This window comes from Apium graveolens, chromosome 8 (assembly GCF_009905375.1).
Source record: "Apium graveolens cultivar Ventura chromosome 8, ASM990537v1, whole genome shotgun sequence".
Classification (NCBI taxonomy): domain Eukaryota; kingdom Viridiplantae; phylum Streptophyta; class Magnoliopsida; order Apiales; family Apiaceae; genus Apium; species Apium graveolens.
In genome coordinates this window covers 3212138-3283526 of record NC_133654.1, presented here as the reverse complement: position 1 = coordinate 3283526, position 71389 = coordinate 3212138, and the positions used below count along the sequence as shown (strand labels likewise).

Genomic DNA, 71389 nt, shown 5'->3' with positions numbered 1-71389 from the left:
TGATCCAAAAATCCAAATTTGGATCATCAACTGATCCAAAAATTCAAATTTGGATCACCAACTGATCCAAATGTGATCCAAATGATCCAAATTTCTGACAAATTTCTACGGTGTGATTCAAATATTTGATCTAAATTAATTTTTACATATAATAATATATAAATATCATATCAAGCAATTTTATCTTAAATTTATCGTTTAATCATTATTAACAATTTATATAATATTTCATAAATTAATTAAATCAAAAAAATTAATATACATAAAAATATTAAAATTGTGCACTTAATTCACGAAAAACACATTCATTGCAATAATTAACATACAAAATATTATTAATACACATTCATTTTCCGAATTAGTATATTTTTTCCACAGATGCTCAATTAATGCATCTCTAAGTGTAATATGTGTCTCTTTATTTTTTAATGTTCTAAAGCGGTCCAAGAATTCTTGGAATCGAGTATTTTCATCGATCGGAATAGTCTTAACTTCTAGATCCGGCACTTCTGACACTTCAATGTACTTTTATTCAAATTTTACTAAAATTATGTTTTCTCATTATTTTAAGGTTTAGTTTAAAAATAAATTTTGTTAACTATTAATTATATCTGGTTATTAATTATATAATTAAAAATCAAAAATTAATTTAAAATATCATAAATTACAAATAACAAAACCATTATTTTATATTAAATCAAGTGATCCAAATTTGGATCAGTAATGTTCATTAATCTAAATTTAGATCACCGTTGTATGAGAATTTGGGATAATCTGCCCCAAATTTGGATTTTTAGTCAGTGTTGGATTTGCCCTCACTACCCGTGCTGCCCCAAATATTTTATTTTATGAGGGGCTTTCCGGATTTTATCGGAGGAAAGTTTCAATCTTTTTTTCTTTTTCATTTATTTATTTATATAACTCTTTTTTTCCTTTAATAAATTTTTAATTTGTTTTAATTTGTTTAGACTCCTACATGTGATAGTTCGATTTATTTTGATATTCATGGTGTATGAGTAATGAGATTATGAATTTGCAGGATTTTTATGGTTTTGGTCACGGTACGTACATGTATTCATAATATTTTCAAATATTGTTTGGCTAAGAAAGAATTCAACAACAATGTATTCATGTATTTGTTCAAATTTGATTATATTTATAGACACCGTATGAATTTTTATCATTGAATTAATTTTTCTCTTCACAAAATGGATTTCCTTATGCCGTGTTCCCGATTTTTTTTTAAAAAAGAAACTTACTTCTATTTATTTCTCTCCCAAACATCTCAAAAATGGAAAGAAAATTTTAAAAATAAAATCAAGATTTTTTTCAAATTTTCAGATTTTTTTTCTTTTCTTTCAAAATAATTATTCAGGAAGAAGCTGAATTTTTTTTTTTTTATCTTCTCTCCAAATATAACACGGTGTTAGCATTTAGCTATGCATATAAACAAGGAAAGCATGCAAATAATAGAGGTTACCTTTCGGCGGAGGAAGCAAGGTTTGATATTATATACATACTCGGTCTGTCCCACTATATTCTTTACATAGTTTTGTCTCATATTTGGAACGTACTTTAAGACTACTATAAAATATAGTTTTATAATTTTTTTTTGAATTTTATTTTTCTGTATAAAAGTTTAAATATTGTATTTTTATTTAAAAGAAAAAAATATTTAAAATTATTTAGGGAACCATGTTTTACGGGAGTCTTAAAATACGTGTCGATCCCCCGTCCCCCAATATAAACAACCCACCGGGACGGAGGGAGTATATTTTTATCAAAATTTAATACCGAAAAAAGTAATCGCACCTTAGGACCATACTCTTAGCTTATCAAGCTGTTTGTGCTTGTCCACGCTCCTGCAAACATGGTGTAGCGAAGAAATGATGTATACATATACTGATAATACACATTTTTATAAAATGATAATTTTAAGAATGAAAAGAAAGAAATCACTTTGAAAAGGATCAATAACTTTGTATGTAATTTTTGTCGCTCCATCTACCGAGTGTCGTGGTTTTAATTTTGTCAAATAGAAGATAACTGTGTCAATGTTTTTGTAATATCCCGTAATTTTTTAGAATTCGATTAATAAAAGAATAATAGAATAAAAGGGATTAAAATTATATAAGGACTAGGATTTGAAATTGGGTTAGACTATTGGGCCTAAAATTTGGATCAGATTCTAATATGGATAATTTGTAGGTTAAGATATAGGGTTTTGTATCGTTATAAATACATCCTATTTGTTTTCTTTGTTTTTATTCATAAAATTCGTAGGGCTCTTCTCAGCATAAATCAGCAATCTTGTAAAATTCGTAGAAAATTCATCGTAAGTCAGAATTCAGTGATCCTGGACTTTTCGGAGAGGTCTTTTCGTTCTCTACAACTTTCGTGTTTCGTGTTTTTCAAGAAAACGTCGTTTAGAGGGTCAAAAAGGCTATATTCAGATCTGGTCAGATTTTTAGGTAAGTTTTCGATCCATCTTGCTAGTGTTTTCAAAATTGTGTGTTGTGCGTTTATATTTGATTATCAAAACTTGGGCTAAGTGATCATATATTTGATATTATTATGTGATATAGAATATGTATCGATGTGTATATGTGATGTCTAGACGATAATTTGAGATCTTTGATTTGTGCCATGGTTTGTGAAAATATCGAATAAGAACTTAGGACCGCAGTCACCGGATTGTAGTGACAGTTTTGAGAAAATTTAGGACCGTTATCACCGGGTTGTAGTGGTCGTGGCATGGGTTATGGATTTTGAATTATTGTTGTTTATGTGCTATGTGTATCGAATAAGAATAAGAATATGTATCAAAAGTGTTTGTTTCTTATATCGTATCATATTCATTATCGTATTTTTTTAATATGTGTATGTGTTACTTGGCCTACTAGTTGGATCGATTATTTTCTTGCTGGGCTGTATAGCTCATTCTTACAATTTCAGGTTTCGTCCGAGATTCGAGTTGTATAGCATTGGAGTTCGAGGACCTTAGTTTTGGAGTAGATTGACTTTTGGACCGTTTCCGTTAGCTGCACTTTTGTAATAGTGACCTCTGTAATAGACTTTTTAATCAAGAAATTGTATTTGCTTTTAGTTTCGATTTCAGAGTTAATGGTCCGGAAGTGCGGGCTGTTACAGTTGGTATCCAGAGCAGGCTGTCCTTCGGAGTGTATTTGGTATGGGACTAGTACATTCCCTAGGATTCGATCTTGTGGACCATAGTTTGACTTTTGGTAGATCAGGGGTTAAATGGGGTAGATGTGTCTCGAACTTTAGGATTGTTGTGAATTTGGGGACCAAATTCTTTTTAAGGAGGGTAGTATGTAATATCCCGTAATTTTTTAGAATTCGATTAATAAAAGAATAATAGAATAAAAGGGATTAAAATTATATAAGGACTAGGATTTGAAATTGGGTTAGACTATTGGGCCTAAAATTTGGATCAGATTCTAATATGGATAATTTGTAGGTTAAGATATAGGGTTTTGTATCGTTATAAATACATCCTATTTGTTTTCTTTGTTTTTATTCATAAAATTCGTAGGGCTCTTCTCAGCATAAATCAGCAATCTTGTAAAATTCGTAGAAAATTCATCGTAAGTCAGAATTCAGTGATCCTGGACTTTTCGGAGAGGTCTTTTCGTTCTCTACAACTTTCGTGTTTCGTGTTTTTCAAGAAAACGTCGTTTAGAGGGTCAAAAAGGCTATATTCAGATCTGGTCAGTTTTAGAGGTAAGTTTCGATCGATCTTACTAGTGTTTTCAAAATTGTGTGTTATGCGTTTATATTTGATTACCAAAACATGGGCTAAGTGATGATATATTTGAAAATATTATGTGTTACAGTATACGTATTGTTGTGTATGTGTGTCTCAGCGATAATATAAGATCTTTGATTTGTGCCATGGTTTGTGAAAATATCGAATAAGAACTTAGGACCGTAGTCACCGGATTGTAGTGACAGTTTTTTGAAAATTTAGGACCGTTATCACCGGGTTGTAGTGGTCGTGGCATGGATTAAGGATTTTGAATTATTGTTGTGTATGTGGTATGTGTATTGTGTGTATCGAATAGGAATAAGAATAAGAATATGTATCGAAAGTGTTTGTATCGTATATCGTATCGTATCGATTATCGTATTTTGTTATATGTGTTCATGTTACTTGGCCTGCTAGTTGGATCGATTGGTCTCTTGCTGGGCTGTATAGCTCATTACTTTCAATTTCAGGTTTCATCATAAGATTCAAGTTGATAATCGTTGGAGTTCGGGACTTGGAATTGGGGCATTAAAACTATTGTACTTCCGTTAGCTGCGCTTTTGTAATAGACACCTTTGTAATAGAATTTTGGATTAATAATTGTATATTTTATTAGTTTTCGATTTAGATTTAATAGTCCGGATGTGCGGGCCGTTACAGTTTTTAACTAATTAAAGACGAAGAAGGACGAGTTTTGGAGAGCGCGGGAGTCCCGAACACACTCTACAGGGTGTTAACTGTGTGGGGCGGCCGTTTGCGACGACTATAAATGACTATAAATTACGACGACGATTGATGAAGTTCTATACAAAGATTTACAACAATCATTACAACGCAAACTTGCAACAATTATAGTAATGGAGGCTTACGACGGTCGCGACGACGAGGATTTTGCGACGGATGCTATAGTATAAGATAACGACGAATAGTAAGTATTGATTAACGATTCATAAAAGACGTTTTGAAGTTAAGGGAGAATGAATACAACTATCAAAGAATAAATAATGACCGTGTTATATGGTAGCGTCCCCGAACCCCTTAGGGCACGCCCAGTGCTATATGGTTGCACGGTGTGGCCGCCCCACAATATTAAATGGGTGACAGTCACAAATTAGAAAGAATGTTGCTCCCAAACTTAAATGGGAAGTGAATTAGACACAAAAATTACATAAGTGAAGAGGAGGAACCCCTCAGGAGCTCCACCACATCTTAGGTGTGCCCTAAAAGTCCGGAGGAGCTTTCGGAGGATTCTGCACCCCACAGGGTGTGCCCTGAGTAAGAATAGGGGTCTCCGGAAGCCCGTTTTCCCAAAAAACATGTTGAAGCCATCGTTCTATAGTCTTGCAAGTCGTCCTAGCAGTGAAACGCTCGTTAACACTTAATACGTACTTTGGGTCTCTGCATTCGACGGGTTGTCCTCGTCGGGAGATTTTGAGATTATCTCGCACTTTGCAATTTTACACTTGGGATCACTTGTATTGTAGTCTGGTAGGTTATCCTCCTCGGAGGTAAGAATGCGCCTGAACATTTGCGATAAGTCATGGTTATACCTGCGGTTACGATCGACGAAGATAGCGGTAGCGGATGGAATATCCATCGGCTGAGAAATTTCCTTATCCGTGAAGTTTTGAAATCGTGATCGAACATTGAGCCTTTATGATTAGGCCGCATCGTTGGATACTTCTAAAGCAAATCAATGTTCGAGTTATAATAGGAAGTTGGTTCGACACTTTCTATTGGGTCACGGAATGAGAAACCAAGTCCATATCATTTTCTTATTCTCCAAAAAAACGTCTGGACTGATCATCTGTAAAAGTAGGTACGTACACATATTGTGAGAATACGTATTTGAATTTTTTGAGAAGGTAAACATAATTCCAGCAATCTTAACCGTTTTTTAAGCACAAATCAACGCATTTCGATAATTTCTCTGATCACTGACCATCACTGCAGATCTTACTATTCATAACAGACCGACTCGATTGTAGCCTTGTTTCATAACTTACATGTGAAAGCAACAAATTTGAAAGCAAAATAAAAATTGGCATTAGATAAGATTAAGCCCAAACACAATTGAATACATGAGCAATATATGCTCACTTTCCAAATTCGTACTCCTGCGAATAGTTATATTTTCAATAAATACACTATGGACCAATCTAATTAAATTCAATTACATTCATGTGACACTTTTTCTGAGCTTACAAAATTTAGTAAAGTGAATATTACTGGCACTGTGACTGCCAACGGACAATCCTCGTTCCTGTTTCGAATCATTTGCAAGGACCAGTTTTGTGGACCCCGGATTAGTTGCCTCGGGATTCGAGCCCACGAAAATTGTCCATTTGTGGGCCCACTCCTACTCACTAGCCCATGACAATACAACCCTTTTTTTTGTTGTTTTTTACTTCTCGGCGGGGTGGTGTTGCGAAATGAAATACCGTCCCCAAATATAGATACTCCTTTACTTTTTACGGTGTTTTTTCGCGTATTTAAAGATGAATAGAAAATAGTTTTATAAATTGTTTTTCAATTTTTTTTGATAAAAATATACATATTCAATTTTTATTGAGGAATTTTTTTTAGAAAAAAGTATGTGAAATTATGATTTTTATACACCTTAAAATACACGTACAAAATTAAAAGAACTTGTATTTTGGGACGGAGAGAGTACGAATCAATTCGAACCAAAAATCACAGGAAAATGTAACGATAGTTCGATAAATAGTAAACGAAAGTGGATGAAAATATGAAGATATTAAAATAATTTAATTTAATTCATAATTTGTTTGAAAATGCTCACGTTCAAAAATATTTTTACAAAGTTTCAAAATTTTGTAAAAATACAATTTTTTTAATTATTTGTAAACTTACGATTTTTAATTTATTTTGAAAAATATAGCTATCCGGAAACTCGATAAAAACTTGACGGATTTTTACAAATCTATTATTAAATACAATCTCCAATGCAACCATAACGCCCTCGAATGTCACAAAAAAATTCGATATAATTAGTTTATATTTGTTTGATTTTCGTTGTACAGTATTTTTTTATAAATAATTTTAGAGAAAACATAGAAAAAAGCAGTTTATATATTATATTAAGTAAAAAAGACTAGAGGCCATTTATTACTGCAGTTATAAAACTGAAACGCCTAAATCCTCTCCTTGTCAGCACAATAAAATGCTGATATAATCTCTCTCAGTCTCTCTCTCGATCTCTCTCAAATCTCTCTCTACGAGTCTCTTTCTTTCTGTATGTAAAATGTGCTTTCTATACGAAATGAGGTAACCCGAAGCAGATATCGCGGGGCTCTCATCATCAAATTGACTTCTCTGTTCACTCACCTACTGCAATCTCGATTTTTGAGAAGATCCTCCTCACAATAATACACACAGTAAACACTGCTACTTCTGCTCTTCAAATTCTTTTCTTTTGCTTTTACTTAACCCTTCGCATCTCTCTCTCTCTCATCTCATTTGTTCACACTCTTCGTCAATCTCTCTATTTCTCTCTCTCTCTCTCTCATCTCATTTGTTCACACTCTTCGTCAATCTCTCTCTCTCTCTCTCTCTCATCTGTGCACACTCTTCGTCAATCTCTCTCTCTCTCTCTCTCTCTCTCTCTCTCTCTCCCCTTCTCTTACACTCTCTCTCTCCCTCTCCCTCTCCCTCTCCCATTTGTACACACTATTCGTCAATCTCTCTCTCTCTCTCTCGCATCTGTACACACTCTTCGTCAATCTCTCTCTCTCTCTCTCCCCCCTCTCTCTCTCTCTCCCCCCTCTCTCTCTCCCTCTCCCTCTCCCATTTGTACACACTATTCGTCAATCTCTCTCTCTCTCTCTCGCATCTGTACACACTCTTCGTCAATCTCTCTCTCTCTCTCCCCCCTCTCTCTCTCTCTCCCCTTCTCTTACACTCTCTCTCTCCCTCTCCCTCTCCCATTTGTACACACTATTCGTCAATCTCTCTCTCTCTCTCTCGCATCTGTACACACTCTTCGTCAATCTCTCTCTCTCCCCCTCTCTCTCTTACTCTCTCTCTCTCTCTCTTACTCTCTCTCTCTTTCTGATCACAGCCACAATCACACTTCATTGGGACTCTCCGGTTCACATTTCTCGTCAGAATAATGAAATTTCTCAATTCCTTTCAGGTATCAACTGCTGTATATCTTGGATCTGCAATTTGTTGGTTTAGCTATTCAATTTCATCAATTAATTATATTTTGTATAAATACTTGAAATTAATTGTGTTTTTAGGATAATTATTAGTTATACAGGTTTGAGCTAGAAATGTATATAAATTGTGTTATCTACTTATCTGTATCTATCTATTGATATATTGCTTCACTATGTTAGTAGTATTTGTTGTTAACGCTTTTAATGTTTATCTTTAATTTGGCATTGTGTTATTGTATTTTAGCTAGAAATGTACTATATCAGTATACTGATTTGTGTTTTATATGTTGGTTTGATGGTATTTATCTTTAATTTGGCATTGTGTTCGTGTATGTTGAGCTAGAAGCGTAGAAATGTGTATTGATTTGTGTTTTGTGCATTAACATATTGCGTAGCTGTGATCATCTTGAGTCGTTTTTATGGATAGATTCTTAATTGTGTTGTTATTTTTTGTTACATTTTACCCCTTTTGAGTATTTAGCTTTAGTTTGGTTTATGTTCGATTCTTAATTGTGTCGATATTTGTTGTTACATTTTACCTCTTTTGAGTATTTATCTTTAGTTTGGTTTATGTTCTTGTAATGTGAGGACTTTTGGGGGGTTTTGGTTAATTTTTTCGGTTTTGAATGTAGCCTCTGAAGTTGGATTGTTGAAGGCTAAATTTGATATATGGAGTATAGCGTAGAGCCTAGAATAAATTCAAGAAGAGAACAGGCCTCTAATGCTATTAAGGGGAAGGCCAGATCTCCCAGTGGAAGTCAATGCCAGAAATTTCAGGATAAGCAGCGGGGTGATGTTACTTCTGGTCAGACGTGTATTGAAAGAAATTACGAGTTAAGGAAGAATTCAGATGATGTTCTTGGGGTACAGAAAAGGTATACGGGAAAGCAACATAAAGAAAGGTCTGGGAGTGATATAAAGAAAGATGATGAACTTGTGAAGCACATGTCAAATTTGCCTAGCTATCTGCAGCAAAAGGAAAGAGGAGAGGATGTTCAGGGGAATGTTCTGAGTTTTGGAGTTCTTGATTGGAAACGTCTAGAGAAATGGAAGAGCAACGAAGACTTTATTCCAGTAAGACGTTACTCAGTAGGATCATCTTCTGAGAGTGATTCCTCTTGTATTGCTGGTGGATCATCCACGGCTTCAAGTGTAGCTCGCCAGAGAAGAATTTATGCTTCTCAAAGAACACATGTGCCATCAAATGTGCCACGTCCTAACTCGTCTCGCGGAGAAAGATCAGGTGTTCGGTCTCAGGGAAATGTCACTAGACTACAAGGTTTTGAAGCTGCTCCATGGAGCAATTTAGATGGGAAACGAAACCTTTATGCCAAAAATAAAGTTTCTGAAGTTTATCTTGATAGAGAAAAGAAAAATGAGTCGCACAACAGGAAAAAGTCAGCTAAGGAACTTTCACTGTTAGATCGGAGAAATAACGCTTTACCAACTTCTTTGCATGTTACAAAGTGTGTTCAAGATGATGAAATCAATTCAATGGTAACCGAAGATATTGATGTTCCTCGCCAAGCATGTGGGCATGAAAGCATCGTTTTACTTTTACCCAAAAACTCTCCAAGTAAGTGTGTTCCCAAAAGCATGCAGCTTCCGGAACCTTGGACTTCAGTTGATAAAAATACAGTAGTACATTCGAATTCTGGTGGCAGATTTTCCCCCGAGGAGGAACTTCACTATCTTGAACTCGATGCTAAACTGCCTCTTTCTTCTCCACTACCTTGTAGGGCTGCGACAAATGTGAAGTCTAACCTGGAACCATGTCTGGATGCTAAGGTTCAGTTTGAAGCATCTGGCATGCATCAAAGGCCAAAAGGGGTGCAGACCATACCTTTGGATAGTAAATGTGTGGAACTGAACAGCTCAAAATTAGATCCTTTAAATGAGACTCCCCATACACTTAATGAAATCATTTCGTTAAATCCAACGACTCCATGTAAATATATAGTCCGGGACAATAGTAGTGCTAATAACAGAGCCAGGGCTAGAATTTTAACTACAACTGACACTCCCAGGAGACTGGATCAAGATATTTCTGAACAGCCTGCCACAATGGGAAGGCATGCATCACCTAGCAGACGGCTTTCCTTTAGCAGAATGACTAAAAGTCTAAGCTTCAAGGAGGGTACCTCTTTTACGCCATTAAGTTCTCCTTCCGCTAAAGTAAAATCCGGGCCACTAACTTCTGAAGCTTTTCGTGGTTTACATATATTTGAACAACACAATGTTACTGCTGGTAACAGTACCCTGTTAACCCCTTCGACCAAAACTGAAACCCCTAGGAGATTAGATGAGAATCCTTCCGAGCAACCTGTTCCAGTGGGAAGGCATTCGTCACCCGGTCGATTCAGCTTTAGCAGGATGACCAGAAGTTTCAACTCCAAGGAGGGTTTCTCTGTTCCACATTTAAGCTCTTCTTGTGCTACGAAGTCTATGCCAGCAGGATCTGACTCTTCTGATGGTGTGGATAAGCTTGAGCGAGACAACTTTGGTGTTAGTAACAGTGCCAGATTCAGCCCTTCATCTAAAGCCGTGACACCCGGGAGATTGGATCAATTTCTAGCTAAACAGTCTGGTACTGGGGAAAGGCATCCATCACCTAGTCGAAGATTTAGCTTTAGCAATCGCCCTAGGATAAGCAGGAGTCTCGACTTTAAGGAAGCTTTTTCTAATCCGCCGCATTCTCAGACAGTAGGGCTCAAATCATCAGCTGGCCCGGATAAATTTAACCAAGAACATGTTAGTTCGAGTAGCAAAGCCAGGTCTAGCCCTTTACGCAGATTACTAGACCCACTGCTAAAGCCCAGAGTAGCAAATTCTGTAGAGAATGTGAAGCCATCAAAAGAAAACATGACATCTGTGAGCCTAAGGCCTTTGAGTGCTAGCGTGTTGGTTCAGAAACAGAAGTGTGAGACACAAAACGTTCAGGCTCTTCTTCAGCTGACAAGAAAGAATGGACTTCCCCTTTTCAAACTTGTAGTTGATAATGGCAGTGATATCCTTGCTGCTGCGGTGAAACAACCAGCACCAGGAGATGATGCTTCTAGCCTGATTTATGCACTCTACTCGGTTCATGAAACTAAAAATAAGAATGGAGGTTGGATGAGTCAAGGGTCTCGAGCGAAACGATCCAGCTTTGGCTGTAATGTCATCGGCCAGATGAAAGTTTTTAACTCTTCTCCTCAGGGTTTTAGTGGAGAAAACATGAAAAACCAATATAGTTCAAGAGAATCTGTACTATATAGTGTTGAAATAGAACAAGGAAACAAGGAAACACCAGAATTCAAGCCAAGCAAGGAACTCGCAGCTATCACTATCAAGGATCCATATCAGAAGGATTGTTACGGAAAAGAGGGAGCTAATGACAATCTTTGCTCACAAGAGGGGTTTACAGAGCCAATTTTGGAATATGAATGTAGCGAAAGAGAACTTCAAGACTCTAGTAACACCACAGTCATTCTTGGTGGTGTACATGGGTTGCCAGGTAAAGTGATACCATCTCCATCACTATTATGGAAATATGGGGGCTCCTGTGATTGTGGAGGATGGGATGTTGGTTGTAAACTTCAAATTCTTACCTCCCAAGATCAGAACTCAAGACTTTCAAGTTCTTGCTCCACTGGTCTAGATCTCTTTTTCGAGGTATTGCTATAACTTTGGTCTCTTGATGCTTACTAAAGCTTTCACTTGCCTAAATATTTTTTGTTTGCTTTTACACAGGGTGGCCACCAAGAGAAAAAACCAAGTTTTAGGCTTTCCCCTTTCAAGACTGGAGTTTATTCTGTCGAGTTTAATTCATCAATCTCTCTCTTGCAGTCATTTTTCATATCTATAGCGTTTCTAAGCAGTCGGAAACATGAGTTTGAAAGGATATTGGAAGCAAATAACTTCACTGAACCCAAGATTGATGCCATGAAGTTTCCTGCTGCACTCCAGAAGGATATCCCGGCAAAATATGTTACCAAGCCACCCGCTTCGCCAGTTGGTAGAGTTTAAATATAAGCAAAGGTATTTCCATATAGTTGTGCAGTTCTTACAATAGCTTAGAAATGCTTCTGCACCTCATTGATCATCATCATGAATTTGTAAGTCGGTTCTATGGATTGAGTGAAACATGAACAATAAGTCTGCATAGGAATTAAACTTTGATCATTTAATTTGGAAGCGTGTTATTGATAGGTTCATTAGTAAAAGAAACCATTATGTAAATGTTAAGAATATCTTATCTCAAGGATTTATAAGAGAAAGTGCCAATGGTCTTTATCATTAAAGAGTTACCAAATCCAGATGCAGATGTCTGTCTAGAGTACGCATAATTTTATCATCATCGTCTTTTTTCCCCATTAAAATTGTTTAGCTTCTGTTATCAAACGGAGGTGATATGATTTTGGAATCGCAAGTTAAATACTGCATCCCCTCGATTTATAGATTGTCTGTCTTTGCTTTGGTTTATAGTTACAGTCCTGGCTTGGATTTGTAGTTTGCAGTGTTGTTATATGGTGTTGTTCTGAACACTTTCTGATTATAAATGGGGTCTAAAATTGAAATGTGAACATGTGGTTATTTTGTTAAAGGAAGGTGTTTATACAAGTTACTTTCTGAATTTCAAATTTATCAGGAAAATAATTCAAATGTTTAATCTGTCAAAAAAAAAAAGAAGTTTGACGATCTACGAATTTTTTCGTCTCACACTGAAGAATTTATTACAATCGATTAACATAATCTATTTGACTCGATTTTATTCTTAAAAGTGATGCTATTTTAATTTGTGATGGAGAAGATACATGTAATCAATTGATATAATCTATTGGACTCGATGTTATTCTCCCAAATCATACTATTATTATTTGTGTTTGAGGCGAATATTTCGAATCAAACGCAATTTCATGCATATACAAATCGAAATATGAATTGCCGAATGCTCTTCAGTAATTATCACTGTAGCTTCCAAATGCTTCACAGTTGAGATGAAAAACTAGAATCGGACATATACGCAAATACAAAATCGAAATATCAATTTACCCAGGGCAAGACCCTTTGCTAATAAAAACTTCAAATTTGGAATTTTGAAAATCAATTTCACACTAGAAATGCAGATTTTGAATTTTATGGAACATTTATGGACAATGTATCTACGTAGGACCATATATTACAAAGAAAACCAAATTTACATGATACTCCCTGTACCCAGAAACTTTTTACGCGTATTTTAAGGTGCGCATATACTTTTATAAAATTATTTTTCTTGAATTAAAATTTAATATGTATAATTTTATTCAGAAAAAAAAATTGAAAAATAATTTATGGAGCTATTCTTCTTATTTACCTTAATATACACGCAACAAATTAAATATACTTTTATTTTGAGACGGAGAAGTTATAACGTTTCCACAAATCAACTCTAAAAAGTATAAATGCTATTGTAATTCCGCTAAAAAGATTAGATAGGTGCAAGTCTGCAACTTTTTCTTCCTCCCTCATTAATCTCCTTTGGTCAACGACATGGAGAGAACTGATTAATTCTGAGACGGTTAATTTTGAGAGATTTTTCGTATCTTCAAGTGAAGAAATTTTAGTCTCATACCTCTCCGGAAGAGTTACCAAAAACTTGTCCACGACTCTTTGACTTGAAAAATCTTCACAACGTAATTTGATTTGATTGACAATGGACATTAACCTACTCCTATATTCTTTGACAATTTCGTTACTTTTCATCCCCATCATCTCAAACTCCCTTTTGAGGTTGAGAATTTGCATAAGTTTGGTTTGTTGGTTGCCTTCGAACTCCTCTTTGATTTTTTTCTCATGCTTCTTTAGGAGACTCACAAGTCACAACCCATGATTGTTGTGAAATTTTCTTGAGACGCCGTTGAATGAATACATGAAAGTGTCTTTGGCTTGCGTGTTATTTCCTCTTCATGTTTCTTGATTTGGGCTATTGTTGGATTTTCTGGAAGAGGAGTAGGCTTAGTGTCACTCTCAACATGTATGCTTTCAATTTGATGGCCCATGAATGATAGTTATCACCTTTGAACAATGGTGGCTAAAAACTAGGAGCTAAACCTGCAACTTCCTGACTTATTCAAACTGTTAACACTACTCCACTAACTCCTAATAAAACTAAACTACCTACAGACTTTGTCACCTGTTGTTTAAAAACAAATACATGAGCTTTATTTTACTAAACAAAACAAATAAATAATAACTAAGTTTAAGATTATTCCAATATATTTCACTTCGTGCAGCTACGTTTGAGATAATCTGGCAAGCTTCTATACAAACTTCTTAATTTCAGAACACAACACGCTCTTCACAAGGCATTGCAGAAGCTGACAATCTTTAGTCAAATGCTGGAAGAATGAATAGGTTAATTAGACAAAACAAATTACTCAATACTGTCAAGCAAAAAAGTAAGTATCACGAGGAATAGTGTAACCTTTGATAACATGTTAAGTAACCAATCGCTCTAAAACTTTAAGTTGATAGAGGAAAGCCATCCTAGATTCTTCTTTCAGTATTTTAACAAGATCAACACTGTCATCTCTTACCCTTTCGCCCAAGACAAGGTTATTGTCTTGCGATTTTGAAATCCTAACTCACCATCCCCTTACTTGGATAATGATGTAAACTGACAATAAAGGAGAAAAATGTATCATAAATAGAGTGTAAGTTTGTAAACTACAAATGTATTTGACAACAATTTTCAATCTCTATAATGGTTTTTCATCAAAGTGTTTAATTAGAAGTTGTTGATATGTACAAGCTTATTGATAGGACAAGAAACCAACTTACGAAAATATACAGTAGGCACATATTGGACTGGCACGTTAAAATGACATGCGCAAGAAATAATGGGCCCTAAAAGTTTGGCCCGTCCGATCCGGTCAAGTCCGGCCCGGTCAAATTCCGACCTGGTCCCCGCCTGGGTTTAGGGCCTCGATGGTCCCCATATTTTTAGGCAAAATCTGGAACTGATGACTTCCACCACGTCAACGTGACAGAAAAAAATTTATCTACTTATCACGATGAATTATATTTGTTCAAAGGGAATGATGACTTTGGGTTGTACCAAGTCTGAGTTAAAAGTCTGGAATTCGGTCTGGTCCGGTCTTTGACCCGACCCGATTAAAAATCCGAAAAAATCCAATTAAAATCTGATTATTCTTATGAATTTACATTTACTATAAATATAAATGATACTTTAAACACATATATATTTAAATATTCATGATTAATAACATTATTTATATTTAGCCAAAAAAATAATATAATTTATATACTTTATTGCATGATTTATTTGTGGAGGGATCACAAATAAAGAAAACAAGAAAAAAAAGATATTTCAAACAAACACGATATCCGGAAATGTGAATTTTGATTGACAAGTTGCATAGATAAATCCAGAAACTAAGTAATTCGAATCTAACCTTCAAAACAATCCAGTAATTGAAGTTTAGAGGAAAGAAAAAACTACTAATAGTTCATCTCAAAACAAAAGTTTTATACCATCCATTGTCTGTCTTGAAAGATTACATAAGAGGGATATATAAAGGCTTAGACAATAACCCGTTCCCAACTGGAATCAAGGAGAAATTCAATATCAGCTTAAATTAGCCAATATCTGAATCCTTCTAGGAAACAAATTTAAAAACCAAATCTGAATAAAAGATAGACAAAAACCAAATTCAAATAGGAAAATAAAATCCTAAGTGCTAAAATCAAGAAACATCCTTTCAAGTGAAAGGTAAAAAGTTGCAAGCAAAATTCTAATTAATAATTATATAATAATCAACTACTTGTCCAACTTCATGCATAAGTCCTTTATTCCTTGTTGTCCAAGTAAGCTTCATAACCCATGTTTGTGTACTCGACAATTGAACATCACAACGAGTACACATAGCCAAATCCCAATTAACATATTCATTCTTTGATCCTCATCAGATCTCCGATGGGTTTAAGTTTCTGTAGCAGAGTCGATTCTTATAGATTTTTATAAATGGAGTTTTTTGGCTCGAATCCAAAGACCTCGTACGTTCACCAGCTTCGTTTGACTTCATCTGCACAATTATACCTCGACTAGAGCGAACAAATATATCTCAACACCTCGCCATCTCTCTTAGAGCAAATCCCAAATGCCGCACCTAGAGCAAATAAAAACACCTCACCACCTTGCATAGAGCGAATCCAAAACACCTAGCCTAGAGAAAATAAATACACCTCGCCACCTGGCATAGAGCGAATCAAAACACCTCGCCAAGAACGAAAAAAGACACCTCGCCACCTCGCTTAAAAAGAATCCAAAACACCTCGCCTGGAGATAATAAATACACCTCGTCACCTCACATAGAGCGAATCCAAAAGACCTCGCCAAGAACAAATAAAGACACATCTCCATCTCGCATAGAGTGAATCCAAAACACCTCGCCTAGAGAGAATAAATACATCTCGCCACCTCCCATAAATTCACTCACAAAATTCTACGCCTAAAGGATCCTCGCCAAGAGCGAATCCAAAGATCTCGCTAAGAGCGAATAAATAAATAGCCAAGAGCGTATCCAAAAAATCTCGTACACCTCGATGGAACCTGAATCTACAACATTTTCTTAAAAGTTTGTACTCCTCAAAAGCTCAACATCACCTCACGCACCTCGACAAAACGTCAATAACCATCACATGCTTAAAAAGCTCATGCCTCTTAAAAGGGTTCCATATCGCCTCATGTACTTAAATGACTCAAATGATCGTGAACCCTGCTTACAGGACTCCCAAGGCGTCATAGCCTCATTATATTATCAACTCAACAAAAGCTATACAAAGTTCCGACTCACGACCTCATCACATTATCGGCTCCACTCAAATTATACAAAGATCCGCCTCGCGACCTCATCATATCATCAGCTTCCCTCAAATTATACAAATTCCCGCCTCACGACCTCATCACATTGTCAGCTTCACACAAACTATACAAAGTCTTTCTCACGACCTCACCTTATCATCAACTCCACACGAATTATACAAAGGTTCGTCTCACGATCTCAAAATGTCATCAACTCCACATGAATAATACAAAGGTCCGTCTCGTAACCTCTTCAAATAATCAACAACACACAAATTGTACACAGATTTGCCTGGTGACCTCATCAAATCATCAACAACACACAAATTGTACAAAGGTTCATCTCGCGACATAATCGTATCATCAACTATACATAAATTGTATAAAGATTCGCCTCACGACCTCAACATGTCACTAACTCCACATGAATTATACAAAGGTTCGTGTTGCGACTTTATCATAACATCAACTCTACACAAGTCAGAGTCGCACAACATTTACGCCTAACCGACTTATCATGTAATTGATTTAACACATGATGTGTAATAATTGAGATAGAAATATGAGAAGTATGAGCTATCATGCCTCACAAAAAATCTCCTAAAAAAGACTAGACAAATTCTTCTTGATAAACGAATAAGCTCTAAAGCTCCATATACATCACATCCTCCAAGGTTCATCCTTCTCGACGGGCAAATACCTCACAGCCTCATCAATGCTCTCAAGAATTAACAACATTAGCCTCAAATTTTCAGCCAACATGGTTGTTACTTTCTGAGCAAATAACCTCTTCAGCTCAACATGCTTAGTATTTCTTTGTACTCCCTCTGTCCCTCCCATTTGTTTGCACTTTCCTTTTTTGGATATTCCTTCCAATTGTTTACATTTCAAAACTTTTCAAAAATGGTAAGATTTTTATAATTTTTAAAATAATTACATCCACTATTTCTCTCCACTATACCCATTTTATACATATAATATTAATCGGTCTCATTACTTTACTCACTTTTTCAACTTTCCTCCACTATTTTATCATTTTTCTTAAACTCCGCGCCTCACCCAAATGTAAACATTTGGGAGGGACGGAGGAAGTAACATTTATATTCTTCATTGTACAAATAAAAACTCCCTTGTAAAGTCTATAATTAAAAGATCTAAAGATCTTTTGGGCCTAAAGAGAGACTGAATGTTAGATCATAGACCCGGTTAAAGACCTAAGCCCAAATAGTCCACTCAAAAGATACTATAAATATACTTTGTACACATCTAAAGTAACATCATTACTAAATTATAAAATGCCACCAGGCAGGCAGGCACCAAAAATAAGTATTACTCCTACATTACATTTATAATTTAATAATAATAATAATAATTTTCCCTCCTTAATCATTGAAATTTGGATTGCATTTGTAAATTACTAAGACCTGGCCCTGAAAAATGACAATTGATCTATCTTTTATGTGGTGTGGGATAATTTATGTCCGGAAAGTTTTGTTTGCTTTAGTTTTGACTTGAGAGGCATGTGAATGGGACTTTTGGGTCACTGGGGTATTTCTGCTTTCCTCTAAAATTTTTGATCAAACATCCCTCACTCTGAGCTGTTAAAAAAATTCGAAAATATCGATGTTTATTTGAAATTTTGTATTTGTATCTGAAATAAAACGAATATTATATGTATTCTAAATAAAACGGATATTATCTGTATTCGAATTCACGATTGCGGATACAGATACAGATATAGGTATATGTTTATCCGATAATATCTGAATCCAAATAAATATATATATATTATATTTAAATAATTTAAAATTTAGTATATTAAATTTATAGTGTGTGTATGCGTGTATATATATACATATATTTAAAATTATGTTTATACAAATTTAATTGACATATATAAAAAAATTATTTGAGTTCAACAATTTAAAGATAACAATTATATTGAAAAGATAAATAAAATTAATTTTTTGAAATATTAAAATTTGATTAAATCACTTTAACTCTTATTTTAATTTTAAAAAAAATGAATTTTTAATTTTTACTGTATTTTTGCAATTTTTTTTTCTATTTTCAATATAAAAAAAATAAAGAATCTGATTGAAAATCGGATCTGGATATTATCTGTATCCGGGTATTACTCGTCGAATCCGGATTCAACTGTAATTTTTTAAATATTTTCAGATACGGATATGAGTTTTCAGATTCGGATCCGAATGCGGATATAAATATAGACATATCCGTATCTGATTATCCGTTTTACAGTCCTGAATATCCCTTCATGATAGCCTTTATTTATTCTATATACATTACATATGTAATTTAATTTTATTTTTATAAACCACTTTCACATATAGAAGTCGTTTGGTTGGAGGCATTATGGTATCAGGTATGGGTTTCGTTAATTTCAACCTCATACTTGATGTTTGTTTCAAAAAAAAATTTCCTCCAAACCCATTCCTCGTACCCCAAGGTATGAGTTTTTGATACCCGAGGGGAGAGGTGGATATGAGGAAAGGGTATAAAGAATTCAATTTTATTTATAGTATTTCAACTTTATTTAAGTAATCAAATGTAAATATTTAATACAAAAATAATTTAATGAACTAAAATTTATTAAAATAATAATTAAAATGATATTTAAATTAATTAAAATTAATAACTTAAAAAATATTTTAAATCTAAAATATTCATTTAAGCACTCAACCAAACACATAATATCATAAATGATATCTCAACCCCATATTACCTTATAGCCCGATTCATGATTTCAACCACATATCACTTCTCGAACCAAACAACCCCGGATATGTTACAAAATTCTTTTGCTCCAGAATATCCGTTAAACATAAGTTTCGTAAACCTTTCTTTTTATCGAACAATGCAGAAGCATGTGCCCAGGTATTGAAAATGGTTAAGAATCAAGTCATGTTCACATTCAGAACAATAACATGCTGAACTACCTGATTCATGTTGATTTTATAAATTTAAACTTTGTAGAAAAACAGGTTGTTCTGTTGATGTACACCGTACATTCTACTCTATCAATTCTAAACATGTCGATTTTATATTTGACATTTAAATATACGAAACACGAAAATATATGATACGAAAGTACATGACACGAATGAATTGTGAGGTTTACCATGATCAATATTTTCTTGACACACACTTCTAAACTTTTTAATTATTTCCTTACGATTTTACGAAATCTAAAATCTTGAATAGTTGAACAGTAAATTTCACAGATTTGACAGCTAGGATGGGCTTTTTGATAGTAATATCTCTGTCTCATTCAATTCTATACATTACTTTTTGACACGCTTTTAAATTTTCATTTAAAACATAATTTCATAATATTTTTTTAATTTTTTTCCTGAATAAAAGTTTTATGTTTAAGCATTTATTCAAAAAAAATTAAAAAAAAACATTATGAAACTATACTTTATAAAAGTCTCGAAATACGTGCAAATAGTAAACGTATAATATTCAACTGGACGGAGGGAGTATGAATTTAGAAGGGGGACCCAATATTTCTGTATATCTAGAAACAGTTTTTAGAAATTTCGGATAAATCGCTGATTCAACCATTTAATCTCCTACTAATTACGTGACCGATCCAATTTTTGAAATTCAATTAATTCTTGTGATTTTTTTATTGCAATATATAAAATGATTTATTAAAATTAAAATACTATATTAATTTAAATATGAATAATCATAGAAATTATGATATAACACATATAGATTTGTTAATACATAACCAATATAATCGTAATAATATATTAAATATAATTTAATATTAAAATAAATATGATTTTTTCTCCAATTAATCTTTCCGATTAGTTTTCGATTTTCAATTAAATCTAAATCGGCAGCTCGACCGATCTTCCCCGATTTCTCATTGTTATAACATTATCTAAAAATGATAAAAGAAATTTAAATGATAGATTTCGTATATTGAATAGTCATTGGAAACACAGAAGTTGCATTAGGACAATAATGGTTCAAGTTGATTTTATGTTGACAATCTTTTCACTGGCTAAATCTATTTTTGAGCCCCACCTCAAAATGAATGATTCAGCTCAATTATATCAAGTTCAAATTGACCCCTAATCAAATTCAAAGGCTGCCTTGTTGCAGATGATTCGTTTAGAAGATTTGAAAAATCAAAAAAGAATACAGTCCCAAGTCATATGTTGACTTTATGTTTGGGGGATGAAACAATTTTATATTAACAGGTTCAGATCCGTTGCTGGGATTATTGAACAAAATCAGCGCGGAAAAATTGAAATTTATACTAGTCAGACATTATTCTCGTACAAAATCTGTGATTCACCGTAAGCTTAGGCTCCGGTTGGGATTGCTGTTAAAAATTGTTGTGCTGTTAAAAAAGTGCTGCTGAAAAAAGTGTTGTTACTTTTTGGTAAATTTTTTGATACGTATATGTTTTGATGCAAAAAATTTTAAAAAATAATATTTTTGATTAGGTTTGATGGTAAAATCAGCATCTGCTTCCCGCAACAGCTGAAAAGCAGTTTTTTCTAAAAGCATGGGGGGACTTCTTTCTCTAACAGCAGCTTTTAAGCTAAAAACACTTTTCCAAAAAACAACTTTTAAATTTTACCAAACAGTTTTTTAACTATTTTTCAGCGAAAAGCTGATGCTGCTGTTACTGCCTGCAACATCAATACCAAACACCCCCTTAATATTGCGTACTACTACTATTACTAACATTTGAAAAATGTTATAGTTCAGTGTTCTCAAAGTGATTATCAAATAATGAGATGTCTTTATATTATTGATCAATTCCTCCCGTAAATAAAATAAATCTCATCGATGAATAAAATAACATCATATATCATTTAGCACATATTTGCGATATATTTGGAAAGTGCTAAGATTACTCTATTATAACAATCACATATTAGGAACCTAAACAAGACTGTACATATATGGTCGATGGATGTAATAGCATCTTCAATACATGTGGTGTGGCGGTGTTGCAAGACAATCTTGATTGCCTACCTGTTCGAGTTGGTGGGTTGTCAAGAAGTTGTCAATCAATATTGTCAATTTTTGATAATTTCCCTAAATAGTTAAAACACATATATAATTATATATAAAGTATATATGATGAATACTCCTTTTAATTTAAGTATAATGTATAACTTAATTGACGGGATCACGTCGGCAATTTTCAAGGTTGTTAGCTATTGGAATAAAATATTATCATATTGATATGAAATATAGTTTAAATAAAAAATTAATATAAATGATGATTCGGAAAAAATTGGCAACTAGTTTGACAAACTTACGGTGGATGCTCTAACTTAACTTAGCAAGAGGTTGCTGATGTAACTAACCGAGCACCGATTTGGTGAAGAAATTGTACCCAACATCACAAACATGACCGGCTGCCAAATTTTCAGAACTTCACATGGTTCTTTTTTATCCCTCACGCCCTCAAGCGTTTACTCTCCGTTCCGTTGATTTTTATATATATATTGTTTTTACGTATTTCGATTTTTATAAAGTATAATTTTATAATTTTTTTTTAATTTTTTTTGAATAAAAATTTAAACATGAAACTTTTATCCAGAAAAAAAAAATTAAAAAAAATATTGTGGAGTTATGCTTTTAAAAAAGTATCGAAAAACGTGCCGAAAAATAATGTATAGAATTCAATGGGACAAAGCATCTGTTATAGAAATCGGCCGATTTTTTAAAAATCGCCGATAAATCGCTCAAAAATCGGTCAAAAATATTTGTCCGATTTGACCGATTTCCGATAAATCGCCGATTAATCATCCGATTTTTTAAAAATCGTCCGATAAATCGTAAATCGGTACCTCAACCGAATAGTTCCGATTTCCGAAATCTGTAATACTGGACATAGGGAGTAATATTTTATCATTCATCAAATTCATAATTATACGGAGATTTTAGTGGGTTTTTTTTCATTTATAAGGAATGAAATGTCGTTATCTTTATTCTTCTTCTATTATGAAGCACCTGCATGATATTTTCCGCGGAATATATATTTGAAGTTTTTACACCGAAATATGAAAAACAAAAAGTAAATTTTTTATAATTCGGTGTTCGGGTCAATTCTCGCGCACCTTTACAAATTTTTGAAATACTCCTAACACACTCGTACCTATTGACCATGACAACCCACTTATTTTTATATCTCAGGTGAAAATCGAATATATGAACTTGGAGTGATAAACCTATAAAATAAAAGTCAACCAATAACGCTCCCCGTAAATAAAAGCAACTTTATATTTCGTCTCCATGTCATCTTGACAAGGAAGAAGTAATTTATCATGCAAAATGAAAAGAAATTGTCAAAGCCATATAAAGTATAATTAAAATCAAACTATATATACCGTTGTTATTCCGCAGGTTATGCCATGTCCATTTTCTCCCAACTTCAATCTTTAAAATGCTAATTATTTTTTTTCTTTTTTGAGTTGCTTTAGAATGTACACCGTTCGTTATGTTGAGTGTTTGACTAGAGTGGCTCTTTACTACAATTATTTGCCAATTATTGGCACCAAATTTACATGATTATAGATTTAGTCCATTTTTTAAAAATAAATGATAAATTTATAAAAAATATTTTATTGATTAAATTAATTCCAATAAATTAATCTATTCATCAAAAATTGCTATCAAATTAAAATTAATATCTCAACCGATAAATTTCAATTTCTAAAATCTGTAACTATAATATTAAAAAAATATGATTTTAATTATTTTTATTGTGCACTAAGCCGTTGTTCTTCGCTTAAATAAGCTCTTTATTTTTCGAAATAGATATATGATCAGCGTATATTTTATCATCCTGAAACATAGCTTTAAGTAAGATAAATCAAGTATTTTTTTGACAAAGTAGGCTTATATATCTTATAATTGAGTATATGTTCTAACAAATCACGGAGATGAACGAGAATCGAACTCTGAAACGATAACAGATAAACTCTTAACCACTTAAGTTATCTTATCGCGATCATCAAATCGGATATTTTTAGTTCACATGTTTTTTTGACTAATTTGGCTTATATACCTTATAATACAATTGAGTATTTATTCTAACAAATTTCGGATTAAGCGAGAATCAAAACCAAAACCTGAAACAATACGAGATAAACCCTTCACTTAACCTATTTCATCGCGCTCTTTAGATCTGCGTACATTTTATCGTCCCGAGACGTAGTTCTAAGTTCGGCGAACATGTGACTAGATTATAACAGAAAAGCCGTTGAAAGCGCCACAATGCATCACGAGGACACGATTTCCAAGAACAACCCACATCAACTTCCAAACACGGGTCGGCTCCTTTCCTCGAATACTCCGACCCTACCCATTGACCACTCTAAACCCGAATTTTGAATTATTAAAAGTCTTCGCCTCTATCATATCTGAGTCGGCTTTAAGATATTTTCAAAAATTAGGTTTTTTTAAAAAAAAAATTTAATTTATAAAAATGCGATTTTTTTATTTTTTTTATAAAAATACGATTTTGTAATCTGCTGCAAACATATGAGACCTCAAATACAACTCAAAGAAACTTAATTGCAACAAAAAAGAAATCACTATTTTTTTCAGAAAAGTTACATATGTGGTTGATTTTGGTTAAAAATCGTATTTTTTTATTTTTTTTAAAGATCGTAAAATTGCAAACTTAGAAAAAATAGTATTTTTGATTATTTCTCAAAATAAAATTACCAGTTAACCTGGTTTTTCTCTTTTATCTAGTAGCTGACCTTTTTAATTTTTTTATATACTTATTTTTCTTAAATTAGTAATCCATTAGAAATTACAAACATAACACACATAGGGGGATTTATTTTGGAAAGTGTTGTATTTTGTTAAAATATTTTAAATAATAACATTTTGTCGTCGAGTTTATCAAATAGATCTTTTGAATCCAAAAGAGTGAATAAGGTCCACGAAATGTCATTTTAAAATACCCGGTGCGCACCCGAACGATAGCGGCTGCGAATTACCTACGATTAAAAAAAAAACTGAAAATATATATTGAAGTAATTAAATGTACTTTTTAATGATATAATTTTATAAATATTTTGATAATATATTATATAAAATTATCTGTCAAAATTGGGTCAATTTATTTATAAAAAATCAAATATAAGTATAACAGATAAATTGAGACGGAAGTAATTAACCGAAAAAATCGAAATGACCGCCTTAATAGTTTGACCAGGCTGGTCCACTTGAACAACATGTTCCATGGACTCACATCTTCGACGCCTTGCGTATCTTGCGTTGATTGAATGGTTTTATTTATAACATTAATTTGATGGATATCGTGTAGCTGTATAACTGTATGTATGAGCAGTAAACATATTTTATCATCAAATCCCTTATTTATAATTTTATGTATCATATTATAGATAATAATATGGGAATGTATATTATTTTTCTTAGCTAAAAATTTACTTAATCTTTATTTTATCATTTTTAGCTAATAGATTTTGTTATCATCATTGAAGATGCTCGAAAACCAATCAAAATTAAATGTGATTATCTGTATTTCTTGTTAAGGGTTGACATGGTTGGAGTATTAGAATTTTTACATATTTTTTAAAAACGTCATTTAGACATCACATAAATAATATAACTAAGAATTATGCACTATTAACATTGGAGATGCTCGAGTTTCTCAAGTTGTGCGTTAAATGATTACTATAAAGTTTTTATCATTAAATACACATATAATTTGGCTTTTGACTAATCAAGTTTACTTTTACTTGATTGTTTTTTTTTGTTTTAATATAATTAGAAAATAAAAGAAAGTTATATTGTTTAAAATATATATTAAGTTTATTTTAATATGTAATTTTTTGAAATAAAATATAAATAATTTTTTAATATCTATTAAAAAAATTGTCAATATGACTCATAAATTTGTCAATATCACTCGTTGAAAATCAACATGAACTAGTAAATATGGACGGAGGGAATATTACAATTATCGTAATCAAAATGACCATATATAATATAATACCCGGATCGATACTAAGCACATATTCGCGAAATTTATACGTTTTTTGATTGAAAAATATGATCAACAATTCTGTAATAAATTTGATCGTATATCAATAATTATGTCATTAAAATATACTACGTATTAGATAATTTCACTCAAACACATACAATTTTCCTTATAATATAGTATGATGTAGCCCCTTCAATTTAAGTATATTTTTTTCCACCGTAACTAACCCGCAGCCGCTACCTGTTGACGGAGGAATTTGGTATCAACATAGTTTGAGGTTCGTCGCCGGAATCAAGATCTACGATGGTGGTTCTTCGCCTGAAAAGTGAGCGGAGTGTGGTGGTTGTGATAAATTGGGGGCTGAGATTGCTTAGGGTTGGTGGTGGCTCCTTATGGCTCTCGCTTCCGACCCCTCACAATTTGCCTACGTATCCCTATTTATAGGGAATCAAGCCCACGTAGTTCTTGGGGAATAAGAAATCTAATGGGCTTAGACTTCTTATTCCCAGGCCCGGTCCAGAATCCATCTTCCGCTAGCTTTAGGAATGTCCAACTATGAGGCCCAACCGCGAAGGCCCAAGGCTCGTTTGTAATCGCAGGACTTCACGGATAATGCATCTCCCTGCGCAAGGATAACATTCCGCTACAGCTATCTCCCTTGAATTACGAACGCAGGTATAGCCACGGTTCACCCCAAATGCCAGACGCGTCCCTGTCCCCCGAATGAGGATAACCCACCAGATAGCAGGACAGGTGATCCCAAGCTCTTGGGTGCAAAGTGCAGGATGACTCCAAAGTTCTCCAATGAGGACACCCATTGAATACAAGAACAGAGTTCCCAAAGCACACACCAAAGTTAACCCCGCATCCCCAACGAGGACACCCGTTGAATACAGGAGGAGGCCTTCAATCATCAGGCATACCCCTGGAGGCCTTCAAGCTTTTCACGGACATCCCCCTCCTTGACCGTCTCAAGGAGGGAATTCTTCAAAGAGTACCTGCAACAAATATATTAGTGAAAATAATTCTCCATTGCTCCTTCCACGCTTGTCTTGCTTTAAACTTACTCATGATCATGCATTCTTCACACATAGGACGCGTCCTGAACGATTGGGCGCGTCCTGACGCTACGAACTCCACATATTGCTATATCTTCCAAGTATCTCTATTTGCTTTGTCTTGAATGAGAACAAGCTCAACCATCCCAAAGTGTGCATCTCCAGGAGGCAGGACGCGTCCTCCCCTTGTAAAATACACATATTTTCCTTGCTTGGCAACCTTATTACCTGTACAGCTCATCCCATTATTTTTACTTATCAGGGCGCGTCCTGCACCTTGGGCGCGTACTGCGCCTTGGGCGCGTCCACCTCCTTTCAATATCTTCCTGCTCATCTCTTTACATGACAACCCAAAATACAGCCTACACAATCATGGACGCATCCTACATATACAGGGCGCGTCTTCGCTTCATACAATGTAGACCAAAACCTAATTATTCATCTTCTTGCCCCAATTCAATTCCAATTGACCCGTATTTGACCCGAGATGATCCAATACCAAATTTTGGCTATAACAACTACCCCCGAATTCCATATAAAGTTGGAAACAAAATTGGAATTCTAATATCTACATCCAAGCAAAAATTTGTATCATCCTCCACTCGTATGAGTATGCGTCTTCTACATCTTCCTCTATGAGGGCGCATTCTCAATTAAGGCCGCGTCTTCGGAATCTTATCCTCCTTATTGACCATGACGGCGCGCTCTCACTCTTTGCCGCGTTCACAATTGTCATTCACATTTCTTCCCGCCTTCACCTATGAATACCCCTTCTCTTCCTGATAACTTTAACCTTGGTTTGTCTAGAGAGGTTTACCACTTATGTACCATATCTCTAAGCTTACATGAGCTAACTCGGTATAAGAAACAAGAGAATTTGTACAAAAGTGTGCATCTCACATACCTTGGAAAAGCACAATCCATTAACAAAGGTTTGAGGGTTCTCTAACTTTTTCATCCCAATATTGGTCTCCCATGAGCGCGCCTTAAACTGAAAGGGTCATCATATGAGGGCGCACTCTAAGGAAAGCGCGACCAGAATAAAACACTAGCTCTCTGATCTTCAAGTAATAAATAATCTTTGACGCAAGGAGGACATGCCTTGTTGGTGATAGTGATCCTTCCACCGATGACACAATACCATTCTATATTTAATTTCCTGCTTCTTTCCAAATCATGACTCCAAACCGCTGATCTCATCTTTTCCACAAATAGCGTGATTCATTTATTCAAATCAAAGTCAAAACTTTTACAATCTTCTTCAATCATCTATTTTTAGAGGGCGCGCCCTTTAAAGAGGCGACGTCTTCCTCAAATAATTAACATCATTAGAGGGTGCGTCCTCTTTACGAGGAGCGTCTTGCTCGATGAGAGGAGCGTCCACGTCGACAAGAGTATCATTCTTGGAGGGCGCGTCCTCTATGAGAGGAGCGTCCACCTCCACAAGGGGAATCACCCTTGGAAGGCGCGTCTTCTCTAAGAGGAGCGTCTACTTCAACAAGCTAACATCCTTGGAGGGCGCGTCCTCTCTAAGAGGAGCGACTTATCTCGACAAGGTCTTCATCCTTGGAGGGCGCGTCCTCTGTCAGAGACGCATCCTCCTCGACAAGGGTATTCATCCTTGGAGGGCGCGTCCTCTGTCAGAGACGCATCCACCTCGACAAGGGAAATCATCCTTGGAGGGCTACCTCTGTAAGAGGTGCGTCTATCTCGACAAGCTAACATCCTTGGAGGGCGCGTCCTCTCTAAGAGGAGCGGCTTATCTCGACAAGGTCTTCATCCTTGGAGGGTGTGTCCTCTCTAAGAGGAGTGGCTTATCTCGACAAGGTCTTCATCCTTGGAGGGCGCGTCCTCTCTAAGAGGAGCGTCTTATCTCGACAAGGGTATTCATCCTTGGAGGGCGCGTCTTCTGTCAGAGACGCATCCACCTCGACAAGGGAAATCATCCTTGGAGGGCGCGTCCTCTGTCGGAGACGCATCCACCTCGACAAGGGAAATCATTCTTTAAGGGAGCTACCTCTGTAAGAGGCGCGTCTACCTCGACAAGCTAACGTCCTTGGAGGGTGCGTCCTCTGTAAGAGGAGCATCTACCTCGACAAGGGTCTTCTACAAAATCTTCATGTAACAAAACTAAATCAAAGATCAATATTTTTAGAAGGCTTTTATCTTCAACAAAGCTCAAGCGATGCAGAAACTATCTCTTGTTGAAACATCTCCCAACGAGCATCTCACGAAGTGGCATCTGATAAAGGGTATCTCACTCTCAGAGACATTTTCTTAAAGTTGAGCGTTTCCTTAAACATGAGTATTTTTCCGACCTTAAGCATCTCTCTTATTTTTAGGAAAAGCCATGTACCTTACTCATGTGGCAATATGTAACACCACAGAACTAATGAGAGGTAACCTACCCCCCGAGCGTGCACCTTGTCAAAAGTACTTTGTAGCCTCATCTTCCTCATCTGAACTAATGCAACTCCCACATTCCCTTTTTGCTAAAGACAACCAGATGACCTTGGTAGTCATATCGAAAGAAGAAGCCTTAACATATGAGCCAAATATGCTTAGGGTGCGTCCTGAAAACTCACTCAGATTATTGAGGATGTGAGGGCGCGTCGCTGAAACTAAACTCTCGACATACTAGGAAGATCATTGTACTTCATTTGCTTCTGTATAAATCATGTATGTAATATCGAGGAAGATCACATGGGTATTTCAATAAAGGCGCGCCTTGAGAGAGATAGCCTTGGAGAGTTTACTTATAACTGTTGAGGATATAACATTATATCCTTAGATGAAGGAGCTCATTCATGTCCTGGGGCCTCACCTTGACAATTAAGGGGCGCGTCCTAGGATTCATGGTACCTCTACTCAGATAGATTCTTTTCTCTTGAAGTTCCAATATTAAGATTCTCCTTGTGGTCAATAAAGTTCACCTCACCATCAATATTTTTTTTTGAGGGCGCGCCTTAAGGAAAGGGCGCGTCTTGAAAGATGAGGAATTAGTTCCAGTCGAGCCATTCTTCAAGTAGTGACTATAACTCATCTGATTATCATGACATCTTCATTGAAAACTTCCATAGACTTTTTCTTCTGAGGGCGCGCCCTGGGAGGGCAATTCTCCACTGAATATTTCACATGCAGAGGGCGCGCCTTAATATATTGTGACGCAGCACTTGGTAACTCATGAGATTTTTTCCTGATAAGATTTCTTACCTACAATAAACACAATTAATATGGAACTTGGAATGTTACCTGGAGGACGCGTCCTAGAGGGACGGACGTGTCCAGTCGGTGAATTTTCCTGGAATTTGCTGAAAATCATATGGGCCCCAAATATTTTAATCAAGGCGCGTCCTAAGAGTTTGTGGGGGATTTTCTCCATGCCAAATCTCTTTCCCAATCCTCTTCCTGCACAAGTCCCAAAAATAAGTAATGGAAAATACAACGAAACTAGTTGAGTGTTACCTTGATGGATCTTGTTAAAGGCGATGACTAGCTCATGATAGTAATGCCTTCTTCTTGGAGTGTTCTCCTCCCGATCGTCCTCAGATTTGCGCCTGATTAAGTCTTCTGAACTGAATAGTGTTCTCAAATCTTCTAAATCAAATAGAATTATTCAGTCTTCTCGTTGGAGTAGGATTCTCCAATCTTCTAAATGGAATAGGATTCTCCAATCTTCTAATTAGAACATGATTCTCCCATCTTCTAGATAGAATAGAATTCTTCAATCTTCTAAATAGAATAGGATTCTTCAATCTTCTATACCAAATAGGTTTCTCCCAATCTTCTTAATGGAATGGGTTTCTTGCAATCTTCTAAGACAAATAGGATTTTTTGGTAAAAATTCGTAGCTGCTGTTTTCCTCTGTTTCCGGGCTGCTCAACTTGGATTGTCCTATCCATATCATCTCTGAATTAAAGAGAATTCAATAAGCTTCGCGTAGGCTGTAAGATCGTTCAAATCTGACTTACGGAACTCGAGATACGGCCCAAACAATGTAAGCAAATCGCTTAACCCACCAAATCCGAATTTTTCATCCAACTTTGCTCCTTTGTGGCCATGGTTATAAACTTCAACCCTCATGGCTGGAAATCATCATCCATGGATCTCCCTCGTGGCCGTGGATATTACATTCAAATCTCCTTCGACCCCCCTGGCCAAAAATATTTATTTTATGGATCTCCTTCGTGGCCGTTGTACGCAACTCCTCCGTGGCTATCCTTCAATTCTTGCGTCAAAGAACCTTCATCGTGACGAGACATCTCTTCCTCCTGAGATTATGATCTTGATGAGCACCCCTCCTTCTAGCGCCAATTTGTTGACGGAGGAATTTGGTATCAACATAGTTTGAGGTTCGTCGCCGGAATCAAGATCTACGATGGTGGTTCTTCGCCTGAAAAGTGAGCGGAGTGTGGTGGTTGTGATAAATTGGGGGCTGAGATTGCTTAGGGTTGGTGGTGGCTCCTTATGGCTCTCGCTTCCGACCCCTCACAATTTGCCTACGTATCCCTATTTATAGGGAATCAAGCCCACGTAGTTCTTGGGGAATAAGAAATCTAATGGGCTTAGACTTCTTATTCCCAGGCCCGGTCCAGAATCCATCTTCCGCTAGCTTTAGGAATGTCCAACTATGAGGCCCAACCGCGAAGGCCCAAGGCTCGTTTGTAATCGCAGGACTTCACGGATAATGCATCTCCCTGCGCAAGGATAACATTCCGCTACAGCTATCTCCCTTGAATTACGAACGCAGGTATAGCCACGGTTCACCCCAAATGCCAGACGCGTCCCTGTCCCCCGAATGAGGATAACCCACCAGATAGCAGGACAGGTGATCCCAAGCTCTTGGGTGCAAAGTGCAGGATGACTCCAAAGTTCTCCAATGAGGACACCCATTGAATACAAGAACAGAGTTCCCAAAGCACACACCAAAGTTAACCCCGCATCCCCAACGAGGACACCCGTTGAATACAGGAGGAGGCCTTCAATCATCAGGCATACCCCTGGAGGCCTTCAAGCTTTTCACGGACATCCCCCTCCTTGACCGTCTCAAGGAGGGAATTCTTCAAAGAGTACCTGCAACAAATATATTAGTGAAAATAATTCTCCATTGCTCCTTCCACGCTTGTCTTGCTTTAAACTTACTCATGATCATGCATTCTTCACACATAGGACGCGTCCTGAACGATTGGGCGCGTCCTGACGCTACGAACTCCACATATTGCTATATCTTCCAAGTATCTCTATTTGCTTTGTCTTGAATGAGAACAAGCTCAACCATCCCAAAGTGTGCATCTCCAGGAGGCAGGACGCGTCCTCCCCTTGTAAAATACACATATTTTCCTTGCTTGGCAACCTTATTACCTGTACAGCTCATCCCATTATTTTTACTTATCAGGGCGCGTCCTGCACCTTGGGCGCGTACTGCGCCTTGGGCGCGTCCACCTCCTTTCAATATCTTCCTGCTCATCTCTTTACATGACAACCCAAAATACAGCCTACACAATCATGGACGCATCCTACATATACAGGGCGCGTCTTCGCTTCATACAATGTAGACCAAAACCTAATTATTCATCTTCTTGCCCCAATTCAATTCCAATTGACCCGTATTTGACCCGAGATGATCCAATACCAAATTTTGGCTATAACACTACCCTTTGAGTGCGCACTGGGTAAACCCTACGGGCTCACGCAATAGCCAACAAATCACGTGAATCAAGATAAACCGTATTTAAGCGACATGCTTGAAGGTGTGAAGTGCGGGATTTATGCAACGTCTTCGAAACGTGATGATCATGGATAAACAATAACTACCGTTTTCAAAGTGTAACCGCAAAGGTTCGAGCGCGCGATGACGTGAATTTCTTTGTCTCAAGTTGATGACATTGATATATTCTAACCATTTTTGATATCAATATTTAAAAAAATAAAATGATAGAATTAGTTACTTGAAAGTTCCAATTTTATCAGATATACCACATATGTGTGTAAATATGTTCTATTGAGGAAAAAATTATGATGCATATTTATAATACCATGATAAACCCGTGACTTGGGCCTACTTCTAGCAAGTCTAATTTATTCAAGGGCGTTTTCGTTATTTTAAATTTATTTTTATTTTAATACTACATCGAGCAAATATTGACAAAAACAAATATACATAAGTTTCATTTTGTGTACTTGCACTTCAAATATTTTTTCCATTTATGTATCAAATATATTTCACTCCGTTAATTTTTCAAAGGGCATTTCGATCTTTACAATAGCAACTCAGATTCCAACGAAATTGTTGAATAAGCCAGCAACAATAACAAAAAAATTTGACCCAGAATTCGATGAAATTGAACACAAATGAATTGTTAGGCACACACAACTTTAACCCAACAAATTTAATTCACAAACAAATTACGATTTGACGAGAAAAATAAAAAATACGACGTGGAAGGCATTTTTCGGAAAGACACCAAATCTTAAGCAAAGATCACGAACATGTACATATTAATGCTAAAATACTTGATCTATAATTATACATCAACAAAACATAAAAACAATCAATCAAAACTAAAATCTCAAATCAATTTTTTTTTAAAAAAAGGGAGAGCCGCACAAATTGTTAGCAAAATTAGAGGGTACAACTCTAGAGTTTTAAAACAATTACTTAAATTCTTGATTTGGATAACAATAACGCATTTAAAATATAAATTAATCATAATAACACCAAGAACAAATCCTAGAGATTTTTCCCGGTTTTTTATTTTTATTTTTTTATTATCAAATCTTTTTTATAGATTTCCCATTAGTGAGGTGAAAGAGACGATTTTAATGCAACTTTATTTAGTTAAAAAACGGATAAAATACTTGAATTTTAATTCATCAAAAGATTCAACAATATTGGACATGCGTTTTTAGAACAAAGATGAATATAAAAGATTGAAAGACCCTTTCAAAATTTAATGGAGTTATTTCGAGTTAACGAAATTACACAAATTGTAAAACAATTTAAAATACAATTTCACAAAATGAGAATTTTTAAAATTTAGTATCTCAAATAATTTGACAACATATATAGTACAAGTATACATAGTGTACTTTACTCTTATTTTAATACTAACATGAAAATTAATAAATTATTTATTAATTATATATATAATATTACCTTAACTACACATTTATAAAAAAAAGAAAAAATGATAAAAATTAATAATATCAAAAATATTTTTCACTTCATTATTTTAACACATTGAATAATGATTAAATCAATTTGTTAAATAAATTGTGTAGAGAGAATATGATCTTTATCAATTCTTATTTAACAATCTCAAATTATTTATATTTCTTGTTTGGTGAATCGAATCTCCGATAAATTCTCAACAAAATAATATCCTTCCTAATTTTTTGTGATAAAACTGTCATACATTTTAAATAATTTTAATCAATTCCGAAATAGACAATGTCCCGATATTATTATTCACTTTTTTAATAACAACAATTAAGGATATGTTAATATACTTACGCTTACAAATTAAACGTTTAATAAAAATTTTATATATTCATGCTCACAAATTAAAACGTTCAATTAAAATTTTCGGAATTAAGTTTTAGAGAAAATTTGAGATTCCTAGATATTAATTTCTTATCGTACCCTCCTCTTCCTCTTCCTCTGCATCTCATTTTTCAATATTTTTAAAATAAAAAATAAAGGGATTTTTTCAGAAATATTCAAGATTCAGAAAATATTTGCAAAAATATGGATCAATATCATAGACAACCGTTTCAACCACATATGCAACCTACTTCCGTATTTTTACGAACATTTTTATAAGAAATGGTATTTTTGGTAAATTCCCGAAAATAAAAAGAAAAATAATAATCTTCGTTTCTACTACTTATACAACTTCGTCTCTGTTTCTTAACTGTCTTCTCCGTGTTCGACTCGTGTTCTGAACTCCCTCAATTGTACACCTATACTTACACCTATACACACAATTTTCAAAACCTAATTTTCAAATTCAACTTCATTTACACAATTAATTTATTAATTTAAACAATTAGATTTATTATTATTTAAATACTCTCAGCTGAAGATTCAATTCAACTAAGTTGTGAATATATATTATAAATTGATGAATTTATGACACTGAAATTTAGTTGATTGATTAAAACGATGTCGTTTTACATCGGTCGCGAGGCTTCGAAGGTGAGTTTTGTGGTTGATTTTGTGAAGTTTAAGCTGTGTTTATTGTTATTGATCTGATAAGTGTGTGTTTGTGTGTGTTTTTGTTTGTTTTGATTGCAGTTATGGAAGAGAGTGTGTGCAGAAACGAGTATTGAAGTTAAATTACTTGTCGAAAACTGGAAGTATCTTCTCGGTGGACTTATTTGCCAGGTTTTCGAGGAATTTACGAGTTTTTTGATTGTTTGAATTGTTTGAGTTTTGGTTTTGTTTGATGAATGATGTTTGAAATTGTGCGTTGGATGATGATGTGTAGTGATTTGAGCTAAGATTAATTCGAGTTGTATTTACGAGACGTTGATTTGATGAAATTAGTTGGATTTTGTTTTGTGTGTGATGTGTTAGATGAATGATGGTGTGTCGTGATTTGAGCTATATTTGGTAGGTGAGGTCTGTATGAGGACTGGTTCAAGTTATATTTGCGAGAGTTTATTTGATGAAATTAGTCGGATTTTGGTTTTTTGTGCGATGCCGATGTATTTGATGAATGATGTTTGAAATGATTTGTTGGATGATGATGTGTAGTGATTTGAGCCATATTTGGTAGGTGAGGTCGGTAGGAGGATTAATTCGAGTTGTATTTACGAGACGTTTATTTGATGAAATTAGTCGGATTTTTGTTTTGTGTGGGTTGTGTTTGATGAATGATGTTGAAATGGTTTGTTGGATGATGATGTGTTGTGATTTGAGCTACATTTGGTAGGTGAGGTTGATATGAGGATTAATTCGAGTTGGATTTACGAGATGTTTATTTGATTAAATTACTTGGATTTTTGTTTTGTTTGCGATGTGTTTGATGAATGATGATCTATTTTGATTTGACTTGCATTTTTTAGGCGTGCGAGGATAATTTGCATGATTTAGAGGTTGTCTGTGTTATCAGACAAATGAGAATATTATGTTAAATATTATAGTAATAGCTTGAGTGATATATTTATTAGAATATCTTTGGTTTTATGTGCTTGTTGAAAAATTTTAGTGCGACTTTTATATCGGTTCTTCTTTTCGTGAATGTTGCTCAAGATTGTGAAAAGGTTGTGTTTTTATGATTATTCAGTATATACATGGACTGGCTGCTCACGGAGTACATTATTTCCATCGACCAGGTCCTATTCTACAGGATGTTGGCTATTATCTTCTTCCGGTAAGGATTCTTGAGTCCTCCTCTGGTTTGTATGTTAAGCACTACTAATGCTGATTGTTGTTAGTATATGTATATTTATTTTTTTAATTTTGGTATTTCAGGAACTTGGGATAGAAAGAGCATACATCAGTGAGACTTTATTTACCTTTATCTTTGCGTCTTTTGTGTTGGTGAGATTCTTTTTCCTGTCTTCAGTTTGCTAAAGAATCATAATTTTTTTTAACTGGCTGTAAAGATGCCTTGTCATCAGAGAAAAAAACTGTGAAGTGTATATCTTTAAGGCCCGTTTAACTGTAAAGGAGACAGATATTGTTATGTGTGGCTGAAATAATCATGTTAATCATGTTATATTGGACGTATGTTTGATTATTAAAATTTGATGGCTACAAAGAAGGAATTAGGCCTATATTTGTTTGCAAGTACTATAGTTCACATACTGTTTGAAATTATGCTCATCGTATAATACCTAATCCTTGAAATGAGCCCATGTACTAGTCTTAATTACGTTCTAATTCATCTTGGTAGTACTATTAATCACATCCTCTTCCTTGGTTTATAATCTCATGGAATTCATTAAAAGGTGATCAAGCCCATAGGATTTAGGACCATGAGTTTATATCAAGTTGCAGATGGCAATTTCAAGTTTGTCCTTAACGCAAAATAGTAAGAGTGTGGATTTGTTTCTGACCTTATGTATCTTTTTATGCAGTGGACTTTCCATCCCTTTATTTTCAAGAACAAGAAAATCTACACAGTTCTTTTGTGGTGCAGAGTTCTGGCGTTTTTATTTGTAAGTTTTTCTGTTTTTTGTAATATTACTATATGCATATTAAGTGGCGTTTTCTGTATGAAGGCATGTCATTGATCTGGCGTGTATTTTAAGGGAATTATTCTTGACTGTTGTTATAAACAGGAAGACGTAAAATGCTACCTAGGTAATCAATGTTTGACTGCAACTCATGCAGATGTCGTATTTAGGTGCCTATGCGAAATCTTATCTTTAGTGACAGGCTTCCATGTGTTCAGTTGTATATTTATTTTGTAGTATTGATTTTATAAAGAATACATATTGACAAACATCCCAATGTTGTCAATAAATTGGCGGAAGTTTGTGCATCAGAAATAAATATCAGGAGGATCATATATTAAATGCTAGTGCAGAAATAATACAATTTAATAGTACAGTAGTTGACTCGTTAAGGTTCCATATCTCTTGGCTCAGTTGCTTAAGTTTTAACCTTGATAAAGGGAGCAAGATTCTAACAATAAGTTTAACTGGAATCATGTAAACATAATTGCATTGCTGATTGTAAACATAATTCCTAGTGTGATATTTTTATTTCCTTTTTTCGTGAAATTAGTGTTGATATCTGATGTTTGCAGGGTTGTCAAATTCTTCGGATCATAACATTTTATTCTACTCAACTTCCTGGTCCAAACTACCATTGCCGCGAGGTATTAAATGCATATACTCCTTATAGTGAATGAGTTTTAGCTTATGATGAAGATGTATTCTTTTCCGATGGTGCCATAGAATAAATACCAAGTTCATTTAGTAATTCCATCATAAACTGTTTTATCATGTATAACTTTTAGTTACCTCGGCACATTGCAGGGTTCTAAGTTTGCGACACTTCCTCTACCAGAGAATATACTAGAAGTTTTCGTAATTAGTAAGTGATTAAACATTACATGTAGTTCCTGACAAAAAAAAACATTTTATGTAGTTGCTTTTGCTGGCTGTGTGGTTAATTTTCAAGTGTCAAACTGGTATATGGATGTGTGTTTTTTTTATAATATTGTTTTAAATGTGTGCAGTTCCTCGCGGAGTGCTATATGGCTGTGGTGATTTGATATTCTCGTCTCATATGATTTTCTCTCTTGTGTTTGTACGTACATATCAGAAATATGGCACACGGAGGTATGACTGCATATGCTAGACTTATGTAGTATAATAAGTTGATTGCTTGAATGATCCCCCCCTCCCGCTTCTCTCTTTCTATATATATATATAATGGGATGAAATCCCCCTTCTATAACTTTTAATGAGTTTTTTGAGTTTTAATTTCTCATTGCAGATTTATAAAGCAGTGTGCTTGGTTAACAGTTGTAGTCCAGAGCCTCTTGATAATCGCTTCCCGCAAACATTACACAGTCGACGTTGTTGTCGCCTGGTACATAATTTTAATCTTTCTGTAATTTGTGTATTTCTGGTTAGCATTTAGCAGTTTCACTGAATGGTTTTATGCATGTTATTGTACCAGGTATACTGTCAATTTGGTGGTGTACTTTATCGATCATAAACTACCAGGTTAGACTATTTTCCAATTTATTCCTTCTAACGTAGTGCAAGCATCACGGGTCTCGTTTCTTGTTTTATAAATATAATTGACATTGTTTTTCTTTATATAGAACTGCCCGATCGCAGTTCAGCTGCATTGCTGCTTCCTGTGACTAAAGATAGCCGAACAAAAGAAGAGAATCACAAGCTCTTAAATGGAAATAATGTAGATTCTGCAGATCGGGTATTTGATAAAGGACCTTTGCATCTTACACATATCTTGGTTTCTCTTCTGTCACTCCATCCTTTTTAAGGTCTTAACATAATTGCTGCAATCTTCTTACAGAGGTCAAGAACTCAATCAAATGGGAAAGTTCAAGAACTCAGTAACGTAGTGCACTCGGATGCAGCAACAAATGGTGTATAGAAATTACAAGCTGCTGCAAGGAAAGTATTACTGGATCAACGAATTGTCCCAGTAATTTACGATTTGTAATTCTAAAACAAGCAGTAAAAGGTTTTGCTTTCAAATATTGTGGCTTAGCTTTTGATTTCAAAATCTACAGGCTAACATTGTTCATCATGATGTACATGCATCCACATCTAAAATGGAAATTTTAATTCCAATTGATTTAATCATTTATCTTACTAGCTAGCCCCTCCATGTTCTGCACCTGATTGAATATGAAAGATAGCAGTTCAAGTTTGAAACTCTTGGTGCTAAAATATTCAAACAAGTTAAAGAACATGTGCCCAACCAAAAGAGATCTTAAGCAGCCTTGACCTGTGAACAATGACATGTTTGGTCAAGTGGGGAAATGATGAGCACGTGGTATGAGCTGTTCAGATCTACTGTCCAGTTTTGCTTCATCATAGCTCAATGTTTAAGTAAATACTAGTTAGGATTAAGTACTGAGATTGAAGAGAGGGCCTAGAGGCCAGGCCATTCATGTTATGTTAAAACACCATCCTAGGCTCCAGCTTGTCGATAATTATGGATATGTGCTAGGAATCGGAACCCAGAGTATGCAGCGTACACCGTGTGGCTTTCGAGCATGTAGTATCAGTGTGGTATATGCTACATTTTAAGAACATTGGCAATATATGTTAGATATCAATGAATAAGGATGTCAAAGTGGTTTAAGGTGTCATTCTGGTACCAAATTGTATGTTTTCAGATTCTCTTGCAGCTCAAAATTTGCGGCTTGTGAGACGCTTGTTTGCTCTGTTTTCAAGTCGCTCATATTTGGCGTTATCTCTCTTCTTCCCTCGATCTTTTTCTTTGAAAGATTGCGAGAGAAATGAGATCAAGCGTCGCGTTTATGTCTTCTTAAACTTTATTAGTTGATATATAATGGATATGGGGGGTGTATACAAGTAGCTCAAGACTGTAAAGTGGAACTGTGTTCTTCATTATTAGGATTCTAAAAAGGACAAGGGTATAAATATTAAAGATTCGGGGTTTGATTATGTTCTTCTCTCTTCACATGAATCTAAAACTTGCGCATATGGGTTGTAACACAGCCTCATTTGCTATACCCTTCTGGACCTTCTTTCATGTGCTGTTTTGTTCAACATTGACAGCAAATTGGCCCCATTGTAACACCACAAAAAGCTCATGCCGGCGCAATCTAAGCTAATGGCCTAACACAAAGTCCGGTCAATAAGACAGGAAAATTAACAACGCACGTAGATCAGATTTTAAATACAAAGTCCTGTTTGTTAGTATCAAGGTTATAAAACTCGGAAATCAGTTCTACTCACGTTCCATTTCCCAAGTCCGAGTAATCAACTAATTTTTCGAGTACTCGTTTTCGACATATGAGTACTCGCTCAAATTCAAGTCGGATGACCTCCAATTTCCAAGCACTTTTCAAATCTGTTCTGCTCGGTTGCATTTTTAAAATCCGAGTAATCAGCTGATTTTTCGAGTACTCGTTTTCGACATCTGAGTACTATGCCGAATAATCGCTCCAATTCAAGTCGGTTGACCTCCAATTTCCAAGTACTTTCCAAATCAACCGATTTTTAGAACACCGGTTAATATGCGAGAAGAGTAGTAAGAATTCGAACTCTTGATAATTTACCGGAACGAACGGGTCTTGCCGCTAGGCTAACAAATGCGGATAGTACTAAAATATGAGGAAAGAGCAAGAGGGCCTAATGAAGCCTTATTGGGTGGTTATAATAATGAAGCCAGAGAGCTTTATTGTTGTCATCTTGGTGATGGTGTGGTGGAGTGATGATCAATGTCTGTCTCTCTGTACATAATCATCATGCATGGTCCCTAAGTCCATATATTTTAGCCCAAATGTCTCTTAATTGGGGGCCCATCACCCTGGATCATATCAAAAGAAAATCTTAAAGTTTTCAACCTTTGCACCAGTACTAGAGCAGTATAGCCAATCAACACTAATTTTTTTTTTAAAACTTAATGTTAATTCTTGTCTTATTTATTTTCAATTTTTACTTGTATTTATGTAGATTTTTAGTTGTCGGAAGACTAAATAAACTATTTTTTCAACATCGAAGTGATCATTTTTAGCAGATAAGTTATTGCGAAGACGCTCCTAATATCAGAAAAGATCTCGCCTCAAAAAGTGCAAATAAATTAAAATGACTAAATAATAATAAATTACTCCCTCCGTCCACTGGAATGTTTACGTTCACTATTTACACCTATTTCGAGACTTCTATAAAGTATACTTTCATAATTTTTTTTAATTTTTTTTGAATAAAAATTTAAACATAAAACTTTTATTTAGAAAAAAATAATTAAAAAAATTATAGAATTATACCTTAAGCGAACATTGAAAAGCGTGTCGAAAAGTAACATAAACAACCTATTGGGACTGAGGGAGTGCGTTTTTAACATCAAAGTGATCATTTTTAGCGGATCGAAAACGCTCCTCTTGCTAGAAAAGGTCTAGAATTCGACGAAGAAAATGGGAATGAAATGAAAATGCGAGGGGTGTAAAAGAACAGGAACCAGTAAAAATGTTTATGAAATGCACATGCATCTGCTGCAAATTTACATACAGAGAATGGGATCATGTTTTTTATGCCAATGTTGACTTGAAAGCATAGCCCATCCCGTTGAATACGACCGTTGCTTCTACGCCGTTATTTATTTTATAAAACCGCTAACTAAAATACAAATATCTTACGTCAAAATGTTGGCTCCAATCAGAATACAAATGTGAAAACTCAAATCCAAATAATCACAACATAAGAATGATAAGGAAGTTGAACATGAGAAAATGTACTGATATCCGGAGTTGTCGGTTGAACCAGTATTACAAAACAGTCGGAGTTAAAATGAATTATCGTATGTTATCGGGATGAATTATTTTTGGAAAAATAAATTAGAATTACAGATAATGGTCAGGATCCACAATATCTTGTCTTAAGTATCTCTTTACCGACATCGTTCCTTATAATTCTCTTACACATTTAATGAACTCAAGTGTGTTTTAGTATTACTAATAGTTTCACTTCACTTCACACACACGCACTAAACACACACAGTAGCAGCTTCAGTTTCTCCGGCAAACATGGGTGGCCGGTGCTCTAGATTCTCCATCTGCTGGTGGCATTCTTCTCTTAAACCCTCTGTCCTTCAACCCTCTTCGGATCTTGGTAAGTCTCCACCACCCCTACTCTTTATATATCGTGATAAGTTACCAGTTCTCCTAAAACCTCGAGACGTTAGGAGTAAGACTTAATAAGATCTTATGTTTAGGTTTTAGGAGAACTGTTAACTTAACGTATAGTAGCAGAAGTACTAATGTATTAAGTTAAGATCTTATTATGTCTTACTCCTAACATCTCAAGGTTTTAGGAGAACTGTTAACTTAACGTATAGTAGGAGAAGTACTAATGTCTTAAGGTAAGATCTTATTAAGTCTTACTCCTAACGTCTTGGGGTTTTAGGAGAACTGTTAACTTAATGTATATTCGTTTTATAATGTTACGGTAGTAGTGTTGAAAATGCTACTATGTGTTAATTGGTGTGTGATAATGTTATAGAGAATGGAGGACAAAATGACAAAAATGCAGTGCCTAGCTTTAGGGAGTTTAGCTTAGCGGAGCTACAAGCTGCAACATCTGGTTTCACTTCAGATAATATAGTGTCTGAGCACGGTGAGAAAGCTCCGAATGTGGTGTATAAAGGAACTCTGCCTAATGGGCGTTCGATTGCTATTAAGCGTTTCAATAAGTCAGCTTGGCCTGATTCTCGACAATTTATTGTTAGTCCTTTTTTTTCCTAGTAAAATTGGATTACATTGTTTGATAATTTGGTTTTATGGTGTGCTTGTTTTGAATGTGATGTTATTGATTATTTTACTAGGAGGAAGCAAGATTGGTTGGGAATCTAAGAAGCGAGAGGTTGGCGAATCTGATAGGATATTGCAGTGATGGAGATGAGAGATTGCTTGTTGCCGACTTTATGCCTAATGATACATTGGCTAAACATCTATTCCACTGTGAGTAGATTGTTAGTTCTTCTTCTGCTCCATTGCTTAGGTATCTTTTTAATATATCTAGTAGGAACAAATTGATTAATTTACGAGGTCTTAAGAAGAAGGAAGTTAAGTTTGAATTCTAGAAAAATTCCTGTTGCATTTCAGCTAAGGAGAGAAAAAGGAAATCTATTGTGCCCTTAATTTCTTGAGTATAAAAATTTCATATCTGTTAATAAACCAATTTTAAGTACACAACTGTATTAATAATCATACATATAGCATTGAACTGCCATTATTGTACTTGTGCTTTTTCTATATATCCTGATAGCGGTTGCATTGAACTGCCTTAGGGGAGAGCCAACCGATGAACTGGGCTATGAGATTGAGAGTCGCTCTCTATTTAGCTCAAGCTTTAGAGTACTGCAGCAGTAAAGGTCGGTCATTGTATCATGATCTAAATGCTTACAGAGTTTTGTTCGATCAGGTAAAATTTCTAGTTTTGTTTACTACAAGTCCATTAGTTTGTTGAAGTAGCCCTCTAACACTGCATCACCTGTTCATAGGATAGCAATCCAAGGCTTTCGTGCTTTGGCTTGATGAAGAATAGCAGAGATGGCAAAAGTTATAGTACAAACTTAGCCTTCACGCCTCCAGAATATCTGAGAACAGGTAAATAGCAGCATATATCCTGTTAAAATGTTTGTAAATTAAGCCAGAAGTCCAAACCAACGTTATGTAAGTGGAAGAGATGAAGAGTTTTTTTCTCATGTGTTTTACTAAGCTAGATGCACAAACCTATCAACTGTATCAAGACTCAAGAGTATATTGATGCTTGTGTTTTCCAGGAAGAGTGACGCAAGAAAGTGTGGTTTACAGCTTTGGAACTATGATGTTAGATCTTCTGAGTGGAAAACATATTCCGCCAAGCCATGTAAGCATTCATCTCTGAGTCTCTATCGAATTAAGTATACGTACTGCTATGTCTTGTTAATTTCAATAGGCTTGTTTTCAAAATATAAGAAGCAGTTGTCTTAAAAACCTTATAATGTCTTGATTCTAATTGAGCATGTAGCAATCTATCACTAACTTTCAGAAATTAGTGATGCATAAATCCAAAATGCCCTTCTCCATTTCAACCAAAATGCCTGGATCATATGGTTGATAAGTGCACTGCTTTTTTATCTGTGTGAGTGATGCATATGGGTTGTTAGCAATTTACTTCTTCAAGTGTTAAATTGTGATTTTATATACTGGGAGCTATGCCGGTTCTTCTGTTCAGAGAGTGTCTATTCGTTGTTCAGCTGGCCATTACTCTCTTCTGATGTTTTCCAAGTTTTGTCTTTACTATTCTCTAATTTTGTTCAATGACAACGAAAATTTGCAAGCACTCAAAAGATTTGATTTTTTATTAGAATATGTGGGTCGAATAATTTGACTCGTATATTAACCTTTTTACAGGCACTAGACCTGATTCGTGGCAAGAATTTCCTGATGCTTATGGATTCCTGTCTAGAGGGTCATTTTACAAATGATGATGGAACTGAGTTGGTACGGCTAGCTTCGCGATGTTTGCAGTTTGAAGCTCGTGAAAGGCCAAATGCTAAGTCCTTGGTCACATCTCTCATTTCTCTTCAGAAGGAAACAGAGGTATCATAGATGGTTATATCTACCATTTTAAAGGCTTATTTTTCTGTCCTATTTTTAGAAGTATTTCAACCTATTTGATCCTCGTGCATTTCCAAGAATCGAGTGTTTAAATCTATTGGTAATGTGTTACTAAACAAGAAAAAATCTTAAGTATTTGTTCTGAACAAACAACTGGTTTCTCTGCCTACGTAAAACTAAGTTCATCACTTCATCTGTCACCCTGCATCATAAGAATGCAAAACAGAAGCTATCCATAAAAAAGCCTTTGGATGTTTCACTTTTGATGTTCATTATTTGAATATGAAGTAGGTTCTGCAAAATAGTTAGATGTATGGAATTCTGATTTAGTTGCTGGTTCAGGTTCCATCACATCAACTGATGGGTATTCCACATGGAAATGCAAATGTTGCAGAACCATTAATGTTGTCGCCTCTGGGTGAATCTTGCTTGCGCATGGATCTGACAGCCATACATGAAATATTGGAGAAGATTGGATACAAGGATGATGAAGGAATAGCTAATGAGGTACATTGCCTTCCTTGCATAACTTAAGTAATTGCTCAAAACAATCTCTAGTGTATTCAGCTCCTTACGTCACTCGACACTGTAAACTATGAAAACTTAAGTCCTACCTGAAGGAAATATGTGCAGACAGTAGATAATGTGAGGTTTATTGTAAGTGACTAGTGAGATAATGTTTACCTGATATCTGGTTTGCAGCTTTCTTTCCAAATGTGGACAGATCAAATGCAGGATTCATTGAACTACAAGAAACAAGGAGATTCAGCATTTCGAGCTAAGGATTTTACTATGGCCATAGACTGCTATACACAGGTGCTCACTCTTTCCGACTACTGTCTTTGATACTACCTTTCTAAGTAGATACTGCACTTTAAAGAATCAGTCAGCCATTGCAATCTTACAAGAGTATACTTTGAATGTTGCTGTGAACATAGTTGTGGATTAGTAAAACTTGCAAATACAAAAAAAAAATTGATTGTACCATAAAAGATCAACTTGATCACTGTAATTATAAGAAGAAGAACAAATTTCATGTAGTAATTCTGAAAGCAATAGACTGAAGTTTTTTCTTGTGTGGAATAGTTCATCGATGGAGGGACAATGGTATCACCTACGGTTTTTGCAAGGCGCTGCTTATCTTACCTAATGAATGACATGCCACAAGAAGCTCTAGGAGATGCAATGCAAGCTCAGGTTGTGTCTCCAGATTGGCCAACTGCATTTTACTTGCAGGCAGCTGCCCTCTTCAGCCTCGGAATGGACACTGATGGCCAAGAATCACTCAAGGATGGCACAAATTTGGAAGCTGAAAGAAACAAAAACTAAAATGTACAGCATGTCCATTTTCTTAATAGTATTATGTGATTTTGTTTTCTACCCTCCTGCCATTTTGATCTCCCTGGATATTTGAAGGTTCCTTCTAAAACCTTATAATTGTAAATTTTGAAACATTAGTCGCGATATCTGTTTTAAGATTGTCTAGCTCCCAGATTCATCTTCCATTCTAGTTACACATCATAATTTTACGCTTGTAACAAGGCTATCAATCAAATTTGTCCCTCCTGCCATCTGCGAATTCTGTAACTACTAGAGTTAGCAATTGAAGATGCTGCTAAAAATCGATTATATGAACCAAATGGCTTATCAATTATCATGCCAGAGATTGACGGCTAATAGCTGGATTAGAAAGCTTACATTATCTAATGTCTAGTTTTTCTTGAATCTTGATGAGAACTGAGCCCGTGCACAGTACTCCAGATCATGCACCTTGCCAGAAGCCTATGATATAAAGTACGGTTTTTCTATTGTGTGTCCATGAACACATGATAAACGCGAAAATTTATAATTTTAGGCCAATTTGAATCTGGAGTTTGTGTGAATGTAGGTGGTCCACCACCATTATAAAAAAATAACCAATCAAGATGCAGTAAAATTATACGTTTACGGGCATGGTCACGTAATAGAAAAATCGTATACAGTATATTTTAGATGGAGTCATAGGAGATAATATCTTTTATGGAGTCTTGAACCTCATGATCTAGATGGAGTCATAGGAGATGATCTCCTTTATGGAGTCTTGAACCTTATAATCTATTAAGCACAATTATTCATGATAATGAACATTATCCAAGACAACCCAATTTTTAACATCATTCTCAAGTAAAATTGAACCAAGTAGCAACAATTTGCCAAGAACTGTGACCAACCCTCAAGACAAGATGCATTCTTGATTTATCTTTTACGCGGTTAAGAATGCTCTTAAGTAATCGACAATCATCCTCGTTGCCAACAAAACATCGCAACAATGCCAAGCTACTGTAAAACATAAAAATCAAGCTCTAATAGGCAGTTCTAGCATCAATGGCGATCCTTAACATTTAGACTGTTCTACATTGAACAATATAAATAGCTAGCAAGTTCATATTTGGTTCCCAGTATAGTATTTGGGAAGAAAACATTATGAACTCGATCCAATATGAAAAAGAGCGATATAGAACCATAAAATAGTGTAATCACAAGTTAAATCGGATACAACTCGAGACAATTAGGGAAAAGATAAAAAATATGACTAAATATGAACTCGATCCAATATGAAAAAGAGCGATATAGAACCATAAAATAGTGTAATCACAAGTTAAATTGGATACAACTCGAGACAATTAGGGAAAAGATAACAAATATGACTAAAAAACTACCAATGTAGATACTGCAGGGATGGAATTATAGTGCAACCTAAATCTGCAACACCCTCTACAAATTTTACAATGAAATCCTCCGGTGGATGATGAATCTGGAAACAATTCATTAGGAATTTATGATGGTATGTTGAAGTGGAAAAGCCACGATATAACAAATGCGAAAACCATACAGCCAAGAAGGAAATTCAGGAAGCGATGGCCATTCAGGCATGTTCGCGTCTCTCTGGTGGATGAAACAGGCGCTGAGGCTGCATTTGTCTCGTTTTCCTGCTGTGCTGATTCTATGTCGTTTGGACCAACAACATTGCGCGCAACTGAATTGCAAATTTCACATGTCCTGAGAATGTTAAAACTGATTATTGGCAATTCAAGATATAGCAAAATGATCATATTTGATAAAATGTAGCTAAAATGTAGCTAAAAGCTACTGGTTTAAGTTGTACTCACTTATTTCCCTTGATCTTGAACCAAGCCTCAGCACAATGCTTATGAGCAGCAGCTAAATCATCCTTACACAAACAACCCAATTCGATAGGAATCCCGGACTCTTGATCACTATCATCCATATCGAGACTCAGCTGACAAATTCGACAGTCCCTCTCCACTTTCTCCGAATGCACATTCACTTCAAGAACCTCATTTCTGTTCTCCACCCAACAATGTGATCCAACCATAGACGAAACAAGTCTCGTGGAATTCAAAACATGCTCGATTTTACGATCAAATTCATATGCATCATTAGGCCTATTAGCAGGTAAATAGAACTGAGAATAAGAACTCTCTTCAACTTCAGAAAAACAAACTCTTCCCTCCTCTCCCTCATTCCTCACAGCAGAACCACACTCTAAATCCAAATGTGTCATCTCAAGACTCGACATTTCGAATCTCCTAATGAAAGATTTTACAATGCAAGTGCAAATATGAGCAATTCAAACTTCACTACAAAATCTTGAAAAGGTTAGAACTTCATAAACTTCACTAAAAAATCTTGAACAGCTAAAACTTCATAAACTTTTCTTTAGAAAATGGAGCAGAAACAAACAATATATAAGTGCTAATCAGTTGTACTTGCACACAAACAAATACACAATGCGGTAGATAATGTAGTTTCAAGTTGTACACATTCTGTAGTATATAATAGTACAATAGGATTGGTTGGGTGAGGCGCAACCAAGATGGCTGATTTAGGCTGAAGTCTCGGTAAAACTTCAAGATTTAGTAAAAATAAAATAAAATTTAAGTCACCCCTCCTAGTGAAAAATAAGTGAAAAAATAGCGGGACGTTTTATTTTAGTCCCGACTGTTTTGAAATCTTGGTTACGGGGACCTATCAAAATAATGAGTTGGGTGAGGAGGGGCAAGAATTTGGGGACAGAGAAAAGAAAAAGGGAAGGAAAGTGAAAGAAAGAAAGGCTGTTTGGGGTTCTGGTTTGGTCGAGTGTGTAGATCACTATCTACTGAAACATACAGGAAAAAGAGACAAGTAAAACAGGAAAAAAGAGGGAATGATTGAAGGTGTTTACAGTTTACACACTGATAAAAAAGGTGGTGACTGGTGAGACCGTGAGAGTACTTATTGGTAACAGTTGGTGTGTGTAAATGGATGCATGTGAAAAAGCACGTCAGCAATAATACATAGTACCTTTAGCTTATGTCCTGTTGTAAGAAATTGTACGAATTATGACAAGTATTTGAAATCATAACCAACACATACACTCTAGGAAGGAGTTTCTGACTAGGATGGTCGGGAGCAAACGATTGCTAGCAGTACGAACAGAAGTACAGTACGTATCTATGATTTAGGAAATGAGTTTCGACATAGGATGATCACGGGCAAACGATTGCTAGCAGTACGAACAGAAGTACAGTACGTATCTATACTTTAGGAAATGAGTTTCGACATAGGATGGTCACGAGCAAATGATTGCTAGCAGTACGAACAGAAGTACAGTACGTATCTATACTTTAGGAAATGAGTTTCGACATAGGATGGTCACGAGCAAACGATTGCTAGCAGTACGAACAGAAGTATAGTACGTATCTATACTTTAGGAAAGACTTTTCGACATAGGATGGTCACGAGCAAACGATTGTTAGCAGTTCAAACAAAAATATAGTACGTAACATATGTGCATCGTAAACGATTGTTAGGAGCGCAACACAATTAGAATTATAGCCCATCAGATGTGCGTCGTAAATTTATCTCTACAGGAGATTGCATTAACAAAATTATTGGAAATACCCTTGAAAAGATTCTTATTGAGATGTCTTATGGAGAAGAAACATTTGGAACCATTTTTGTTTTGTACCAACAAATAATTGGGGAGGAAGCCAAGAACAACTAACAAACCAAATACAACCCAAAAGTTGCAATTAGAGTTGGTTTTTTCAAAGAGCTATAGAGGAGCTAGTTCAAAATCTATTGTATAATATAGTGGAGGTAGTTCAAGAGACTCAAAAGTCCATACACTTTTTTCTTCTTTTTGCTTTTGCCGCTCAAGGTTAGTAAAACCTTATCCCCACTCCATATTTTATGTTCCATAGAGTGAGCCCATGTACACATTACATATGGCCACCAGCAGCATCAAACAATAATACATACCAGTACCACAAAAACAAAGCAGCAGCAGTCCTAATACACTACATTTAGCCTGCATTTTTATCTTATATATAGTTTTTCCGCATAATTTCATTCTATTTCATTCTCCCCGACCAAACACAATATCCAAATTTACGTATCCTATATTCGTATTCAAGGCATATATATAGCCTTGCCGGATTCAAGTAGTTGACGAGGCTCGATCTCATCCTCTATAAAAAGAATGAACCTGATTCATAAAATCTAAGACAAGGTGGCAGTGTCCATATATCCAAGTGTCATGCCAAGTTGCCAACACTCATCCCTGTAAAATTAAGTGAACTTCAAATTTTTTTTTTTGAAGTCATATACCTTAGTTCAAGACAGGCCATCTGAAAGGCTAAGGAGCTCAGAAATCAGAATCTAATGTACATTATTGGTAACTTGACAATACATGGTCTTAGACTCTTAGGCCTCTCAGTTTTAAAACTATATATATATCCACAATTCATACAAACATTTCAGACTGAAGGGGGGAAGGGGCTAAAAAACTTATTAAGTTATTGCGACAAGATCAGAAATAATTCCGCAAATCTTAGGAATGATATAATGGCAGACAGCTTACACTTTAATTCGTCCAATCAACATTTGATCTTTGGACAAAGTTTGCCTGCTTGGAGAAGTTGGAACATTCTTAGTGATCATGTCTGTAATATTTTATCCCCTTTATGTATGTGAATGGGAATTATTTTTAGTCTCGTCAAAATATCCCATTTGGACAACAGATCTCTTAAGACATTATCAACCGGCCACTTAATTAATCTGGTGGCGCCTTTACATTGCTATATCCAGTCCACTCTTGAGCCAAGCACTCTTGCTTAAATCTGCGGCCAATGCAACCAATTCAAGACTGGGAAAGGATGGAGGCTCTGCATAATCAGAAAACTCAGGCCCCAACAAAGAGCTTTTGGACATTTTCTCAGTTGGAGCACAGCAACCATAGCCACATTGATGAGGCACCAGTCGCTCACCATAAGCTCCTTTCAGAAATTTACTAATTCCAGCATCCGGTTTTGAGGGCAGGAACACAGGTTCTTGAGAGCAAGTCAAACTTGAGTGTGGCAACACAGATTTTGGGCCATCCAAAGGGTTAAACATGCTAAACACACTAATACGAGCAACAGGCCTGAAAAGAGTAGGTGGATCCTTTGCTTCGCTACTTATCTGACATTCCGCTTCAGCTTCATTCTGACCCTCCACTTCTAAAGAGTTGGCCTCCTTTTCCTCCGAAGACTTGAATGAATTCACATCTTCACCTGTCACTGTTTCTTCTGATGATGCTTTCGATTTGTCCACACTAGCATCTTCAGGCCAATTACCAGGCTCCAACTTCGAGTTGCCAAGTTCAATACCCCGGCGCTTCAGAGTAGAATTCCAGTGGTTCTTGATAGCATTGTCTGTTCTTCCTGGCAAAAGTCTTGCTATAGATGCCCATTTGTTTCCATGAATAGAATGGGCTTGAAGTATGATATGATCTTCTTCAGCTGCAAAAGATTCATCTTTGTTAAACTTATTTACTTGCACTACTCAAGCAAAGCATGATATGCTGGCATGTATAGAATTTCAGAAGATACTCCATCTACCCCCTTTCTTCTGGTTTTAATGAAAAACATTTTAAATTCAATCCAAAAGTCTTAAATCAACACGCACGCAGATAGGTATTGATTAAATTGAACTTGCTGAAATGATGCAGCCATAAAGATTTTATAACATCAGAAAGTTCACAAGAAACATAAATCATCAAAAGTTTATAAAAAATTATAGGTTTACTATTCTTCATAGTTAAACGAATATGTAAATCTGAGTATTAGGATTCACATTTATATTTGCTTTTGAACTGCAAATTCTGTAAACGTAATAGGCATGTAGAAGATGTCTGTTCTTTAGAATATTATTTGTAGGCTTTCAGTACCATGTACATTTTATGTTTTTAGTTATTTGTTGGTCACAGATCAAGGCAGAAAACACTCCATCATGCTTTGTAATTAGTTTTTGTTTGAGCTCTTCACGCACGTGACAATGTTGCCAACCCAAATACGCTGAAATGTGATTTTAAAATGCATATAGTGCATAAAAGGGGAATTTAGGAATTAAAGAAGAATCTATGGACAACAAAAGTTTCTCTTCCTTTTTTTCCTCAGTTCATTTTTTCTTCCAACAAGATTATACATATCTCGTCTTTTGTCTTTACCCGCCAAATTTAGAATGACATCCAACGAAATCAATATGTAATACCTAATCAAGATTATAAATATCTAGTCTCATGATTTTCAGTGTATAATCCAAGTAAATGCCATTGTCAATAATGCCGCCGCCACCAGTATTAAGCTACGCAAAATTATTACATTTTCACACACTTGTGTGCATAGAGAGGGGATAGCTCACAATAGTTTAAGATCAAGTCTATGTGAAGAGGATAAAGAAATTGATTGAGATTAAGATGGAATGCAAAGGTGCTTTAACAATCACTATCTGATCCTGGCCAATGGTGTTGGCTGACGAACTCTTGCAATCTACCCTTTTTAGAATATACGGAACCCCTCATATACAAGTAGAACTGATACATGAATTGGAAAATAAGACTCAAGCAGGTGGCCACACTCTACATCTTTGACGAAAAATAACATATGACAGACATGTGAAGAAACAATATCAGCACCACTTGCATTTAAATTCTAAGACACAAAACTGTCATAAAACGTTTTATGAACACAGTAAGCAGCCAGCAACCATTGGAAAATCAAAGTATCCAATTAGGACGCAAAAGGTCAACTTGTTTAGATTTTTAAATGTTTTTATTAAACCCTACTCGGCCAATTGATGACTTAACTCAGCATCACATCTCATTGACAAGCCAAGCTCAATGCACATTCCACAAAGATCACTAAACTATTTAACACATCAAAGAATAAATTATCATGGTACACACAAGGAAACTTCGTCACTCAAAATACAATGTACAAAATTTTAAAACCCCTGACAATACACAATTTTTCATCAACAAACCCCTTATTTTTCATCCATTACCTACAATGTACACTTCAAATTATAGCGCATCACTTGCAATACAATTATATAGTCCAAGACGATAGTAACTCGTTTATCCAAGACTATAAAAACCTCATAAACCCCAAATCAATAAAACAACGCCCGAAACAATCAACATTTGTACACTATCATACTTATATAATTACGAATTCTGAAACATCTCATTCTAAACCCCTCAATTTTAAATCCAAAACAATTTTCGCCACAAATGAGAACACACAAATACAAATATTATTCATTTACCGAGATTATTCATTTTAAAAAAATTAAAAGGTACTGTTTCTGTTCATTTATTCATTTATCGAGATTATTCATCTTAACGAGTTTAAAAAAGTTAGACAAGATAAATTATTCGTTTATCGAATATTCATTTATTACCGGTAAAAGGGTGGTGTTTAAGAGAAGGATCAAGCTGATTACACCACCTCAACCGACACGATTTCCCCGATCTTCCCGGAATTCCTTTAGCGATCAAGCACCAATTTCTGGCGCCAAAATTCGTTACGATTTGACTCAGTACAGCGTCTTCTTCAGGTGACCATGGTCCTTTAACTCGCTCACTTGACTCGTTTTGACTCGCTGTTTTTTTTTCAACTTGGTCCACGGGGGATGTTTCACGCATTTCGAGATGAGTGTATAAATTAGATGAAATTGATTTGGAGAATGTGAAGGGAAGTTGGTTGAAACTGAAAGTGTTTGAAACTAATGACTAAAACAGATGTATGTTTTTAAGGTGGGGCCGAGTGTCTCGGTGTTTTTTTCATTTGACGCTTTTATCCTGTTGGGTGGTTTGCAAATGACCTTTTTATCCCAGCTTTTATGCCTTTTTCTTTTCCCGTACCGCTGGATTATAATTTATAAATCTCGGAAATCGATTCTACTCGTTTACGTTTTTAATCGGATAAATGATATTCTTTGATTTCTCGATCAAATACTCATTTAACTAAAATTTATTTCCGAGTACTCGTTCAAGTAATTGTTCAAGTTAATCGGGTCTTACATCTTAGATACCGCTTTATAAACTTTTATTCTGAAAAATATCATATCGCAGAGGAAATTAGGTTTCTCCAATATTCGGTAGTTAGAGAAAAAAAACTTATCTTACATCTTGGATACCGCTTTATAAACTTTTATTCTGAAAAATATCATATGACAGAGGAAATTAGGTTTCTCCAATGTTCGGTAGTTAGAGAAAAAAACCTTATGCATATATTTATTTTTCGTTAAATCTTGAACAAATGTAAATTATATTAGAATTTAAGGTTTTTCTAGTGTGACCATGTTCACGGGCTAAGCCTGAAATTTGGTAAATTTAGCTTATTTTGATTCATAGAGTTTTTGTGGATATAAGGGGTCCACTATTATTAATAGATATGAACTAATTAAAATGAAGTAAAATTATGAAATTACGCGCTTAGTATGTGTCCCATGGGCATCCACTATAATATTCGAAGACCTTAAATAAAATTCTTAATTTCAATTATTCGAACAGAAAGGAAATATTTTTTTTTGCATTCCATTGAGATTCCATTTCCTACCTATTTACTCTTTATTCCCTAGGCATGTTTCATGATTGTTACTCTAAAAACTGATGATTGTATAAGAGTTTTTGAGTAGGGGTAGATATCCAAATATCTTCCCCAAATAATTTACTAAATGACGTAGTTAACACATGGTTGATTTTGATTCGTGGATATTATTATTAGGAAGGTTGTCAAATATTCATATGACACATCAGGTTTGAGAAATTTTTTGGTGTAAAAATTTGAGCATTTTTTTATGGTAGGTAACCCGCAGCCGCTACCCTTCGGGTGCGCACTGATAAATCTTACGGGCTCACGCAATAACCTGCAAACCAAAGATAAATCGACATTTTTTCGATTGTATAAATAAGAGTTTTTCTTTTAAATCTAAATTTTCCCAATGCACATAGAATCATATTGAGATAGCAATTACGTAAAAACACATGGAATAAACGATAAGAAAATGTAATGTCGTAGAATTTCAATAATTTTATGATAATATTACAATCAAAATGTGCAATAAGGGATCAATATCGTAAAAATCGTTAATCGACAATAATTTCAAGACCTTGTGATTAAGTGGGGATAATCGGCAGAGCATTAACCAAATATAATTAAATAAATAATTAATAGTTATTTTATTAACCTTAACATATTTGTTTACAAAAATATAGTAAATTAGTTGAATTTTAAAAAACAAATAAACAAAAATTAAACGATTAAATCAATTTAAGCTAGTAATGGCGGGAAGAAGCAGGCGGTAGATTACAGTTTTAAATGGGCTGCTCAAGGGTTTGAACTTTGAACTGCATTTCAAGCTTTACACAAGCCCAGTAATTTGGCCCAAGTTATACAAAGATTCTTAACAACAATATAGCACCCCAATTCCTTGAATCCTTAAAAACCCTCCTTTGGGCTCTAACGAAAAAATTAGCTAACAAAATAACATCTCTTTACTTAAAAGATCTTAAAAGATGTAGCGGTATCTTACTCGCTCTCTTTACCGGATGTCGAAGATATCTTATTAATTATTTGATTGATTGATAACGGAAATGGAAAACTTACACCCGCAAAAGATCTATTTGGTTTTGAACCATCATCAAGTAAAATGTTGCTAGAATTAATAATCGGGCAACCTACTAAGCTGGTAGAGGAAGGATTTTATACTCTTTAACAGATCTTGATCTTGATATTACAATAACAGAAATGTAATCATCAAAACTGATAATCGGGCAACCTTCAGTGTCATTAAGAACTTTCCAAATGACGTTCCAACCGAGGTAGCAAGTACAGCTCAGCAGATATTTATCACACCCTAGTGATTCCAGGTGGACGTGTTCAATTGTGTTAACAGGAGCTATTCGGGTTCTGACCGGGTAAATGTAGACAGTTGAACACATCCACCTGGAATCACTAGGGTATGATAAATATCTGTTGAGCTGTACTTGCTACCTCGGTTGGAACGTCATTTGGATAGTTCTTGATGACATTGAAGGCTGCCCGATTCTCAGTTTCGATGATTACATTTCTGTGACTGACTGCACCTGCAGGAGGAAGAAGCCAGTGGAACTGCATTGTTCAAGACTTAATACTAAAGAAACCAAAAAGAGGTTTTTCGAGATAGCAACAGAAGGAGATGAACTAAGAGAGGAAGTAGCGCCAAATGTATCTCATTCAAATATATGACATAGTACAAATAACAATGCAAAACTTCCCACTGGAACTAGTCAAGCTACTAATTGGAAGAAGGGGCAGGGGCACCAGCAACCTCCTCTTCAAAATGATCAGAACTCGGTCCTCCTGCAGCAGCTCCTGAGCTCAAAAGCTCGAGCATGGCACGACGTGGATGAGTCCTCTGTTTCTCGCACAGATCAGGCAAAAATACTCCTGCACATTTTTTAGCATCAAGATTAGTAAACCATGCCTGATTTGTATTACAATAACTTCTTCTTCTTTTTTTATCGTAGGAAACCCGCAGCCACTAGTCATCAGGTGCGTACTGGGTAAATCCTACAGATTCACGCAATAGTTATTACAAACCACGTGAATCAAGGTAAATCACATTTAAGCGACGGACTCTGTCTGATAAGGCATAATCATAAATTCTCCTTCCGTGGGATTCGAATCTGTGACTAAGAAGATAGTTATTCTTTCTTTAACAAGCTGAGCCAACTCTTGCGGGCTGTATTACAATAACTAGCGTACAATATTTTAAAACCAATTTTTCAAGACATGCTTTATTGCAAATTGAAACGATGCCAATCGTAAAATTTATATTTTTCTGAAACTTGAACACTCGATCTCAACCGATCGTGTGACATACTGTGCAAAAGCCAAGACTTTGGTCAAAAAATATATTTTCCGGATATCCCAACCAGTATCACACCTGACCAACTCAGAGCTAATACATAACGTGACATGTAAAGCCAAGACTTGACTAGGCAATTAAAAACTTAAGAACTAGTCTAACACTTACGAAAGCCAAGACTTGCATGGCTATGACCAATTCAACAAACGAAGAATCAGTCTCATACTAATTCGACCGATTAGAATGTAAAATTTAACTCGCAAATTATGAAAAATCATTCAATTTTTTAGAAATTTATCTCGCGCATGTATTAATCACCGTAAAATTCACCGGATAAAATTAGTACCTTCTCCTGCAGCCAAGTTGAAGTATAGGTCGACAATGTTCGGGCAGTTCTGATAACAAGCAGCAGAGCAAAGCTTGGCAGTGAGCTGCGGCTCGAGTAAAGAATCGGAAGAGATTCCGACTGAGCTCCGATCGACACCGCAAGCATTGACGCACGAATCAGTCTCTATGTGTTCAGCCATTCTTTCCACAACTACTTCTGATGTCCTGCATTCATATTCTACTTTTCCCTGTTTGTTCTCCTGGTTTTCGAGAATGCATCGTTTTCCGGATGATGAAATTGAGAAGGAACACACATTTGTTGGCAATTCCTCGCAAATAACTTCACCTGTAAAACAAAAACCAAATTTATTAAGTTATAGATTAACGGTAGCATGTTTTGAATTTCTGCTTATGATCTTTTTATATGAACAATATACCGTTAAATATACAATCATATTGAGGCATTCATCTAAAACCTCAATATATTAGAGAATAATCATTTTTACGATCTTATATTATTCTAACATATACATATTAAGTAACCATAATATTCGAGTACCCATTCAGACACTACTATGTCGAGACACTAGTATGTCGGACACTGTTCAAACATGAACAATCAACCTTGAACACTTATTTTAAGAAAAAAATGTATATTTTTCAAAACATTAATGAGTCCAATACTTGAATAAATATCAATGATGACACTTACGGCCGAGTTCGAGTAATAGAAGTGTCTGTACATGAAACAATCCAAAGATATGTGTACATGTGCATGCAGTGACAAAACCAGATCGAGAACTTCGTTTAAAACGTAAAAATCTAGATAAATATTAGTTGGGGCTAAGTAACAAAACCGTAACGTAATTGAAACCGAAACCGAATTAAATGAAGTACATACCTAGAGTTGCTTGAAAGATGAAAGAAGCAGCTATGAAGATGATCAATGGCAATTTGATGGAGGAAGTCATATTAAATTTTGTTTCTTGAATTTTACTACGAAACAGAGGAATGAAAATATCGAAAGAGTATAAAATCTTGTTGGAGCTTCCGAGACGTGTATTGTGAATGCAAGTTTGTAAATATCAAACTATGGAATGTTACATGAGGTGGTTTGGGTATTTATAGGGGGGTGAACAAATTCAATTGAAGAAGTTATTTGCAAAATGTTGTATTAGTCAAGAGTCGAGGCGTGTTTTTTAGGTTGACACGAGGACAAAGGCGTGTTTGGCTGTCTGGTTATTGAAGCTTCGAGACTTTGATAAAAGTCTGCTTTCTCATTCTCACCCAGCTTTTACTCGTATGTTTGCCGTATCCTCTTGCGTAACTTCCGAGTTAATTATTGATTTATTTTTGCAGCCATCGGGGGATGTAGATATTTGCTAGACTTTAATTATTCAACTTGTTGAACACATGAATGTTTCTTCTGTTTTTTTCTATTTTTAAATTCCATAATTTTCATACGACTTGTTGTTAAGACAGTAAATGTGTGGATACGTTCATAAACAGTTTGGTGTTTGATTCGGTACGAATTCAGTTAGATTTATAAACGAGTTAAATATGAATATAATTATAAGATACGGTCTATAAACGAGTTAAATGTGAATATAATTATAAGATTCGGTTTGTAAATGAACTGAACTTGAACATAATAGTTCGGCTCGAAAGTTCGAGAACAAGTTCGATTAAAATATTTGTGAACATTCTTGTTGATATAACTCGGGAAGAAGAATATGAATAATTAGTTATGTATACTCGTAAATGACACACACTTATGACATAATATTTAGTGAATAATCTCTTCTATATATAATAGGAGAACAGGGGTATAATATTCATGAAATTAAAAAGTCTCATTGAAAAGACTAAATTACCCTTATTCATAATATTTATATAAAAGATATTAAATAAAAAAGTCTCATTCAAAAAAACTAAATTACCCTTATTCTTAATATTTATATAAAAGATATGGTTTGTGAGAATCGAACTCGAGTTATTTTATTCAACTATATAACCTCTTATCACTACACCATATTGTCACATGTGGTTTTTATCATACACATAATATATAAGTGTGCTAAATGAATATTTTATTTAACTTTAAAAATATGTACTTTAATTTCGCAAAAAAAGATAAGTTAGTTGAAGATTTGTACAGATTATTGTAAAAAATTGAATTCCAGATATAAAATTAGACATAGTACATAAATGTATTATTATTATATTTATTAATCATTTTTTAGTTTGAAAATATATCTCATATATTTTTAACATATTTTTTATTATAAAAAGTAATTAAAATATACATATATAATTTTGTTATGGATTAAAACTAATATATTTAATTGTTGTGTTTAATAATAAGGAACGTGAGTTTCAATGCTCGATTTTGACTGCTCTTGTATTTCGTGACTCAATCTGCCTTAACAAGATGCTTACGTACCTTGCTGATTGCCAATGATCAAGTCAAAAAACGTAGTTCTTATTGGTGGGGGTGAGACCCCTTATATAGATGTTGGGAGTCCTTGAATTGGACTTGGTATAGGAGACTTGGTGGGCAAGTCTCATAATTAGAATGGACTTTGGAGTCCTAGATAGTAGGAAACTGATTCCTTATCCTTTTAGGTCCCCTTGAGGCTAATCTATAAGGATTTATATCCTTATCGGGACTCTTCTCAATAGCTGATTTTTCCCTTATTAATTAATTACGAAATTAATTAATAATCAGGGCTTTTGGGCCTTCTTTATTCCATCAGGCCTGATCTGGTCCATCAGGCTTAACCTTTCTGGTCTGAGTATCATATATCTTTTTATTGGGCCTAGCAGCCCACACCTTGTAGTATTTAATTATACTATCATAATTTATTTATCCCTATCATTTGCCCCCCAACTTTTGGGAAACATTGATTATGTTTCGCAGAAGTTAAGTCTGTTTATTCACTTACAGGGTTTCGTTTTCGCGTAAAGTGTGGAGCGACCTACACATTTACAATGAATTTTCCTTTTATTCAGGAATTATCTTAATTTTCAGGAATTTTTCCCTTATTTCCGGGATTTTTGCCTAATTTTCTGGATTTTTCCATAATTTTCTGGGATTTTTCTTTAATTTATGGATTTTTTCCTAATTTTCTGGGATTTTTCCTTTAATTTTTGGATTTTCCCCTAATTTTCTGGGTTTTTCCATAATTTTCTGGGATTTTTCCTTAATTTCTGGATTTTTCCCTAATTTTCTGGATTTTTCAGATTTCCAGCCCTTTTTCGACCAGGATCCTAGTCGAAATTTCGACCTGGATTCTAGTCGAAAATAGGGGTCAGCCTTGCCATCCTGGTCGAAGGATTTCGACTAGGATCCACGACCTGGAATTCAACCAGGATCCTAGTCGAAATTTCGACCTGGATCTAAGTCGTAAATACCCCATTTTTTAGCTCCTGGTCTTAAGCCTTTCGACTAGGATTTCGACTAAGATTCTAGTCGATATTTCGACCTGAATCCTGTTCGAAGATTCTTTGGCTCTCTTGCTTCCTGGTCGAAGGATTTCGACTAGGATCCACGACCTGGAATTCGACCAGGATCCTAGTCGAACTTCGACCTGGGTTTTTAATCCCCATTTTTGAAAGATGCTTGGTTTATTCGGCCTCATTCCTGGTCAAAGTTTTGACCTCAATTCAGTCCCTTTATTCCAGCTATTTTCGGGTGTCTGCTCGAAAGATTTCGGGCATGATTCACGACCTGTAATTCGACCTGGATTCTGGTCTTTTTTACCCGTTATTTTCGGGTGTCTGCTCGAAAGATTTCGGGCAGGATTCACGACCTGGATTTCGACCTGGTTTCTGGTCTTCCACTAGCCTTCTTCATTTAGCTTTAATTTAGGGTATTGTATTTTCCAAATCCTAATTGGATTTGGGCCTGGCCTTTTTTATTGGGCCTTATTAAATTTTACTGAGCCTCTATTATGGGGCTTTTCCAAATCTTACTGGGCCTTTTCAAATCTTATTGGGCCTCTTTTATTGGGCTTTTTCAAATCTTATTGGGCCTCTTTATTGATCTGGGCTTAATACACCCTGTTTAGAATGCTCTAGAATTCCTAGGAATATTCTGGAATATTCCTTTTTCTGGGCTTTTTCCTATGGGCCATTGTCCTTAATGGGCTTTCGTCCCTTCAACTTCCTTTTCCTCTTATATAAAGGAATGAGGAAAGGCTACTACTCCTCACCTTCTCATTTCTAAGTTTTCTTCTTTCTCCTCCTGCTAAGATTCTCAGAGCAATAGCAGCAAGTCGGAGCTCAAAGCCTTTTTCAGGAATGCTTCTTCAGGTAAAATTCCTCCCTTTGCTTTTCGTGTCTATTTTTCCATTGTGTGCCGTTTTAAGATTGCCTGTTTACGTGCCCCTTTCTTTTTTCAGATGGCTGACAAAAAAATGACCCGCTTGGCCAAGATGAACGTGGCTAGAAAGTCCAACGAATTTCCCATTCGATCGAGGTATACTTCCTTAATCGACATGATCAACACTCGAGGGGACGAGTACCCGTCTAATGCGCATCTGGACGCGCACGATCATATTAGTGCTTTACGGGATCCCAAAGAGCTGGAAAAGTTGAGCAACTGCTTCAAAATCAAGGAGCCTTTTAAGCTGGTTCTTGCGGGTCCGGCCGACAGGGCATGTCAGTGGAAGAAGGACGCGCTATGCGTCTATAGGGATACTCTAAGGGCAGGTATCAGACTCCCTTTTCATCCATTCATTCCTTTGCTACTGGCTGATGTGGGCATCAGCCCTTGCCAACTTCCCCCTAATTCTTGGAGGCTGATTCTGTGCTATCTGTCGCAATGCGCAAAGCACAATGTCCCCACATCTGTTGCTGTCTTCAGAAAGATTTTCCAGTTCAAAAACAACCCTGATAAAAGTCCGGGCTGGGTTACTCTAAACCAGCGCCCCACTATCCCCCATATCGTGAATGGGAAGTCCATCCCTGACAACAACTTGGGGTGGAAGAAAGATTTTTTGTTCATTGTTTGGGAAGGTGGAGATTGGGGCTCCCTGTTTCGATCATCCTTTGGGCTGGCCGTGGACGGGAGTCCAAATGATATAACTTTGTCTGAGGAGGAAGCTAGAGCTTTCAACCTCCTTACACAAGACAACGGTACTTCCCATTCTTGGGACCTTATCCGGGAGACCGTCCTGGTAGAACGCGGCCTCTCGCCCGTTCATAAGAAAAGTAAGTTCCCTTTCTTACCTCCTTTATTTCCTTCTTTTTCTATTCCATTGATCTTCAACTGACTTCGTCTGTTGCAGTGGCTGAGAAGATTGAGGAGGCTACTAAGCCTAAGGACCTGGAGACAACCAGGATGAAGAGGGCTGGGAAGGTCTTTAAAGACCCTCGACTTGGTGACCGCTTCCCTGAGTTCCTCCTTCAGGCAATGGAGCCAAACGAGGAAGGCCCCAGCCAAGTTTTGCGCACCAAGCAGAGGCCAGGGGCCTATTTTCAACCTGCTTGGGGGATCCGGGGCAAGGACTCAATCGTGGGCAGCACGGCGCTGTCCAAAGAATGGTCTAAGCATTCCATCTCCCCGGTGGACTATCAAGATTTTGTCCTTCAACAGGACTTAGAGGGGAATGAGCTATTTGGAGCCCAGGCTCTGGCGACGGTACGTCCTTTACCTATGCCCTTCATACTTATCTTTCCATGTTTCTTTTCTAAACTTTTGATGTTTCTCTTGCAGGCTAACGCCCATTTCCAAGGGGCAATTCACCAAGCTAAGGCTTGGAAGGTTGGCCTGGAAGATGCCAACAATAAGTTGGAGGAGGCCAACCAAAAAATAGAGGCCCTTGAAGCTCAACTGGCCTCTTCCACTTCTGACCTGGAAACGGCCCGGGCCGAAAATGTCATTCTGAAGGCGCAGAAGGACAAAGCTTTTGATGGCTGGATGGACACCCAGGAATTCAAAGACTTGATGGTGGAGCATGATGCCCTTCTTCACCCAGTTATCTACAAAGAGGACTGGGACGTTGCTGTGAAGGCCATTCAGGATGATTTTCCAGAGGTCCTCGAGCAGTCCTCCTTTCCTTGCCCTGTGCGAGTTCCAGAGCTTGGAGGTGTTACTGAGAAGCTTGCTGATATGATCAAGGACGGAGAGGAGGAAGATTCTTCCGAAGAGGAGCTTGAGTCTGTCACTAAGAAGGCCAGGGTGGAAGAGCCTCCAAGAGCAGCGCCTCAACAGCCAGCATCTCCCGCAGAGGGAACCTCTACTGGGACTTCGGAGGGGACGACCGAGACGTCCGAAGGAATGACTGAGACATCCGAGGAGACTTCGGATAGTGGTTCTGAGGAATCTCAGCCTTCCAAGGCCTAAGTTTTTTTTTGTATATCTTCTTTTTGAACTTCATTCATATCAGAACTTGCTACCCTTCGGGGTTATATTTCATATGTTGCTTTTCTTGCCTCTTTCTATTTTAACTTTACAATCTTAATATGCATTTGAACTTTAAACATCCTTAGATTGAAATAATTTCAAACTCTTTAATATGAAGTCTGGTTTTCCAAAACCTTACACAACATGGGTTCGACCCTAATCAACAATAACTAGACAATGTAAATTCTACTGGAATATAAAATCCTACGCAAGCAAAGCTTCAAGGTGCTTTTAAACCTACTTGTCACAATGACAAGTGAGAATCGTACTTCGCCTATCTTACACGTAATAAACCTTCAGGTTTTGTGCGTGCCAGGTTCTCGGGACTTCAAAACCATCCATAGTCTCCAGCTTGTAGGTTCATCTACCCTGAACGCTCTTGACTCTGTACGGCCCTTCCCAATTTGGGGCAAGCTTTCCTTTCTGTCCGACACCAGAAGCCTCTATCTTTCTCAAGACTAGGTCACCTTGTTTGAAAAACCTCTCTTTAACCCTTAGGTTGTAGTAGAATGAAGCCTTTTTCTGATATTCTACTATCTTTGCATGTGCTTTATCTCGCACTTCATCGATTAAATCCAGGGCTAACCTCTGCCCTTCCTCATTTTCTTCTGTATTGAAAGCCTGAATCCTTGGAGAGGAATGTGATATCTCCACGGGAACCACTGCTTCTGCCCCATATACCAACATGAAAGGAGTTGCTCCTGTCGTGACTCTACAGGTAGTCCTATAGGCCCATAATATGGGAAGTATCTCATCCACCCAATTATTTGTTGACTTCTCGATCTTTTTCTTTAGTCCATCCAGGATTATCCGATTTGCTACCTCCGCTTGCCCATTGGCTTGCGGGTGAGCCACAGAGGTGAACCGTAACTCAATTTCATTTTCTTCACAATACTTCTTGAATTCCTCATTGTTGAATTGTGTTCCATTGTCAGTGACGAGGATACGGGGAATTCCATATCGGCACATAATGTTTTCCCACAGGAATTGTGCAACCTGCTTAGTTGTGATCTTGGCCAAGGGTTTGGCTTCGATCCACTTGGTGAAATAATCAATGGCTACAATCAAAAACTTCCTTTGTGCTGTGGCCATGGGAAAAGGCCCCAAAATATTCATTCCCCACATAGCAAAAGGAATGGGCGAGTTGATAGAGGTCAGCATCTCGGGGGGTTGTCTAACAACAGGTGCATGCTTCTGACAGCGGTCACATTTCTTCACGTATTCTTTGGCATCAGCCATCATTTCTGGCCAATAAAAACTTAAACGAGTTATCTTATGAGCCAAGTCCCTGCCCCCCAAGTGTTGTCCACAAATACCTTCATGCACTTCTTCAAGAGCCAAGCGTGCCTCATCGGGTCTGAGACACCTCAAGTAGGGAACCACAAATGATCTTTTGTAAAGAATCCCATCTATCAAAGAGTACCTTAGTGCCCGAACAATTAACTTCCGTGCTTCAGTTGCATCGCTTGGCAACCAACCGGTTTGAATATGAGCCTTAATGGGATCAATCCAGGATGTCCCCAGGCCTATAGGAGCCACAAGCTTAACATCTATGCTTCGTGTTTTCAAAACACGGAAGTACACACTTCCTGAACTTTCTTCTATCTCAGATGAAGCAAACTTTGATAGCGCATCTGCTTTAGCATTTTCTTCCCTTGGAATGTGTTCAACATGGCATTCATTAAATTGGGTCATCACAGCCCTTACTAGGCGAACATACTTAGCCATCGTATCATCCCTTGCCTCAAATTCTCCCTTTACCTGGGATATGATCAGCTTCGAGTCTCCACGGATCTTTAAGTTTTTGACTCTAAGTGTCCCAGCTAGACTAAGGCCAGCTATCAGGGCTTCATACTCTGCCTCATTGTTTGTGGTTGGGAAGTCTAGCTTCATAGCATACTCAATTAAGAACCCATCAGGATTTGCAAAACCAACCCTGCTCCATTGGAATTTGTTTTTGATGCTCCATCAAAATAGAGAACCCAATATTCTTTCTCCTTATCATCCTTCTCTCTGTCCCCCTTATCGACTCCTTTGTCTTGAGGTATGGTATCTTCCTGCCCCCCGACTTCTTGGTTGGGTATGGTACATTCCACCACGAAGTCCGCTAGTGCCTGGGCTTTTCTGGCCGTACGTGGCTTATACTTAAGATCGAACTCTCCCAACTCTATTGCCCACTTAATCAATCTCCCACTTGCCTTGGGACTGTGAATGATATTTCTCAGTGGCTGATTCGTTAGCACCTCAATCTGATGAGCCTGAAAGTAAGGGCGCAGTTTTCTTGAAGCCATTACCAAGGCTAGAGCAAATTTCTCAATAGTTGAATAATTCAACTCAGCACCATGCAGAATTTTGCTGACATAATACACGGGTTTCTGGACTTTTAGCTCCTCCTTAACCAACACCGCGCTCAAGGCGCTCTCTGAAACAGCCAAGTACAAGAATAAAACTTCACTCAGAACTGGCTTGACCAACAACGGGGCCTGGTCCATATACTTCTTTAACTCTTCAAATGCCTTCTGGTTTTCCTCACTCCATACAAAGTCTTTGATGCTCTTTAGCGACTTGAAGAATAACAAACACTTGTCCCCCGACTTGGAGATGAATCGTCCTAGCGCAGCAACCCTTCCTGTAAGCTTCTGAACATCCTTAACAGTTTTTGGTGGTTCCATGTCCAGGATCGCCTTTATTTTATCCGGGTTAGCCTCAATTCCCCTCTTTGAGACCATCAGTCCCAAGAATTTTCCAGATCCTACTCCGAAAGCACACTTCGTAGGATTCAACATCATCTTGTGGTACCTCAGGACCTCAAAAGCTTCCCTTAAATGGGCTATATGATCAGTCTTTACTAGACTCTTGACTAACATGTCATCAACATAGACTTCCATAGTCTTACCAATAAGATCCTTAAAAAATTTATTCACCAACCTTTGATAGGCGGCTCCTGTATTCTTGAGACCAAACGCCATAACAAGATAACAATAAACACCAAAGTCAGTGATAAATGATACCTTTGGAATGTCACCCTTATGCATTTTGATCTGGTTGTATCCGCTAAATCCATCCATGAAACTCAGCATCTCATGTCCAGTAGTGGCATCAATCAAAGTATCAATTCTAGGCAGCGGAAAACAGTCTTTGGGGCATGCATCATTCAGATCAGTGAAGTCTATACACATCCTCCACTTTCCATTAGCCTTCTTTACCATTACAGGGTTTGCTAACCACTCCGGAAATTGAATCTCTTCAATGAAACCAGCCTCTAAGAGCTTTTCTACTTCCTGTTTTATAGCCTCTTGTCTTTCCGGGGCAAAATTTCTTTTCTTTTGTTTCACTATCTTCCGGCTTGGATCCACGTTTAGCTTGTGAGTAATTAACTCCGGGTCTATTCCTGGCATATCAGCTGTTGACCATGCAAACATATCACTATTTTCTTGTAAAAATTTCACTAACTTCCCTCTAAGGGGCTCCTCTAATGTGGCTCTAATGAAAGTCATCCTCTCAGGATTCTCGGGGTCTAAAGGAACCGAAACCAATTCTTCTGCTGGCCTTCCTCTATTCTCATCATTTTCTCGAACATCCATATCTTCAATAGGAATAACCTGCCCCCCGACTCCATCTGCTCTCAAAGAGGCCACATAACAGCTTCTAGCCATTTTTTGATCTCCTCTCTCTTCTCCAATCCCGTTTCGGGTGGGAAACTTCATCACTGAATGATAGGAAGAGGGGACTGCCTTGAAGACATGTATCCCTGTTCTCCCCATGATAGCATTATAAGTTGAACTAGCCTTTACCACCACGAAATCCAGCATCTGCGTTGCTTGCCTTGGTTCCGTACCTATGGTGGTTGGCAATTTGATTATCCCTTCTACAGGACATTCTACTCCAGCAAACCCATATATCGGCATGTCGGTTGGTGTCAACTGGGAGTCGTTATACCCCATCCTTAGAAAGGTGTCGTGGAGCAAGATATCCACAGAAGCACCATTATCCACAAGGACCCTCTTAACCGGGCTATTTCCTCTTATCGGTGTTATGACCAGCGGGTCGTCATGGGGAAACTTCACACCCTCTAGGTCGGAATCATCAAAAGCCAATGTTACTTCTGTCCTGGCCCTCTTCGGGGCTTCTCCAACAATATGCATAACCTCCCTAGTATATGCCTTTCTGGAATTTTTGGACAATCCAGCAGCAGTTGGACCTCCAAAGATCGTGTTTATCACAGGTCCTCGAGGGCGTCGCGGTCCTCCAAAAATTGCATTTATAACCGGCCCTCTGGGTTGGGGATTTCGCCCCTGATCGTCTTGGTCCCTCCTACGATCTTCAAAGTTCTTCCTTCCATTATTATTTCTGTCCCCTCCATCTCCAGTATACTTGTTCAATCTTCCTTTTCGAATCAAAAACTCAATTTCATCTTTCAATTGCCTACACTCATCGGTGTCATGGCCAACATCTTTGTGAAACCTGCAATACTTGCTCTTATCTAGCTTGGCGGGATCAGCCTTCAAGGGCTTAGGCCAGCAAATATCTCTGTCTTTCTCAATCTCCATCAAAATCTGACTTCTAGGAGCATTCAGCTTAGCGTATTCAGTGAACTTTTGCCCAGGTCCTCCCCTCTTGGGGGTTGAATCAGGGTTTTGTTCGGTTCTAGGATATTTGTCCTTTGCAATATATTCTAGATCAATTTTCCGCTTCTTGCCTCCAGTGGGCTCATTACTTACTACGGTCTTCCTCATACTTTCTTCAACCTTGATATACTTCCCTGCCCTCTCTTGGAGCTGCAACATGCTTTCAGGGGGACGTTTGGCCAAGGACATCTTAAAAAACTCGTCCCTAGTTCCTTGTTGCAGTGCTATCATGGCTACCTTATCATCAAGGTCCGGGACTTTTAAAGCCTCCTTTGTGAAACAATTCAGGTAATCTCTCAAGGATTCCTTAGCTCCCTGCACAAGACTCATAAGAGATGCTGAACTTTTCTCATGGACTCTTCCATTGATGAATTGCTTAATAAAAGCCTGACTTAATTCTCTGAATGATCCAATAGAATTTGGGGGCAGGCGACTGTACCATCTTTGAGCCATACCCGACAGGGTTTGAGGGAATGCCCAACATTTTATAGCATCATTCACGGGTTGCAGCAGCAGTGCATTAGAAAATGTCCTAACATGATTAGCGGGGTCTCCAGTGCCATCATAGGCTTTGATAGTGGGCATCTTGAATTTCCTTGAGATATGGGCATTCATTATCTCTTCTGTGAAGGGTGGAGTTGGATCATCAGGATCTCCAAGGGGAAGGAGATTGCTTGGATCAGTTCTTGGGACAACAGCCCTTCTTCGTACCGGACCATCCAGGTCTATGATAGGAGGAGGATTTCTCCCCCTAGGAGGTATCTGGGGTCTGGTGGCCTGGTGAGCCTCCAAATCACGCCTCAGCCTTTGGATTTCAGCCTCATGAGCCCTGATCCTTTCCTGCACTTCTTGGGGATTCGCCCCTGGGGTGCTTTAGGGGCGTTGTCTTCCATCGGCCATTGGCTCTTTTCCAGGATGCCTCCTTCTCGGGGCCACTTCATCATCCGAAGATTCGGAGTCTCTCTCAGTGTAAGGACCAGAAATATTCCCGATCCTCAGGGATAGGACCCAAACCTCGTATATAGGGGGGCGACTGCCCTCGTGCTTCGCTTCGCCCAGCATATCCGCTTCCTCCAACCTCAGGGTGAAGGGGCATCCCATAAAGGGGGTTAGTAGTAACAATAGTTGAATATTCATATCCGACGGGTCGAGAATTTACAGGTATATATACTTGTTGAACTTGAGGATTTGTACCTTGAATAGTCGGGGGAGTTGTCCCTTGTGGCTGAGGTTGAGTTGCCCCTATCTGGGCTTCCCCCTGAGTAGATGCATAAGTTGAATGGGGAGGAACCTCCACGGTTGACGAAATCACCTGGGTTGTCTCTGATGGTGTTCCTTCCTCTAGAGCTCTAATTGTTCTCCGTGTTCTCGCCATGGTTGTTGTTGTGCTTTCCCACAGACGGCGCCAAATATTATGGATTAAAACTAATATATTTAATTGCTGTGTTTAATAATAAGGAACGTGAGCTTCAAGGCTCGATTTTGACTGCTCTTGTATTTCGTGACTCAATCTGCCTTAACAAGATGCCTACGTACCTTGCTGATTGCCAAGGATCAAGTCAAAAAATGTAGTTCTTATTGGTGGGGGTGAGACCCCTTATATAGATGTTGGGAGTCCTTGAATTGGACTTGGTATAGGAGACTTGGTGGGCAAGTCTCATAATTAGAATGGACTTTGGAGTCCTAGATAGTAGAAAACTGATTCCTTATCCTTTTAGGTCCCCTTGAGGCTAATCTATAAGGATTTATATCCTTATCGGGACTCTTCTCAATAGCTGATTTTTCCCTTATTAATTAATTACGAAATTAATTAATAATCAGGGCTTTTGGGCCTTCTTTATTCCATCAGGCCTGATCTGGTCCATCAGGCTTAACCTTTCTGGTCTGAGTATCATATATCTTTTTATTGGGCCTAGCAGCCCACACCTTGTAGTATTTAATTATACTATCATAATTTATTTATCCCTATCAAATTTTAAAAAATATATTGAAAATAGAATCGCTTATATATAAATAATCTATATTGGTATTACGTATTTAGATAAGTTCGAATTATAATGAGTCAATGCATTTTAGAACTTGGTTCATTATTCAAAAAATACTCAAAATTTGACTACATGACTCGGCCGAAAAACATCGTCACATTCTACGTTTAGTAAATTTAAATTACAAGTTCGGCGAGAATATCTTACCAATAATGTGAAATTTTTTTAATATCTTATGTTAATATAAATTAATGTGTTTGAAGTTTTTATAGGATCAAGTTAATTAATTATTTATATTTAAATTACTAACTTCAATGTTAACGCATTATTATTTTTGGAATTTGTCCCGATTTTAAGAATATTTGAAATTTGAAATGAGATCTCACGAGATTTGTTAAAACTATGATGATATATTAAATCGATTTATTTTTCATTTTTCACTTTAAAAACTAGCTTTTTAAAAAGAATTCTTTTAGATCAGCAATATTCATTGATCAAGATAATATTGTACAAATATTTTGAATTATTTAAATAAAAGTTATATCTATACTATATTGTAACATTTAATTCAATGCATGTTATGGATAAAAAACTAAGGTTATTACTTGCTGTATTTAATACTAAGATTCGGGAGCTCAAGGCCTTTAATGGCTGCTCTCGTACTTCGTAGCTTAATTCTGCCTTTACGAGATGCCTACGTATCTCTGTGAATTAGAGAATCAAGCCAAAAAACGTAGTTCTGATTGGTGGGGGTGAGACCCCTTATATAGGTGTTGGGAGTCCTTGAATTGGACTTGGTATAGGAGACTTGGTGGGCAAGTCTCATAATTAGAATGGACTTTGGAGTCCTAGGTAGTAGGAAACTGATTCCTTATCCTTTTAGGTCCCCTTGAGGCTAATCTCCAAGGATTTATATCCTTATCGGGACTCTTTTCAACATCTGATTTGTCCCTTATTAATTAATTACGAATTTAATTATAATCGGGCTTGTTGGGCCTTTTTATTCCATCAGGCCGAATCTGGTCCATCAGCTTACCTTTCTGGTTTGAGTATCATATATCTTTTTATTGGCCTAGCACCCACAGTTGTACAATTAATGCAGTATATTATTAGACAATCATAATTTATTTATCCCTATCATTTGCCCCCCA

The 71389-nt window shown here is 36.4% G+C and overlaps 6 protein-coding genes and 1 long non-coding RNA gene across 7 annotated transcripts; 3 read left to right on the top strand and 4 right to left on the bottom strand.

Moving 5' to 3' along the window:
* The first annotated feature begins 6984 nt into the window (after positions 1-6984).
* Positions 6985-12233, top strand: LOC141677158 (uncharacterized). Its single transcript, XM_074482924.1, has 3 exons — positions 6985-7925; positions 8583-11604; positions 11683-12233. Exons 2-3 carry the CDS (start codon positions 8620-8622, stop codon positions 11956-11958), a joined length of 3261 nt encoding a protein of 1086 aa, XP_074339025.1. The 5' UTR covers positions 6985-7925; positions 8583-8619; the 3' UTR covers positions 11959-12233.
* Positions 12234-13306: 1073 nt separating this feature from the next.
* On the bottom strand, positions 13307-14693 carry LOC141678995 (uncharacterized). Its single transcript, XR_012557989.1, has 2 exons — positions 14399-14693; positions 13307-14312 (listed from the first exon to the last, which is right to left on the bottom strand). It is a non-coding gene; the product is annotated as an uncharacterized LOC141678995 (long non-coding RNA).
* Positions 14694-34795: 20102 nt separating this feature from the next.
* Positions 34796-39180, top strand: LOC141677986 (phosphatidylinositol:ceramide inositolphosphotransferase 2-like). The gene is made up of 12 exons (XM_074484156.1): positions 34796-35078; positions 35178-35267; positions 36172-36258; positions 36360-36428; positions 36968-37048; positions 37642-37713; positions 37874-37931; positions 38077-38179; positions 38337-38432; positions 38523-38569; positions 38671-38783; positions 38886-39180. The coding sequence occupies exons 1-12, from the start codon at positions 35046-35048 to the stop codon at positions 38964-38966; spliced, it is 930 nt and encodes a 309-aa protein (XP_074340257.1). The 5' UTR covers positions 34796-35045; the 3' UTR covers positions 38967-39180.
* A 2780-nt stretch (positions 39181-41960) lies between these two features.
* Positions 41961-46155, top strand: LOC141678688 (serine/threonine-protein kinase BSK5-like). The gene is made up of 10 exons (XM_074485046.1): positions 41961-42178; positions 42569-42789; positions 42891-43026; positions 43356-43489; positions 43569-43674; positions 43851-43936; positions 44464-44652; positions 45013-45177; positions 45373-45486; positions 45757-46155. The coding sequence occupies exons 1-10, from the start codon at positions 42094-42096 to the stop codon at positions 45997-45999; spliced, it is 1479 nt and encodes a 492-aa protein (XP_074341147.1). The 5' UTR covers positions 41961-42093; the 3' UTR covers positions 46000-46155.
* Positions 46156-47282: 1127 nt separating this feature from the next.
* On the bottom strand, positions 47283-48918 carry LOC141678234 (uncharacterized). The gene is made up of 2 exons (XM_074484498.1): positions 47820-48918; positions 47283-47709 (listed from the first exon to the last, which is right to left on the bottom strand). The coding sequence occupies exons 1-2, from the start codon at positions 48248-48250 to the stop codon at positions 47487-47489; spliced, it is 654 nt and encodes a 217-aa protein (XP_074340599.1). The 5' UTR covers positions 48251-48918; the 3' UTR covers positions 47283-47486.
* Positions 48919-50359: 1441 nt separating this feature from the next.
* LOC141678966 (transcription factor MYB1-like) lies at positions 50360-53762 on the bottom strand. The gene is made up of 2 exons (XM_074485434.1): positions 53437-53762; positions 50360-51494 (listed from the first exon to the last, which is right to left on the bottom strand). Exons 1-2 carry the CDS (start codon positions 53678-53680, stop codon positions 50785-50787), a joined length of 954 nt encoding a protein of 317 aa, XP_074341535.1. The 5' UTR covers positions 53681-53762; the 3' UTR covers positions 50360-50784.
* A 1610-nt stretch (positions 53763-55372) lies between these two features.
* On the bottom strand, positions 55373-58314 carry LOC141678862 (uncharacterized). Its single transcript, XM_074485271.1, has 3 exons — positions 58118-58314; positions 57236-57562; positions 55373-56468 (listed from the first exon to the last, which is right to left on the bottom strand). Exons 1-3 carry the CDS (start codon positions 58185-58187, stop codon positions 56317-56319), a joined length of 549 nt encoding a protein of 182 aa, XP_074341372.1. The 5' UTR covers positions 58188-58314; the 3' UTR covers positions 55373-56316.
* Positions 58315-71389: the final 13075 nt, after the last annotated feature.

Excerpts from the sequence above, each read along its gene's own strand:
- LOC141677158 (XM_074482924.1), top strand. The coding sequence starts at position 8,620 with ATGGAGTATAGCGTAGAGCCTAGAATAAATTCAAGAAGAGAACAGGCC. Across the intron at positions 11,605-11,682 it reads GTCTAGATCTCTTTTTCGAG|GGTGGCCACCAAGAGAAAAA; the intron begins GTATTGCTATAA and ends GCTTTTACACAG.
- LOC141677986 (XM_074484156.1), top strand. The coding sequence starts at position 35,046 with ATGTCGTTTTACATCGGTCGCGAGGCTTCGAAG. Across the intron at positions 36,429-36,967 it reads TCTTTGCGTCTTTTGTGTTG|TGGACTTTCCATCCCTTTAT; the intron begins GTGAGATTCTTT and ends CTTTTTATGCAG. Across the intron at positions 38,784-38,885 it reads ATGTAGATTCTGCAGATCGG|AGGTCAAGAACTCAATCAAA; the intron begins GTATTTGATAAA and ends ATCTTCTTACAG.
- LOC141678688 (XM_074485046.1), top strand. The coding sequence starts at position 42,094 with ATGGGTGGCCGGTGCTCTAGATTCTCCATCTGCTGGTGGCATTCTTCT. Across the intron at positions 43,937-44,463 it reads AACATATTCCGCCAAGCCAT|GCACTAGACCTGATTCGTGG; the intron begins GTAAGCATTCAT and ends ACCTTTTTACAG. Across the intron at positions 45,178-45,372 it reads ATGAAGGAATAGCTAATGAG|CTTTCTTTCCAAATGTGGAC; the intron begins GTACATTGCCTT and ends TCTGGTTTGCAG.
- LOC141678234 (XM_074484498.1), bottom strand. The coding sequence starts at position 48,250 with ATGTCGAGTCTTGAGATGACACATTTGGATTTAGAGTGTGGTTCTGCT. Across the intron at positions 47,710-47,819 it reads TTCAAGATCAAGGGAAATAA|GACATGTGAAATTTGCAATT; the intron begins GTGAGTACAACT and ends TAACATTCTCAG.
- LOC141678966 (XM_074485434.1), bottom strand. The coding sequence starts at position 53,680 with ATGCGTGAAACATCCCCCGTGGACCAAGTTGAAAAAAAAACAGCGAGT. Across the intron at positions 51,495-53,436 it reads TAAACACCACCCTTTTACCG|CTGAAGAAGATCATATCATA; the intron begins GTAATAAATGAA and ends AATCTTTTGCAG.
- LOC141678862 (XM_074485271.1), bottom strand. The coding sequence starts at position 58,187 with ATGACTTCCTCCATCAAATTGCCATTGATCATCTTCATAGCTGCTTCT. Across the intron at positions 57,563-58,117 it reads CATCTTTCAAGCAACTCTAG|GTGAAGTTATTTGCGAGGAA; the intron begins GTATGTACTTCA and ends TTTGTTTTACAG. Across the intron at positions 56,469-57,235 it reads CAACTTGGCTGCAGGAGAAG|GAGTATTTTTGCCTGATCTG; the intron begins GTACTAATTTTA and ends AAAAATGTGCAG.